The 60,857-nt window shown below is 44.3% G+C and overlaps 1 protein-coding gene and 1 pseudogene across 1 annotated transcript; one reads left to right on the plus strand and one right to left on the minus strand.

Annotated features, from left to right (window-relative positions):
* Window positions 1-3,883: 3,883 nt before the first annotated feature.
* Window positions 3,884-32,330, plus strand: LOC128122571 (NACHT, LRR and PYD domains-containing protein 1a-like). Its single transcript, XM_052758214.1, has 12 exons — window positions 3,884-5,589; window positions 9,307-9,477; window positions 10,346-10,516; window positions 12,982-13,071; window positions 15,232-15,323; window positions 17,040-17,172; window positions 18,231-18,454; window positions 23,394-23,656; window positions 24,163-24,288; window positions 25,116-25,257; window positions 31,230-31,274; window positions 31,694-32,330. The coding sequence occupies exons 1-12, from the start codon at window positions 3,884-3,886 to the stop codon at window positions 31,984-31,986; spliced, it is 3,456 nt and encodes a 1,151-aa protein (XP_052614174.1). The 3' UTR covers window positions 31,987-32,330.
* Window positions 32,331-34,711: 2,381 nt separating this feature from the next.
* On the minus strand, window positions 34,712-37,039 carry LOC128122572 (U6 snRNA-associated Sm-like protein LSm5; annotated as a pseudogene).
* Between the last annotated feature and the right edge of the window lie 23,818 nt (window positions 37,040-60,857).

The following is a 60,857-nucleotide window of genomic DNA, read 5'->3' on the forward strand; positions in this document are numbered from 1 at the left end:
GTCCTTCAACTTTTTCATTCTTTCTACCCCACTCAGACAACCCACTTAGAGCCAAACACACAGCAGATACTTAATCAGCATTTGAATATGAGTCTCTACATTAGTTGCTGCCCACTGCAGAGAGAAGTTTCTCTGGACAAGGTTGATAGAAACATTAGTCAATGGGAATAAACATAAATATTCAGAAGGTAGATTAACAGTATGTCCATTTAGCAAAACAACAACAATAGGTCCTCCCCTAGGACCTAGTACCTCCTGAGCCATGGACTTTAGACCACATTTACAGTACCACGCATGAATTCCCTCCCTGGAAATTCAAATCTAATCAGAAATAACTCAAATCAGCTGAGTGTATAGTGCACACCTTTAATCCCATCACTCAGGAGGCAGAGGGAGGTGGTTATCTATGAGTTTGAGGCCAGCCTGCTCTGCAAAGTAAGTTCCAAGACACACAGGTCTGTTACACAGAGAAATTCTGTTTCAAAAAAAAGAGAGAGAGAGAGAGAGGAAGAAAGAAATTCCTAAACGTACTCAAAAGGCAATTGGTTACACTACAACCTTCCTGCAACTGTTGCATCAGTGAGAGTGTCTTACATGGCAGGTCATTATTTCAGCATTGAGGGTTACCACCAGGTAATAGCATTGATGGGTTTTCTCCCCCATCGGCCTCATAACACCTAGTACTATGAAAGTTAGCCAGGATGGAAGAAGTTTCATGACTGTTCCAACTTGGAGTCTCTAAGTCCTGTAACAGAAGTACTTTATGTCTTCAGCAACAGTAACAGGCTTTGCTGGTTTTGGAGCCTCCACATCCTCCCTGACCAGTAACTCTCAGGGAGGTACTCCATGCTTGACATTGAGGTTTTCCTATTAACTCGTATCTTCTAAGGAAAGCACAGTGTACCCATTGCTCACTAGCTTACATTTATTTGAGTTATATTTTTGATTAGTTTACAAAGTGTTGTGTTTTCATAGGATCTTTCAAACATTGTTAGTATTGGTTAGCCCATTCCCACACACTCCCCCTCCCTGTCACACAATCTCTATCCTCACTTCAACTTTGAACCCCATTTTCATATCACAGGGGTTCTCCTCTGCCCACACCAGTTAAGACCCCTTACTCTACCCCTCTACTGGTCTCATTATAGCTTCTTGATCTCTAGAGACACTCCAAATAAGTCTCACATGGTTCCACCTCTAGATAAAAACCTACAGGCAATTAATGGCTGTTGAGAGAGAGACTCAGTCTTCTCCAGAGATGAGGCCCTCATAGGTTATCCAATACCAAGTGGTCATAATTAAATATATAACAGCAGCAACTAAATGGACTCGAGAGAATGTATGTATATATGCATTTATGTATGTATACGTGCATGCATGCATGTATGTATGAGTGCATATATGTATGTATCTGTATATCTATCAATAAAAAAGAAAAAGTGAACTTAATGGGAAAGAGGTGACAGAGGAGTGGTTGGAGGGGTAGAGAAGTTACAGAAGGCTGGAAATGATAAAACTATAGTATGTGTGTAGGAAATTCTCAAAAAAATTAACAAACTTTAAAAAACAAATTAAACATACAAATCTTAATATATCAACCAAGAATCTGTATGTGGCAGAGAAATTTTGGCATTTGTCTACCTAGGCATGGATGATCTCATTTAATAGAATATTTCCCATTACCATCTATTTTCTGAAGATTTTTAATTGGCCTTTTCATTTTGTGTATGTGTATGCTGTGGATACATATGTGTATGCGTATTTGCACATATTGGGCATACGTATGTTAGAAGTTGCACTGTGTGTATGTGGACACTTTAAACTGATGTCAAGAATCTTCCTCAGTTGCTCTCTCTTTATTCATTGAGGCAGAATCTCCTATCATCTACATCCAGAGCTTGTCAATGGAGCAAGTCTAGCTAGTGATCTTGCTCTGGGGATCTCATGTCTCAGCTTACTGAACCTGAAGTGACAGGGGCCACAGTGCAAACACAGCATGTGCATGGGGCCCTGGGATCCAAATTCTAGTCCACATGCTTCTGCTGATGGCTCTTTAACTTCTGAACCATCTTGCTGCACCAGGAGCTTTTTAAGTGTCACAGAACTAAAGAAAATTTAGATGTGTGCATGGTAACAGATACATTCCAGGTGGAAGATCTTGGACAGCATAGCCTTGGAAGAACTGACTCCTTCCTTTGCACCTGGGGCAGACATGGCCTGAGCCAGGAAGACCTTGGCCACAGACATGAGTGACCAGCCTGGTACACTCAGGAGATCTTAGAAGTCTTCCTACAGAAGACAATGAGAGCAAATCTATAGATCTTGATTTCAGAGGCAAGTTGGCCCGTGAAGCCAAACTCTCAATGGCTAATTTTGTGCATTGATGCTACAATCTGTGAGCTCTCCAAATTTTCTTCAGCACCTTGGCCAGGACAAGACAGGCAGCTGCCTTGTAGTTTGGGCAAAGGGCAGGTGCTGAGGGATGAACCTGGATTCTGGTCTATGGGGCATCATCCTATCTGTCTTATCTTAAGTTTCTTCCAAAGAAGATGCTGAGATGAAATTTGTGGTCAGGTCCAAAACTGGAGAGAGGACTCCTTGGATGCACTGGCTGGAGGAAGGGGGTGTAGGGAAGGAAGGAGGAAGCCAGCGAAGTGTGCTGTGGTGAACGGTGGAGCAGGTTACATCAAGAGCAAGTGCGTTCATGTGTTTTCCATTGGCAGGACAGGAAACAGAGACTGGGAAACTTTTGTTATTCTTGTTGTTTGTTTGATTGACTGACTGATTGATTGATTGGACTGATTGATGATTATAGCTTAGGAGGTTTCCAAACTCACCATATGGAAAAGCTGGCTCTAAGCTCCTGATTCTCCTGCCTCTGTCTTCTGAGTGATGAATTACAGGATTACACAATCATACCCAGTGGTTTTTGGTTTTTTGTTGTATGTTTGTTTAGAACACGTATATTAAATTGTAGTTCTGGAGATGGGAAGTTCAAGTAGAGACTATGATTGCTTAACTTAAGAAAAAAATTATACTGGCAAGCAGCTACCTTCAAGAGAGAAAGGGAACTCCTCCCCCCAAAAGCTTGCCCATTCCTAAAGGAAAAGTATTGATCAATTAATAAGGGGCCTGCTTCCATGTCTCCAAACATTCACACTAGACCCTTTTCCCCATACTGCCACACTGGCAACTGAGTTTCTACATGAGTTTCAGAGAGGACAAAAGGCACCCAAACAGTAGCCACAAACAAGGCTTGTTGTTACCAATGATATCTGGAAGGCAGTACAAAATAACCCAGGGATTGCCAGTCCTGGAGACAGGGACAAGTCCATGTCCTGAACATAAACTCTAAGGCATCCCAAGACCATCCCAACAGACAAAGAATACCAGGATTTATAAAATGATGTTGTCAGGACTACAAAGGTGGGAGCCAATGTGATCTGTCAGGAGCAAACATTGATTCCACTGTCTATAATCTCCCAGTACTCCATGGCCTCCTACAGGGATAGACGACAGCCCCCAAATTACAGATGAGAAAGCCAAAGCTCAGTGGAGCTACTGGATCATTGCATACTGAACAAAGACATAGCTGCGTCTGTGAACTCACCCTTTATTCTCAGCCCCAAAAGCAGGCCTGGCACAGAGTAAGACATTGATAAGTATCTGGTGTGTAGATTAAGGTCACACAGCATTATTATAGGTCAAGTGAATACTTGAACTAGAATCTTCGACTCTAAAGCTCAAGTTCTTTGCACTTCACTGTTCACAGGCAGTCTGTTGTACAGCTTAGACAGATACTTAAGCTTATCCAGTTGTTGAAGGATGAAAAGACGGAAGAGAGAAAGTAATGAAAGAACAAACAACTCTACTGTGTACACTTATGCTCCATCTTTCTCTCCTTTATTTAGGAACCGTTCCAAAAATATATCAGAACCTGGAAGAAAACGATGAGCTTTACTTCATAGAGACATTGAAAACAGAGAATTTGCTCCAAAATTTCACACAGCTACTACTTCTACAAAAACCTTGCCCAAGAGGCTGGAAGACTTTGGACAGAAAAAGCTGGCATCAATGTGTAGCAGAGGAGAGAGGACATCTGATTGAGATCCAAGACTTATTTAAGCCAAACCCGGATACCCAGGAAGAGCCTCAACTAGTCATATTAGAGGGGGCTGCTGGGATTGGGAAGTCAACACTGGCCAGGCAGGTGAGGAGAGCATGGGAGGAAGGCCAGCTCTACAGGAATCGCTTCCAGCATGTCTTCTACTTCAGCTGCAGAGAGCTGGCCCAGTGCAAACAGCTGAGTCTGGCTGAGCTCATAGCAAAAGACCAGACTGTGCCTGTAGCTCCCATCAGGAAGATTCTGTCTCAGCCCAAGAAGCTGCTCTTCATTCTGGATGGTATAGATGAGCCAGCATGGGTCTTGAAGGAGCAGAATCCTCAGCTCTGTCTGCACTGGAGCCAGCCACAGCCTGTGCACAGACTGCTGGGCAGTTTGCTGAGGAAATCCATGCTTCCTGGGGCTTCCTTGCTACTCACAGCTAGGACCACAGCTCTCCAGAAATTTATTCCTTCCTTGTGGCAGCCACGTTGGGTGGAAGTCCTGGGTTTCTCTGAGTCTGGATGGAAGGAATATTTCAACAAATATTTTTCAGAGAAAAGCGAAGCAATTACAGCTTTTAGCTTGGTTGACTCAAACCCAGTTCTCTCAACACTGTGTCTGGTGCCCTGGGTATCCTGGCTGGTCTGCACTTGCCTGAAGCAGCAGATGGAGCAGGGAAGAGACCTCTCACTGACCTCACAGACCACCACAGCTCTCTGCCTGAAATACCTTTCCCAGACTCTCCCAAATCATGCCCTAGGGACCCATCTAAGAGTTCTCTGCTCACTGGCTGCTGAGGGGATCTGCAGAAGAAGGACCCTGTTCAGTAAGAGAGATCTCTATGAGCAAGGGTTATCTGAGGATGTCATTGCCACTTTCCTAAAGATGGGTGTCCTTCAAAAGCAACCCAGCTCTCAGAACTATAGCTTTGCCCAATTGTGTCTCCAGGAGTTCTTTGCAGCAATGTCCTGCATCTTGGGGAATAATGAGGAGAAATGCAGTGATATGGAAAACTACAGAGTTGTGGAAACACTGATAGAAGTGTATGGAAGACAAGACCTGTTTGAGGCACCCACCATACGCTTCCTGTTTGGCCTTTTGAGTGAACAAGGTGTGAATGAAATGGAGAAGATCTTCACCACCCACTTGCCTCTGAACACCATATGGGAAATTCTGGATAAAGCCAGGGCATTGCCCCAGCACCAGCATCTCTATTCTCTGGGGTTGTTTCATTGTTTGTATGAGATTCAGAAAGAAGAGCTCCTAACACAGGTGATGCACAATCTTAAAAGAGAAAAGGCGTGTGACCCGACAGATATGACACACCCAGGGTTCCAGACAAATGTGAAGCACCTGGTGATCCAGACAGATGTAGAACTCATGGTAGTCACTTTCTGTATTAAGTACTGCCACCATGTGAAGAGGCTTCAGCTGAATGGGGGTGGACAGCATGGACAAAAACCAATGGCCCCGAGGATGGTTCTGTGAGTATCCAGACACAGCCCTCTCTCCAGCTTCCCTGTGGATCCCAAGAGCACACATGTTCTGAGCACCAGCAGCACTCTTAGCTGGTTCCAGGACAGCAGGATACAGGTTACCAGTGACATCTAACTACTGAATCTGACCACCTTTCTCTATTGCTTCTGTGTGTCTGACTGTATGTGGGTGCTATGATCCATCTCTCCCTATGCTTCAGTGAGGATCACCTACATTCTCTGATTCAAAATATCTTCACCATTCACAAGGTTCAAATGGCCCACAACTACTGGACCTCTCTCTTACCATGCGTTATCTCGGAGGAACTGCCCATTCAGCTCCTACAGGAACCATCCTCCTTGCCCATGACTGTGACCTTGGCCATGAGGTCTTGCCCCATCACCTCAGAAATCATATGTATGAGAATTCCTATGTTTTCACTACCCAGCTTGTATCAATGAAGGCAGTCTGACCCTGGCACTCAGCCTGAAGGCTTCCTAATTTCTTGCCAATCCCAATAGCAAGATACACTTCCCATTCCACTGTGCTGTATTGGTGACTCAGTACCAGAATGTGTCTCTCTCCCCTCTAGATGATTCACATCATCAATATTCATTGAGCACTCATTTCATGGCAGGCCCGACCAATCAATTACAGGAGGAAAAGTACAGGTGCTGCCATGAGGACGTCAAAAGGTGGAGCTAAGGCAGTCAAGTACACTAATTACGTAGGGTGTGACTCTTGCATTGATCAGGCACACACCGGGTATCAGGGAAGGGAATGCTCACTCAAGTGGACCAGAAAGGGAGAGATTCTCCGAGGAAGAGATTTTTTTTTTCTTTGAGTCTTCTGTTTCTACACATTGAAGCTTTTCCCCAGATAACCTGATCTGGGCTTGGCCAGCAGACATTTGAAATCCCATCATTCTGGTGGCTAACACTGGAAGATTTCTAGAGTTCTGGCTTTGGCACCAGTCTGAACAACACACAAAAGCCCACATGAAAAGTAAATGACTTAAAAGTCGTGGAGCAGCTGTTAGAGAACAGGAAGGGGAAGAAGAGTAGAGAGAAAATGGGTCAGAGAACACAGACGTGATCAAACTGTGTCACACACGAACGGGAAGTTGTCCCAGTGACTCATTGTATGTGACTAGTAGGACCTAATTAAAAACATACTCATTGTAGAAGAGTGAGATATATCAATTATCCAAACAAAATACATTAGTATCCTCCAGAATTCCATTTCTCAGACAGGACAGTATTAAAATTTGGGTTAACTGAGCTTGGTCACGCACACCTGTCATCCCAAACTCAGAAGGCTGAGGCAAGAAGACCAGTAGTCCCAGTCCAGCCTGGGCTAATTAGTGTGACACTGTCTCAAAATACTAATGGCTAAGGATGGAACTCATTGATAGAGAGATTGCCTAGTGTTGGTTACTTTTCTGTTGCTGTGATAGAACACCATGGCCAAGGCAACTTATAGAAGAGTTTATTTGGGTTCATGGTTCCAGAAGGATCAGGGTCCATCCTGGCAGAGGGAAAGGATGTGACTGGAGCCCCAGCTGAGAGATCGTTCTTGAACCACAAGCAGGAGGCAGAAGTGGTGAACGAGGAATTGCTCTAGACGTTGAAACTTAAACCCATCCCCCTGTAACATACTTCCTTACACAAAGCCATACCTCCCAAGCTTTCTTAAATAGTACCACCAATTGAGGACAAAGCATTCAAATACCCATGACTCTTGGTATTTGATAATACATATCTCATTCAAAACACCACATTTAGGAATCTCAAGACCCTAGATTTTGTACAAAGCATGAAGTAAAGAATTGGAGTATACCTCTTAATCTTTTCTCTATATTCTTTTCTACAATATAATTGAGCCACACAGTATCTTATACTCATGGCTATATACTTAATGAATTTAGACTGTCTTCTCTGTTTACTAAAAGTCTACTTAACATTCTGAATGGCATTACAATATTCCCTAGGGAGAATATCTTGGCCAATTGGACCATTTTTCTGGTCTTCGCCATTTAAGATTGTTACTAAGTGTCTATTGTTATATACAAGTAAGCCTTGGATGACCTTGATACTGATGTTGCAAGTAGAAGTGGTCTGTGTGGACCTTCAGAAGAATTCTAAGTAGGTACAGAGACAAGCCAGACACAGCAAGAGAAACCAGGAACACCATCCTGTTTGCAAAAGACAGTGGCCTTAGGCTCCTGGGACAACCCCATGGGAAAAAGAGAGGCTTCAGCTGCTAGAGAGAAGGGAAGTTGAGAGGAAATGTCAGCCAGACAAGGCAGGGAGACAAGCAAGAGGCCATTGCACACAAGGGAAACACTTCAGAGGTGGAGACTGTCCAAAGCCAAGGGAAGGGAAAGGACCAGCCCAGGGAATTAAGGTATCAAAGATAGCAAGGTGAGCAATTTCTGTGTGGGGCTCCTAAAGGCACCTCTTGATTTTTGAATAATACACTCTGAAGTTCCACTTTCACTCAGTGAAAATACTAATCATGCACCAAAACTATCATACTTTGAGATTTGGGGGAGTGGTTCCATGTTTAAGACCATTTGCTGGTTTTGTAGAGAATGTGGATCCATTCCCAGCCCCCACAACTGATGGTTCACAACCACCTTTAACTACATTCCCAGAGGATCCAAGACCCTGATTCTATCCTCTGCAGACTTCTGCATGTACAGCGTGCACAAGGACATGGAGGAATACAAGTGTGCACACAAAGTAAAAAATAAATAAAGCCTTTAAAAGAGCACCATCCTTCAATGTTTAGTATTTGGTTTCCTTGACATTTTTTTGGTTTTGTACAATTGGAATGAAATATCCTATAACTTTTGTTACAGTTAAAGTTAGCCACTTTTCATCAGTGTTTCTGGGGTTGCATTTTTTAGTTATTATTTTGTTCCATTTATAGTGTTTGGGATAGAATGTTGCACAGGCCAGGCTTGGAGTTGATCCTAGCCTCTTCAGGGTTGTAGCTTAGGCTGGCCTAGAACTCACTATTTTCCTGCCTTCATATGCTTGGTTTTTCACATTAAAGGAGTGCACTACAACTATGAGCTGCTCTCTCTCTCTTTCTCTCTCTCTCTCTCTCTCTCTCTCTCTCTCTCTCTCTCTCTCTCTCCCTCTTTCTTCTCTGAAGTCTTCTATTCTTGTAGAGATGTAGGGACCATGTGAACCAGCACATCTGGAGTGTTTATAATCATGCTTACCATCCCATCACAGTCAGGCTCAGCCATCTCTGCTGACCTCTCTTTCCACCTCCCCTTTCTAGTTTTCCTTCATGAGACTCCAGAATTCTGTTCCAGGGGAAGCAGTTATAGTCACATCAAAAGGAAGAAGACCATCTGTGTTACCATGGTCCTCCTTTGTGCCAGACCCTGTGCTTAGTACGGTAGGTTAAAAATAAAAGATGCCAGCCACCAGTTCATAACCTGTGGGACACTTAGAATAGTCAGAAACAGACATACAAAATAAAAACACAGCATGCTATGATAAGGATGTAGATGAGGAACCACCCAGAGGAGAGGATCCAGATGTTGGAGCAAAGGAGCATGTAGAAGCTGGTGAATCTTGGAGATGGCATATTGAGGCCTGGTGCTCAGGATAACAGAAACCTAATGTGCTGTGTGAGGATGTGCATCTCAGAGCATGGACTCACAAGTTACATCCCTCATTACCTCCCCCCATATCTCTCTCCTTCAGGTCCAGGTGGATCCCTATCACGGATACCAGTTGGAAGATTCTCTTCTCCACTCTTGAGTTCACAGGAACCCTGGAGGAGTTGGACCTAAGTGGAAATCCAGTGAGCCTCTTTGCACTGTGGAGTCTTCGTAGGACCCTGAGATGCTCTGGATGTCATCTTAGGACATTGTGGTGAGTCTGACCTCGATTCTCCCCTGAAGCAGAGATGGATGAAATGGAGACCAAACGCAAAACCTGAGTCTAGGGTGAGGATTGGTATTCATCAAATATTCACCAAACTTTCTTGGCCACACCTGTGACAGATGCCAGATTGGCTATGATAAACAAATGGGATTCTGTTCTTGGGGATCATGAGATACTGATATTCATCAAGGAATCCCACCACCAACAGGCCCGTGAGGTCTTCAGTGGAGCAAAGTTCCTGAGAAAGGATCTAGGAAAGCTGACGAACACAGAGATAAAGGGAAGCCCATGGGGAGAAAGCTCCAGGCCCAGGGAATGGCATCTCTCCGTTTCCTTCTGCTCTCTGCCCTTGTAACCAGCCTCCTACTCTTTTACTATTATTATTATTATTATTATTATTATTATTATTATTATTACTACTACTACTATTATTATTTTATTCATTTTTATTCATTTTACATACCAAACACAGATCCCCCTCTTATCCCTCCTCCCACTCCCCCCATCTACTCTGTCTCTATGGACTCCATCTTTATTAAGATTTTACATGCCAAGTTAAATCATGCCCTATTCAATGGCTCCTGAATTTCACTTCAGATAATTCTTGAAATATACTAGTGAGCTGTCTTGGGCCTTGTGGAGCTCTGCATGGCCAGTCACATCAGAGCAGTGGTCCCCAAGTGGTACTCCATTGTTCAGCTGTGGGAAGCATGGATTATCCACCCAGACTAGAAAGGTCACTCCAAAGAGCTAAACACTGCTAGCATAGCATACCAGGGCTCACAAAAGGAAACCTGAGCTCAGTTTCCAAGAGCAGTGAGCCTGGAGAAGCTAATGGTGAGCATCTCCCATGCAGGCTTGTCAACTGTGGCCTCACATCCAGCCACTGTGTGGTCCTGGCCTCTCTGCTCAGGGCCAGCTCCAGCCTGGCTGAGCTAGACCTACAGCTGAATGACCTGGGCAACCATGGTGTGAGACTTCTATGTGAAGAGCTCAGGAATCCTGCCTGCAAACTCAGAATCCTGCGGTAAGTAATAACCTGAGATTCCCTCTGAGCAGGAGGCAAGGGAAGAGACACAGGTGTATTACTAGATGACAAGACATAGAAAAGAAAAGGGACAGATAATGCACAGTCAGCCTAGCTCCTGACAGCTGTGCCACTAATACCCTGGGACTTGGGTAAGTCACTGTCTTCTCTAAAACTCAGTTTCCTCATCTATTAAATAGAATGTCATACCCACCTCATAGATTGTAATGACACAAAATGTACATATGTAAAAACAAAGATAATACCAGGTAGGTATCTGGGCACAGTGGAATCACATGTATTAGCAAGGCTGTGTATCCTGAAAGACTCCAAGGTTTGCCTTACTCTAGGACAGTACTTCAATCATTTATTCAATCATGAATCCATGCAGGCATTCATATCAGGCCCTCTATGTGTAAGCATTGGCCCAGACCCTAGGAATACAATTACAAACACACATGGCTCTGTTCCCCTGAAGCTAGGTGGAAAGAGACAGACATAGATCAAACACCAGCACATGACTCTGTATTGACAAGCTCTGCTGAATGCTGTGGAGGTGACAGTATTGTAAGAATGTCATGCTGTGAAAGATGAGATTTTATTGAATGGCTCAGGATGGCTTTTTGAGTCCTGAAGTGGAAATAGGACTTAGTTGGACCATGCTGAGTCCAGGGCCCAGACAAAGGCAGAGTTGGGGAAAGGTCTGGAACAGAAAGAGGCTGGAGCCCTGGAGTCACCCGGTTCACTACTGAGATAGTCCTCTGTACCAGAAATGGTGCCATTCCCCCTGCACTACAGTTTCACACAAGCTCGGAAGCCTCCAAACTACAGCCCTGGAGACTCTGGTCCTCCACTCAGCCCCTTCATGCTGTCTCTGAGCTTCTCCCTCTCCTGTGCCTCCATCTCCCCAGCACAGGCCACAGCCAGTTTCTAGAGGAACTTCCCAGAGGTTGCTGGCCGGTGCCCTTCATGGGCTCAGAGAACCACAGAGGTTCTCAACCCCTTTATCCAATCTTCTGGTTCTTCCAGCCAACAGAAGAAATCCAGCAGTACTATGCCCTGGGACTGCCCTCTGTCAGGTCTTCTTCTTCAACTCTATTATTGTTATTATTATTGTTATTGTTATTATTATTATGCTAATCTTGTGTATGTATATGCCAGTGGTTTCGACCTTCCTAATGCTGTAACACTTTAATACAGCTCCTCATGTTTTGGCGACCCAAAACCATAAAATTATTTCTTCATTACTTTATAACTATAATTTTTCTAATGATACAAATTTTAATGTAAATATTTGATATTTCCAATGTCCATAGGCAGCCTCTGTGAGAGGGTCATTAGACACCTCCACACACAAGAACCCATGGTATATGTGAATGCAGGTGCCCTCAGAGACCAGAGGAGTCAAAATCTCCCAGAACTGGAGTTACAGATGGAGTTACTGCCTGAAGTGGGTTCTGGGAATTGAACTCAGGTCCTCTGGAAGAGTAGTATGTGCTCTTAACCGCTGAGCCATCTCTCCAGCTCTCTGGTTTAAATGCACAGAAGCAGTGAAGGGTTTTCTTTCTACCTCTCTGGGAGCTGAAACTGGCCCAGCTGCTTGGCACCTTTGTTCCCCAGCCTGCTTTTAGCCATGACTGTTTCTCACAGGCTGAAGAGCCTGTTCAGAGCTGGCATCTGCTGCATGTGACATTGCTCAGCCTCTCATTAGTGCAGGAAGCTACCCCATCTTGCCTTATCTGTGCCTCACAATAGGCAGATGGGAGTGATGTAGCTACAGTTATGGACTGAGAATATGAAAACCCAGAGAAGGTCACTACCCTAACATCCAGAAATCCTGAAACTTGAGGATCACAAGAATGTGACCAGCAGACCTCAGGTAGTGGCTGCTGTGTAAGGACAAGGCTTCCTCCCTTAACACCAGAGGGAAGGGGGAGGGAGGTGAGAATGGAACCAAGGCTCTTTCCCTCAAGGAGAATACCCATCATCCCAGCACTATGCCTTTACTTTGAAGAGCTGCCCACATTCCCTTTGGGGATATGGCCATGACCTCTAGTCACTGAAAATCCTGATGGCTACTGTGTGGCCCTTTGCCAATCAGAATCCCCTCATCTATGGCCATGTTCCCTTTCCCCTGACAGTCTATTTCCAATGACTGAACTGTGGAGAAGAGGTATAAAGGGCAAGACCCTCATTTCAGCTCTGGAAAGTTCCAAATGTCCTCATCCTAGATTCAGATCTCCCTGCACACTGACCAAGCCCCATTGAGACTGTGTCATGTACACATCTCCCTCCACGCAGCCCGCTACTCTTCATCCTTTGTCCTGGTTTTGAATCACGAATAAGCCTTAATAAGGCTCCTCACTGGCTCCATCTACAGACAACAGAGTCCAGGATCCTGGACCCTGAGGCCTCATGATGCTGTGGTGGATCTCAGATGAAACATCCCCCTCTTGTGCTTACAGACTAGACAAGGCTCCTCTGAGTGACCAGGTAATGAAGAAGCTCAGGGCCCTGGAGGCAAAGAATCCACAGCTGCTCATCTCCAGCACATGGTAAGTGGTGGACTCAGAACTCCTTTTGGTTAACCCAGGCCCTATGTGGATACTGATGAGCTGAGAGATGGGAAAAGTGTCCTGTGGTGATGGAAAAAAACAAGCAGATACACACAGAAACCAGGAAACCACAGTGAACAGAGTGAGAAAGGTGTGTGTGTGTGTGTGTGTGTGTGTGTGTGTGTGTGTGTGTGTGTGTGTGTGTTATGGTTGTTTAAGTTCAAAAAATAAAATCATTATAGCATGCCTTCTTAATTTCTTCAATTGGGAAAAAAGAATATGAAAAGCTGAGTTAGTGGTGAGTCCTCTGGCACAGCAAGTGTGATAATAGTAGATAATAGTAGCCGGCAGTGAACCGAGACCACTAAACAGTGAAAACAGTCACCAAAACTAGGAGAGAAAGACACAGACAGAAAGACTCTGGGGAGAAAAACACGATGTGTATCACTGTCCAAACTCCACATACACACACACACACACACACACACACACACACACACACACACACACACTGTATGATGGAGAAGCCACAGGACAGGAAAGTCATCTTCCACTCCAGAGACTGTGCTGAAGACCCATGTTCTCCCACTTTGGCACATTTCAGTTCATGACCATGAACTCCATCTGTTCTCAAGTTCCTAGCTGCTGTGACACACTTGAATGGAGGGTGTTTTAAAGACTTAGGAGGATCAGTCATTTATTGAACAGACATTCCTGCAGACCTACTGTGCATCATACACTATTTTGAGATCTGAGTGCACATCAGTGAGCAAGACAGGCACGGCCCAACATTTGCTATCTCAGTCCAGCAGGGAGGAGACACTTGTTATCCCACAGTCACATAATTGTACCTGGGAACCATATTATTACAGTGTTGGTCTCTCTGACCTCATCCAAAGTTGAGGTGAGCTGAGGTGAATTCACAAAGATTGGAAATGAAGGATAAACCTAGAAGAAGAAAATTCCATGCAGACATAGAAGTTCTACGAGAGCAGAGAGACCAGCTCCACTGAGGGACAGGAAATAATGTGTAAGACCATCTACTCTACCTCACCATCATCTGGAATGATGAAATGCAGGTTCTCAGGCCCCAGTCCATCGCTGCTGACTCAGAATCTCCAGTGAGGCAGCTTCCTTTAGTGAACTCTCTGATTTAGCAGGCTGTCCAGGTGACATTTTAACACAGTGATTTGAGAGCCACTGGTCTAGAGGTCAGTGAGCAGGAAAGGGTGACATAGGAGGGCCTGGAGAGGGACAGGGGCCACAGCAAGAACAATGAACCATGGTAAAAGCCTTCTGCTTCTCTCCAGGGGAAATGAAAGGCATTTCAGTGCCTCGGCCATGAAGGGGCATCTCTTCCCACTTTTTATGGTCAGCTGCTGTGTAGAAAATGAGCTAGCAGGGATCAGATCAGAAGCAGGGATACCTGTCAGAGGATGCTGCAGAAGTTCAGGACACTGCTCACTCCATCCTAGGACAAGGATGGAGTCTGTAGAAGGGGAGAGTAGAGAACAGAAAGGAGAGAGATTTGGGAGGCACTGTCTAGGTGACTGGCATTCAGGGTGAGTGATTATTAGTTTGTTTTGTGTAACTATAACTCAATGTCTGACACTGGGCACTTAACGTAAAAACTGAGATTATTCCATGCAGTTCTGGATACAGAGAAGGGTAAGGGCATGGACCCTACATCTAAAGGTAAGGCCATGGACCCTACATCCAGATAAGCTCTTCTTCCTGTTCCATTCTACTGTGCCATTGGGACAGCTGAGAGCTGAGAGGTAGCTTTAGGGACAAGTCCTGTCAGGCCACAGGAATCTATTTCTGTGATGATGACATTAACTCCTTTGTTAAAGCAGAGCACTCATGATCTCATAGTGTCTTATCCTTCATCCTATAAGCACTGTGACTTTGGGGATTAACTTACTAATGTATGAACACTGGGATACACATTCAAACTTGAGCAAAAGAGGGGTTGAGATGATCCCAGTTCTGGGGTGTGGACACCCAGGAGGACGGGGGCATTCTTAGGGATACAGAAAAAAAAGCATGGGATGAGTTCAAGTTCAAATGACTTGGATTTTACATGGGAATATCATGTACAAAACCCTAATTTCCCTGGTTTTTCCTGACATCTGAGGGAAAGAACTTGTCTGTGTATAGGAAGCCACATGTGATGGATCCTTCAAAGAACATGGATGGAGAAGAAATGGATGATAATCCAAACTCATTTAAGTGGCAGAGACTACAGGCAGGTATGTGATGGGTTCAGACCCAGAGCATCATGATTGCTAGATGAAGGGACATCTATAAGGAGAAGTCATAATTTCTTTCTTTTTAAAATTTATTTTGTTTTTGTTTTTTAGAATTTTAAACATGAATGTGGGTACTGTATTTAGATTATTTCCACCCCTCTATCTACCCACTCTGTCTTCCTGTGACCCACCCACAAACTTTCTCTCTCTAATTCATGAATTCTTCTTAAATATTATTGTTAAATATATGTGTGAATACACATATGAATGTATATGTATATATTAATACAGCCTAATGACCCCATTTGGAGTTGGTCATGTATATATATTTAAGGCTGACCATTTGGTATTGGATAACCTATTATAGAGTACTTTCTGAAGAGGAGTGATTTTATTCTAGTACTGCCTCTCTAGCAGCTGTTATCAGTAGCTGGGGCCTTGTGAGATTTCCTTCATACACATAGCATTACAACTGGTGTTGTCATTGTGCAGATCTTATAGAGGCAGCAATATTGTTGAGATTTCATGGGTGCAACGTCCCTGTCACATACAGAAGACATGATCTCAAGTGTGCTGGAAATCATTTCTATCCCTCTGTCTCTGACATGGACCAGGACAGGCTCTCCACAAAGAGCCCCACCCCTTTAAAAATCTTCCGCAACTAGAACACAGACAGAGTACTGCTTCATTCTCTCCAAGTCTTGGGGGTTGGTGCTGCCCCTCTATCAATCTCTGGCTTGCATCAGGCTCTGTACCAGGACTCCCTGTCTCATTCTGAGCTGCTATGGCCTGGGACTCACCTCCATCCATGCTCATTCATCTTTTCATTGAGATTCTTTTCACAATCTACCCACTGAAGTCATGTTAGAAAAATCAACATTTCTGGACCAATAGGAAATGAAACACAAGAGCTGGGTTGGGAGCAGATACTAGGGAGGTAGAATTGCTTAGAAGGCAAGCAGTTGTAAGAAAATTATACAAAACACTATGTGTGTGTATGTGTATGTATGTACATATGTATGTAGTATGTAGATAGATAGATAGATAGATAGATAGATACATACATACATACATACATACATACATACATACATACATACATTCATACGTAGAAGGTAAACTCAGGAAGAGCAATAAACAATAAAGTCTGTAGATACACTTCCTGGTAAAACCTAGGCAGGCGAACCTGGAAAACAGAGTTTTCCTGCTATGGGATGGTCTGTATGTCAAATGTGTTGCTGATTCGTCAATGAATAAATCACTGATTGACCAGTGGCCAGGCAGGAAGTATAGGCGGGACTAACAGAGAGGAAAATTGAGAGAACAGGAAGCTGGGTGAGAGAGACACTGCCAGCCGCCATGATGAGAAACAGCATGTGAAGATGCTGATAAGCCACGAGCCATGTGGCAAGGTATAGATAAATGGAAATGGATTAATTTAAGCTGTAAGAACAGTTAGCAAGAAGCCTGCCACGGCCATACAATTTGTAAGCAATATAAGTCTCTGTGTTTACTTGGTCAGGTCTGAGCGGCTGTGGGACTGGCAGGTGAGAGAGATTTGTCCTGACTGTGGGCCAGGCAGGAAAACTCTAGCTACATTTTCCTGGTTTTCACCCAGAGTTCCTTGAGCCAGTACTAGGGAGGTCTGAGGAGACATAAAGTGACCACTTCCTAGCCTCTCTCCAGAGGAGTGATACTCACAATTTACTACTACAGAGCCCTTCCATCCATCTCCACCGGACTCCCCAAGAGACAAGCACCTGGAACCACTGGGGACTGAAGATGACTTCTGGGGCCCTACAGGACCTGTGGCTACTGAGGTGGTTGACAGAGAGAGCAACCTGTACCGGTGAGTGAGCTCTGCCTGGCAAAGGCTGACTTTCCCCAGCACAATTTCCACAAGGGATCCCCACAGATAGCACCCACCTAGTCTCTACTGTGTCTCCTCCTCACCTTACCAATCCAAGAAGCAAGGCAAGGACTGGAATAAGAAGTTTGGGCTGTTATGAAAACAGAGGTCTTTTTCATAAAATTTTCAAACATTTACAAAACTAGAGAGCACAAGAACTTCCCTGTCCAATTATTCACCTCCAGCAACCATTTTTCCAAGTTTGTTTTAACTACTCACATTTCTTCTTTGTCATCACTGTCACAGTATTGTGAGTCCAGGACATCGGGTGACTTTACACACAAACGTTTTACTACGCTTCCCCCGTAGTTAAGACAGGACCTCATCTTCCATGACCAGCACACCAGTACCACATCAACAGAGCTGACAGGAGTCCTTCATTCCATCTAAACAGTCTGTGCTCAACTTGGCTCAGTATCTGAATTGTGGTTTTTCTGCAGATTATTTTATTCATGATATAAACAGCATTAGTCCCCTCATTATATTTGGATTCTCTTATCTCTTAAATATCCTTAAATATTTATTTGAGCAACTTAAAATCTTAAAAACTGAAAATGTACCTCAGTGGTAGAGACTTTGGCTAGTGTGCAAGGTTCTAGCTTGATTCCCAGAAATTAACACACACACACACACATACACACACACACACACACACACACACACACACACACACACACACACACACCTCTTTCATCACCCTCATCATCATCACAGGCATATCCAAATGCTCTATGTGTGTGTTACCTGTAGGCTTTCTATAGATCACTCGGTACTCACAGGTCCATAAGATGGTGTTGTCCTTGTTACCCCTGTGTATAGATGAGGAAACAGATTTGTGGGTTGAATGACTTAGTCAGGGATCCACAGACAGACAGCAGAGGAATCACAACTCAGAGCCGTCTAGAAGAAGTCTGCTGTGTCCGAAGTCCTGCACTGGGTCTGCACCCAGCAGAGAAGCAGGGCTGGTGTTCACTGGTGTCTGCCTCTCCCTCTTCTAGAGTTCAGTTCCCTGTGCCTGGTTCCTACCACTGTCCAAACACAGGACTCCGCTTTGTGGTGAGAAGAGCAGTGACTATCGAGATTGGATTCTGTTCCTGGAGCCAACACCTGGACAAGACTCCCTTGCAGCACAGTCACATGGTGGCTGGGCCTCTGTTTGACATCAAGGCTGAGCAGGGAGCTGTGACTGCTGTGTACCTCCCTCATTTTGTGGCTCTCCAAGGTAACCAGGGAAAGTATAAGGAGTAGGGTTGTGGTAATGGGAGTTTTTGACAGGTCATATTGCAGACTATAGAATGGTGGTGATATGAAAAGGTCTCATGGCTTACTTAACAGGGCACAGCAGGTTATGAAGGTGGACACTGAGATGTTTTGTCGTCCCTTCTTGTCTGATGTATCTTCTTTGAAGTACATGTTTCCCAGCCTTATGATTTTATTTCTGTTTTACCCGAAGTATATTTACTCAGTACCAATATTAGCTGGTGATTATTAAGTGCTCTTTACCCAACATGTGCCTTAGGGCCCCAGCAGGGAAGTGAGAATAAATTAAGAAATTTGAAGAGAGTGTTGCAAAGTAAGACTAAGGAAACTGACAAGGATCATTTGGTACCCAGAGTCTACCAACACTATAAGCCGTTACCCTGCCACAGGCAGAGAAAAGTGATGTCACCAAATTCATTTAAACACAACAGAAGAGGTGTTTCCTAAGAAAAGAGGGGGGCTCATAAAGTGTCCCAAACTCCATGATCTCCAAAGAATCCTTCAGAAGATTTTTTTATTTTTATTTATTCTTCTCTCATACAATACATTCCAACTTCAGCCTTCCTTCTCTCCACTCCTCACTGTTACCCGTATCCTCCCCTCTCCTCCAGATCCACTGGTCCTCTGTTTCCCTTCAGAAAAGAGCCAAGTACAAAGTGATATCAACTAAAGACAGCATAACAAGTTGCAATAAGACTAATCACAAACCCTCATTTCAAGAGTAGATGAGGCAATAGAGAAGGAGGAAAATGGTCCCGAGAACAGAAAAGAATCAGAGACACCCGCTCCTGCTGAAAGGAATCCCACAAGAACACTAAGCTAAGCAACCACAGAATGTAACCAAAAAGAAGATGTTTTAATAAATACAATGTTCTCAGTGAAAGATCTCATAAAGAAAGCTATTACTATATACCTGTAATCCCACATCTCCTGAGACTGAGACAGGAGAATTTTGAATTCAAGTGCAGCCTAGACGACACAGCCAGACTATGCTTAAGAAAGGAAAAAGCAACAACAACGAGGAACCAGGTGTTGTGCAAGTGGCTAATGATCGAACTTCTTCTCCTGCTTCAAGGAGCACAGCAATAGGCCCAGAATACGGTCCAGGAGAATCCAGTCCACAGCAGAGGAAGACAGTGTTTGTTCATGGTGATGAAGATGAGGAGTAGGTCAAGAGAGGACCCGACAGGTGAAGAAGCCATAAAAACTAAAGAAGAAATACAGACTGTTCCAGCTGATAGAAGAACCGTGAATAGAAAGCAAAGCACCCATCAGATTAAAATGTTCACATTAAATGTCAAGCTCAAACGATGAACACAAATGAAGATAAAGAAAACAAGCAGGACTCAGCTGAAAAGAACTCACAAAACAAATAAAAACAATAGTCACATTCATAAACACATGAGACCCTGACACAGGAGCACTGCTACCTGGATGATGCCTCCCCAGTGTATCTAATGAGGCCAGTCCAGCTGGACCACACAGGGCTCCTGGTCTCCCCAAGATCACTTGCCCAGTCACCACTCAAGCTCTTCCCTGCAGGCCACCACCTTTCCTGTTTCCTACTCCCACTCTCAGATCAGACAACTACACAGTTGGAAAATCAATATATGTGATTCCATTAAAGGTTATAGAAAGACAATATGTGTAGGAAGGATAATCACAGGGACAGGTGGGAGCACATACCTGTGGTCCCAGAGTTCCATGGCTAGGCAAGAGTGCTGTGACTTCTAACTAGACATACATAGTGAATCCCTGTATCTAAAAACCCAAAATGAGAAAACAAATGGAAAAACTTACCAAGTCATCTTAGATGCCTCAGGAAATTTCTGGTCTTAACAATAAAAACTCCAGCACCTCACATTTCCCTCAAGTCTGGGAAGGTCATGACCATCGTTTACCCTAGGAAGAAGGGAAGTGGGAGAGATACAGCATCTCCTGGGACTATGTCGAAATAACATAGCACAAGGCCTAGGCAAGTCGAGGATCTGGTGCTGATTTGGGGAAAATCAGGGTGTCAAGGTCAAGAAATGTCACACAGGGTACATTAGAGTGCTGTATGATTCCATGTAAAACTATTAGCTGGCATGTTATTGTGGAAATCCTAAGCTGTACCACTCTATTCAGGAGCAATTTCATTGTTTCATTTCCTGGTGATAATTGATTCCAAAGCAATCACCCAAGAGAAATAGAAAAGCTCTCTGCTAAACAACATACAGAGAAACGCCATTTTTCATGGACCACTTTGGAAGGAAACTCAGTACTGAGGGAACAGGAAATGGTGGACGGCAGAGCGGTGCCTCCATTAGCAGGGGGCACATCAAGCTGGCAAGTGAGATTCAACATCATGATTCCACCCATTGTCAACTTGACACCCAAGCACATCACTTTAATTCGTAACTTTCTACCTCATGTCTCTAAAGTTTCTGTTTTGTCTCATAAAGCAAAATATAATTTCAAAGGTCCCCATAGTCCTTAATAATTCCAACAGTTTAAAAGCCCATAAGGACTACCTCTTCTCTGAGATTCAAGACAATATCTTAAATATGAGCTTCTATAAAATAAAAAAACAAGTTGCATACTTCCAACATACAATGGCATAGAATAGACATTGCCATTCAAAATTGGAAGAATCAAGGAATGAAGGAATTATCAGACCACAGCAAGACAAAAACTACATCAGCATAAACAACAACTCCTGCAGCTCCATGTCCAGCTATGCAGCTCGTGATGTCATTCACTGGACTCCAACGGGAATAGGTAGCTTCCAATTTTACCACATGAAGCACACACAACCTCTCCTTAGGCAATCTCTCTACTCTGGGTCTAAAACTTTATTTAGCAGAAAAAAATGTGTTTCTGGCTTCTTTGTTATCCTCGGATGTCCATTCCACCTTAGGCTTCACTTTCAAAGGTCCATAGAATGAGCTCTCAGGTCCTCCTTGCAGGATCTTTGACTCAGGCACATTGCCTGGCCTCAGCTGCTTTCTGAAACTGTGCAGAATGTCTCAGTGACCCCTCAATCCAGCATCTTTCATGTCTAAAAAAACTATAGGAACATCACTGCCAAGTTCTGTTGACAGTTTGAGATGTGGCCACCTTGGACCAGAGCTGTATGATGTGCTGACCATGGGAAACACTTCCTTGCATTTGCATTTGGGGAACAGGGAACACCATCACTTCAGGCTTTCTGCCTTTAAATGAACGTGGATCTTCACAAGATGAGTCTGTGAAGAGTGAGATTGTCCCTCGGGACCCTTTCCTGTTGTCACCTGCACTGCAGCCTTCCCCTCAGTGACGCTGCTCTCTCACAGCTACAGCGGGTTGTGTAGAAACATTCTGGGTGTTTTCTGTCCTGAAACTCCTCCTACCAAATTAGTCTCTATGTTTAAATTCATCTTCACTCATATTCAGGGCATTAACACAATAAATCTAGATTCCTGACAAAACTATTTTATGAATGGATCCTTTTATAGTTCCCAATGGAAACCTTGCTGCTCTCTGCAACTTCATGGACTGGCCTCCACTGTCTCTCTCAGCATTCTTGACTTCCTGCTTCCACACGAATGTCCCCATAAACTCTGCTCTCAGCATGGAAGTGCTTTCCTAGTCTTAAGTACAAAACTCTTCACATTCCAGCCACAAAACAGTTTCAAAGTTGAAGAAGCACATGATTAGGTTTATTACAACAAAAACCTGAATTCTGGTATCAATTTCTGTCCAGGTTACTTTACTTGTAGCTCAAACAAAATACCTGACCAAAGAAACTTAAGATAGAAAGGATTTGTTTTCCTCACAGTCCAAAGGGACAGTTCATCATGACATGGAAGTCTGAGAACATGGAGCTTGTGGCACCTGGTACCTTGTGTCAACAGAGCGAGCAGGGAACAGTGAATGCTTGTGCTCATGTGACTTTCTCCATTTTACACAGTCCTGGGTCCTAGTCTATACAATGGTGCTACACACAGTGGATAGGTCTTCCCCACTCAATTAATCCAATCAAGATAATCTCTTACTATCATGCCTTGCCTCCTACATCCAAGCTAATTCTAGATTTCATCTGGTTCACATTTGACATTAACCATCCCAGGGATTCATTCAGCCTGTCTTCAGTGAACAAAGGTACCCTTGGGTCTTTTTGAAAATGGCAAACTGCATCCTGCAACACATTAGTTGGTAGCACCTCAAAGAACCTGCTGGTTTTCAAGTTTCTGACAGTAGCCTCTGAAGCAGTATTCTCTATAGCATCTATAGATGAAATCATCCAGAATGTTCACTCCACTGTGAATGATCACCCAGCAGCTACACAGGGCCAAAGGGTCTCCAGTGAGGGTCAGTCTGCATGAATCACCACTGGCAACAGGTCACACTCACCCTCCTTGGCAAGGTGAATTGATAATGAGGAAACATTTGATAGCTCTGCTGTGTTGTTACTGAAAGTTAATTAAAACTTAAATTTTGGTCATAGTTTTTTCTCATAAACATCAAAAAATAAATACAAACTAAATAGAAATCATAACCAAAGCAACTTATAGGAGAAAGATTTTATTAGGGTTTAAAGATTCAGAGGGTGAGTCTGTGACCATCATGCCAGGGAGCATGGCAGAAAGCTTGCAGCCTTGGCACTGGAGCAGTAGCTGAGAGCTTACATCCTTATTGTCAAGGAGGAGAGAGAAAGGAACCTGGAAACAGCACAAGCTTTGAAACCTCTAAGCCCACCCCAGTGACATATCTTTTCCAACAAGGCCATGCCTCCTACTCCTTCCCAAACAGTTCCACCTAAAGTGGCCATTCTCATTCAAACCACCACAGTTGTTCTAAATCCTAGGGTGCTATTTTTCCAGCCAAGCATGGCTCAATGGAAACACTAAATCTACATCTTTGAATCTGTTCTTTCACAGAGGGACAGGTGGACGTCTCCTGGTTCAGTGTGGCCCACTTTCAAGACCATGGGATGGTCCTAGAAACACCCAACAGAGTGGAGCAGCATTACACAGTGCTTGAAAACCCAACCTTCTCCCCAGTGGGAGTCCTACTGAGAATGATCCCTGCGGTCAGGCTCTTCATCCCCATCACTTCCATCACATTGATCTACTATCACTTCAATCTCAAGGAAGTCACCCTTCATCTCTACCTGATCCCCAATGACTGCACCATTCGGAAGGTGACACTGATAATCACAAAAGTGGGGCCAGGGTGGGCTGAGAGAAAACTTGAGATGCAGCTGGTGAGCCCCATGGAGAGATCCTCTACTTGGAGTGGGGATGCAGTCCTATAAAGAGAACACTGGTGTTTATGAATCTGCCCTCTGCTTGGCACCCTCACACCAACTCCCAAGTTGAGTCTCTCCCGACTGCCTTTAATGTCCCTTTAATCCTGCACAGCCTTCTATGGCCTCTTTCCACCTATCAGAAGGAAAGGAAAGATTCTCCATGTGCAACATGTAGCTAACTCCCTTCCTCTATGGCAGGGACCCTGTTCCCACAATGAACATGACAGGAGCCAATAATTCAACAGTCTGTGTGACTGAACACAAGGCAGAAGGGTGCCCAGGAGGTGTCACCACCCCACCCCACACAAATGTACTGATCAATCACCTCAGCTTATTCAGACCAGATCGATGTTGTAGCCCAGAAATCTAGCTAAATTGCTGTCGGCAATGTTCCTTAGGCCATTGATGATGAAGAAATGAAATTTCAGTTTGTTCGAATAAACAAGCCACCCCCACTAGACTCTCTTTATATTGGATCCCGCTACACAGTGTCTGCTTCTAAGAAGCTGGAAATCATCCCAAAGGTGAGCATCCAGGTGTTTGCTACTCTTCAGGGTCAGATGCCAGGCTTGGGAAACTGTGGGGCAGGTTACAAGGCTTTGCAGCAAACTGAGATTGGGGAGAAAACAATTGGGGTTTGGGATGAGCAAGAATATATCAAAGTTAGGTAGAAAGCAATTTAAGGGACCACACATGAATACAGAAGTCCTGGAGAACTGAGGAATTAGATTCAATATGCCATAGAGAAGGGGAAGCCTAACATGACAGCAAACCCTGACTTAAGATGCATGAGCAGGACTTTCAGGATGAGCTCTCACTCGTCATGGTTTGAATCTGAAATGTCTCCTACAGGTGTAAATGTCTAAATACTTGATCCCCAGTTTATGCTAGTATTTGGGGAGTGGTGGAAACAAATATGTGAGGCCTGGCCATCAGAAGCAGGCCACTAGTGGCAGGCCATGAAGGTTATAGCCATGCCCTGCTACCCACTTCAGACTTGGATTCCTGATCCTCTGGGATATAATGAGCCCTGCCAGAATCTCCTGACACCTAGAGTGGAGTCCCAGTTTCCATGCATTTCCCACCAAGAAACTAAACAACATAAACCCTTACTTAAGTTGCTTCCTGTCAGGTTTTTGTCAGAGTGATGAGAAAAGAAACAGCAAGATGGGGTCCCAGTTGGGTCCTTAACCTTCTGAGTAAAGATGTGTGTTCAAAGGCTGTGGGTTACCTCAGTGCAAAAGACAGCCAGTGTCTGATGTGAGCAAGATCAAGAAAGTATGGGGTGGGGACAGCCCTCCTTCACAGGATGAGTAGTTCATTCTCACATAGTAATTCTTTCTCTTTTCAGGAACTAGAGCTGTGCTACCGGAGCCCTGGAGAATCCCAGCTCTTCTCTGAGATCTATGCTGGCCACATGAGTTCAGACATTAAGCTGAAAATCAGAGACAAGAAACATATGAATCTCATATGGAAAGCCCTGCTGAAACCAGGTAAACTTAGTTTAGGTCCAGATACTCCAAAGGTTGAAGAAAGACAATGAATGGGAAAATGTATGTTGTCACTAATTCTTGGTGCCATGAAATAGTCAGATTAGTTATGTGGCTTTTGCTAGATCCAAAACAGGTGGTCTGACCACAGTTTAAACTATGATGCCGTGTTAGTCAGCTGTTCCCAATTGTCAAAAAATATGTGAGAAAAAAAAACCCTTAAAAATAGAAAGGTTTATTTTGATTCATGGTCTTAGAACCAAGTTTCAGTCAATGATCAACTGCCTCCATCTCTTTGTGCCTGATGTGAGACAGGATATCATGGGCAGGGAGCTTGTGAGACAGGAGGCTGTTTTCCTGGTAGCTGTGGAGTACAGAGGGGAGAGTGAGTTAGAGTGAGATCGAGGGAGGAGAAGAGGAAGTGGGGAAGAGAAGAAGAGACAGGGAGACGAGAGGAGAGGAGAGGAGAGGAGAGGAGAGGAGAGGAGAGGAGAGGAGAGGAGAGGAGAGGAGAGGAGAGGGAATGAAGTCCTTGCAAGATATTGTTCTTTTCCAGGACATCCCTCCAGTGACCATCTTCCAATGTACACTCATATTGTTTCCATTCTTAGTACTCACAAAGTTATGAGTGCATTAGTGTATGATGTCATTCATAAATTCACAGGAACAGTCACCTTTAATAGGGCTGCAGGACTAATCTTTCAACACATAAGCATTATCATGGAACACATCATATTGAAAACACCCCATACCCTAAGCCCCATTTTCATAGTCTTGTATCCTAATTTCCTCCCCTACTGACCTTGAAATGACAGATTTTGAGATGCACAAAGCATCTGGCTCCAGTTCACATAATAACTCAGCTTTAAAATGAAGGAATTTTGCTAATATGAGATACTCAATCTCAAATCCATACATAACTTTTAAATAAATTTTGTTGTTGACAATTTTATACATGCATACCATGCATTCTAGTAACTCCACCCTAAACACACCTTCTTCTCTCCTTCCTCTTCTTTAATACAAATCTCTTTTACACATTCATAAAGCTTTTCTTTATATCTAACAGAGTTTAACTGGGACCATCTGTGTGCCCATGGATTTTGCACTATCCAGTAAAACCTAGTGAGCTCACCAGCAGGCATACAGATGGAATGTATACCTCCCTTGTCTCCATCATCTACTATTTGTCAATAGTTTAGCAAAAGTGGTACTGTCCCTGGGAGCTGCTCCCCCATGTCCAGCTGACTGATGGGCAGGCCCTACTTGTGTGGGTCCAGAGACAGTCGGTGCAGGTGATATGAGTTCATGATGGCCATGGTCATGTCATGCTTAGAAGACAGCACTTCACAGCCCTTCTCCGTATCTTTTTGCTACTTCTTTCCACTTCCTCTTCTACAATGTTCCTAGAGCCTTAAGAGTGTGTATAACCATATTACAAGGACTCCAACTTGCAGTAAGGCTCATTAAGGAAGGGAATGGCTCAGTTGCCTTTAGCCTACTGGCTATGGGTGGGATAGCACCTCTATTGGTCTTTTCTGTGTCGAACACACAAATTGCAAGCTGAGTGCCACTTTGAGATCTTTGACAGCAGTTAACTCTGCAACTCACACACAATTGAGCCTGTATGATAATGAGTATTCAGAGATGGGTAATGCCTGGGGGGCGCTCACCAACCTAAGACAGAGCACCTGTGTGGCCTGGGCAGGCGTCTCCATGACGGGTAAGGTGACCTGCTGACGTCCCATGCAACCTAAGTCAGAAGCTCATTTTTTAGTAAAAGGGGGACCTGTAGGGCTCTGACCCCCGTTTTGGGTAACTGTTGCCTTGCTTGCTGACCTTGACCTTGATATCCTCCCTATGCTAATTCCCTGCCGGGTTCCACCCTCCTGAATGCTTAAGGGAAGTTCCTTGTCTGTGTATTCTGCATAGTGGGCGTTAACAGCTTAGATGCAAGATTGTAAAACATCGGTAGCGAACTTCTGCCCTCCGGGGTTCTCTCATTGTGCTATAAGCCTGTATTTAAGACCTCTTCCCTCCTTCAATAAACAGCATTCGGCATTAAAAAAAAAAGAGTGTGTATAAATATCTATATATAGGGATGAGTACTCAACCATCCCTTATTCTCAGTATCCTGCACAGCTGTAGGTATCTACATTAACCTCTATTCACAGCAAAGAGAGGCTTTTCTGAGGAAAATTAAAAGTAGTCTTTGTTTGTGATATAAACATTGATGTTTAGAAGGGCATTGATTCTATGTCCATTTAGCTAAGCATCAATAGGGCTTCTCTCAAAAGACTAATACCTTCAAAGACCTGGATTTGTTTGTTTTACTAACTTTACGGTGCTAGGATTGGATTCTATTTTGTGAGTGGGCCTGAAGTGTAATCAGGGAGCTACTGGTTACTCCCATCACAATTGTGCCACGATTGCATCTGGCCTGGCAGGATGTTTGTTGATGCCTTTTCTTCCTCAGCAGCCTGAATAACACCATCTGACTCTATAAAAGCTTAGCATCAAAAGGAAGCTTCCAACTCAGTTCCAGCTTGAAATCTCTACACTACATGTCCAAGATGTATGGTGTCTTCAGCAATAAGGTCTTATTCACTAGTTCTGATGGGGAGCCAAGAAGAATGACATGCACCTGTATTCTCTTGGAGACCTCCAGGGCCTCCCTGCCCAACAGCTCCTATGGAACTGGGTTTTTGTTTTGAAACACATTGCTTCTAAGATCTCCCATCTCAAGCCTTGTAGGGTGTCTTGCAATCGAACTCTTTGGTGATTTTTATACTGATTGGGTTACCAAATAATAAGTTTCATTGAGACTTTTAAATACTGTCTGCATTTTCAGTAATCCATCCCACTGACCTACTCATCACCTCCTCCCCTACTATTTGCTATTTGAATATTTCTGCCCCCAGTACTCCCTCTCTACCCTCATTTTACCAATACACTACCGTCCTCCTTTCCTCCCTAAGGCCCTGCCCATTTCTAGTTTTCTGAGTTCCAGGGGTACACCAAGTTAAACACACAAAACTAAAGATTCCAGGATAGAAACTGCATGTGAAAGAGATGTGGTGTTTTTCTTTCTGGGCCTGGCTTATCTTCCTCTGTATTTTTCCTATTGTATACACTTACCTTTCATAATACTATTTTCTTCACACCTGAAAAAATTCCATGGTATACATGTGGTAGAAATTAGTTATCTAATTAACTGTTGATGGACATCTAGGCTGATTACATTTCTTAGCTATTGTGAACAGAACTTCCATAAACATGGTTGTGCAAATGCCTCCACAGCAGAATTTATATTCCTTTGAATATATTACCAGGAGTTGGTATGGCTGGGTAATATGGTAGTTCTTTTGTCAGTTTTTAAGAAGCCTCTAGATTGATTGCCACAGTGCCTGCACTAGTTTGCTCTTGAACATGCTAGTGTATAAGTGTTTCTCTGTCCCCACATACTCGTTATCTTTTGGTTTGTTTGTTTGTTTGTTTTTAGTTTTTTGAGACAGGGTTTCACTATGTGTAGCCCTGGCTGCCCTGGAACTCTCCTGGTAGACCAGGGTGGCCTCAAACGCATGAAGACCCACCTGCCTCTGCCTCCTAAATGCTAAGATTAAAGGCAAGCACCACCACTGCCTGGCATTCATTAACATTTGTGTCCTTGATATTGAACATTATCAAGGGATGAGATGGAATCATAAGTGATTTAAACTTGCATTTCCCTAACAGCTAAGTGTTTACTAGCCATGTGTATTTCTTCCTTTGAGAATTCTGTTACTGCTATGGCCAATCTTAGGACTGGGTTATTTTCTTGTTGTTTAGGTTTTTGAGTTCCAAATATATTCTAGTTACTAATCTTCTGTCAGATGTTAGCTGGGAAATAGTTTCCCCATTCTTCACTGTATCTTCACTCAATTAAGTTTCCTTTGTTATACAGAACTTTTTTAGTCTCCTGAGATCCAATTTATCAACTATTGGATTTACTTCCTATTCTACCGGAGTCTTATTCACACAACCCTGACTTATGCTCCTGTGTTGAAATGGTCTTCCTACTTTTTCTTCCACCAGGTTCAGGGTATTAGGTCCAACATTGAGGTCTTTGGTCATTTGCAGGTAATTTCTAAAGGAGAGGTATAGGCACCTACCTTAATCTTTCCACTTGTTGCTATGGAGGTTTTTTAGTATCATTTGTTGAACAGGCTGTCCTTTCTCCAAAGTATATTTTGGGTTCTTTGTCAAAGGCCAGTAGTAGTTTTGTGGATTTTATCTAGGTTGTCTATTCTATTCCTTTGATCTGAACATCTTTTTTGCTATGGCTGTAGTCTTGGTTTGAAATAAGGTGTGATGAATCTTTCCACAAAGTTGATTTTCTTCAGAATTACCTTGGACATCTGTGTCTCTTGTGTTTCCACATGTATTTCAGCATTTTTCCCACTGTATATGTGAAAAATGTCCCTGTAATCTTGATTGGTACTGCTTTGAGTATGCAGTGTGCTTTTAATAGGATGGCTATTTTCACATATTGATTCTTCCAGACAATGACCATGGCCGGGGTGTCTTAGCACCTCCTAAGGCCTCCCTTGATTTCTTTCTTTGATGTATACCTTTAAATTTTTCTTATAGTGTGCTTTCATTTCCATGGTTAGGTTTTTCTGTCCAAAATTTTGGATTTTACATTATTTGTTCAGCTATTGTAGACTCATCCATACTTTCAAGCTGACATGGACAAGAGAAAAAACAAAATAGTGACATTTCTTGAGTGAAGTAACAATACAGTCTTAGTCCAGCACCCACAATGCCAAAACCAAGCTCCCCTAATCAATATCTCTGGGAATGTCCAGCTCTTGTCAGCTGTCAAACAGTGGTGGTTCCTGCTCCTGAGCTGCTACAAACAGGCTTCACATGTGATCAAAGAATAGGCTTTGCTTGGCCTTGACCTGAGCGACCCACAGGTGGAGAACTATCCTGCCCCAGCATCAGGCCAGGGTTTGAATCTCACTCCAGCACTGACTCTGCAGGTGATCCTGGAAAATGACTTAACTCATTTGAGTCTGACCTTCCTCACCTGTAAACCAGAGACCAGAATTAGTTACTGGTAGGATGATTGGAAAGGTTAAATACTATTCATACCCATCTCACAATGTGATCCTTAGCTGATGGGAGCATTGTTGCTATTTTTTTTTTATTAATCCAACATCTTTTACATGTTAATTATTTTTGTTGGGATTCATTAAGATCTATTCCCTTCCATGTGGGAAAGGATTCAGATACTGGAAAATTATAATCATGGCTCTCTTATGTCCTCAATCTGTTTTTAATTCACGGTCCATCGGTCATTGTCTTCATTAGATGCTCCAGTTTATCTATGAGTGCAAGGAATATCATCCTTCCTTCATACAAATGGAACCAGGGCTTCCAATACTACAAACTGGGTCCTTCAGATGACTTCACTGAGCTGTTAGAGCAGAGTGAATTTAGGGTCTTCTCAAACCCTTGGGAATTATTCATGAGCTAAAATTTATTAACCCCTTTCACTTGTTGGAAAACCAATTCACTGTTCCCATGTCCTCAGTTTTACTTCACATTGGTTCAGACATCAAATCAAGGACACACATTTGTGGCATGTGAGTGTACAAGGTCAAACAAGGACAAGAAAGTAGTTTTCTACCCAGGATCAAATATCAAATCATTTAAGGTAGCAAGGGACTTGGTTAGCTCTCCACAGAGAATACAGTCTAAGATAAAATTGAGGATATGATCCTATGGGAGAAATATCTATTGCTCATTCACATGTCTTCTCCCTCAATGATGAGAGGACTGGTGCCTAGATTCCCTGTGTGAGTAAGGAAATGTCACCTTCCAGATTATATCAGAATTTCTGTAGTTCGTTCTCAAAAATCTCAGGCATGGGTGGGAGTTTCACAGGTGACAGGCATCATTACAGATGCATCATCTCTCCTTTCTTCCAGAGGACCTCAGATCTGCACTGCCCATGATTCCTGCAGCCCACAAAGGTCAGTATAAGAAGTCAGAGAAGCCAATAGTATTCTGCTGGTAGATGATCTGATCCTTGGGAGAAGGGCAGTGAGAAGGAGGGAACCACACTTTGCAAACCTCACCAGGATGGGTTAGGAGAGGCGCATGCCCAGGGCAGAGTTCCTCTCATGCCCCTTGCTGCTTCCCATGCTGACAATAACTCCACCACTCCCAACCTGAACACCCCACCAGGAACCCCTTCCCCTGGTCAAGTAAATTGTCACACTAATAACTGGCCTCAGGAAGGTACAGATTTTTTTTCAAATGACCTTCCAGAGGAAGAAGGGAGCCAGGAGTGCAGAAGAGGTATGTGGAGAAAAAAAAAAATGGGCAGCCAGTGGGAGAGCCCATGGAGGAGCCTTTCTTCTCTCAGTGCCAGTCTCATCTTCATCCCTAGATGCCCCTGCCTTGCTACACTTCGTGGACCAGCATCGGGAGCAGCTGGTAGCCCGAGTAACGTCAGTGGACCCTGTCTTGGACAAACTGCATGGTGCTGTGCTGAGTGAAGAGGAATATGAGGCGGTACGAGCTGAGGCTACCAACCAAGACAAGATGAGGAAGCTCTTCAGCTTCAGCAGGTCCTGGACCAGGGCCTGCAAAGACCGAGTCTACCAAGCTCTGAAGGAAATCCATCCTCACCTGATCATGGACCTCTTTGAAAAGTCAGGCGGGATCTCTGTGGGATCTTGACATCTTAGTGCCTGAGAGGCAAGTACTCTCCTTTGAGTCCTGGCTCTGCCTGACATTCCTTTGGTCCTCAGTTTGTCTATAAACCAGTGGCCATCTGAGTTGCCTTTTTGATGGCACTATTTCCAGGACACCCCTTGGGGACCCAGATGTTCCCCCTTGGCCTTCTGCAGCCAGATGTTCACATGGGATGAGCATCTCAGAAAACTTCCAGTGGAGCCAGCAAGTCTACTCAGGCCCTGTCGAGCCTGCTCTCATGGCCTGAGTGGCCCAGCTTGTGCCCATCTGACCCACCGTGATACAGGCAGGACTGGGAGTGTAGGAATGGACACAAGGAGATGGTCCTTTCCCTGGAAAGTCAGTATCTTATGAATAGGAAAGGATGAGGGCTTCTCACTCATTTCCCACCCCTTTTCCCAAATAATTTTTATATAACTTTAGGTATGTAGATATATAAGTATATAAATCAAACATTTTTACTGAATATAAATCTTAAAGAATTTTATATTAGAACAACTGCTTGTTATAATATAATTTTACCATTGGTTAAAGATGACAGCAAATTTGAAAACTAATGAGATGGATTATTTATCTTTGCATGTGGAATTAAATCTTGGTTGAATATTTGATGCTATAGACACAGGGAAACTTCAGTGTCTCTCAGACTTAGTCTATTTTTTTCATCCCTTGTGCTTTACACAGATGTGCAGTGCACATTCCCAGTTGGAAATTCTGTCCTAATCCCAAGCCAAAAATTCACTTACCATCCCTTCATTTAACTCAAGTCAGAAACTCAAAACACAAATTTTAAAATCAAATGGTCTCACATAATACAATGTACAGATATGCTAACATGATATTCACATGCTAAAGAATAAAAATAGAAAAATATTTGAATCTTTATATTCCATAATTAAGCTGTCATGTTTCTATGAGAGCAGAAAATCATGTATGCACAGGGAAAATACTGTAATCACAGCAAACAATAGCCTAGACTCTGAGCCAAGGTGTTTCAGAATTCATTAGGGAAGTGTGATCTGTTGGCTCAAGCAGTGAGAAGTACTCATGCTGTGTGGTCAGAACCACAGGTGTGAGGAAGCCACATGATGGAACCTGGCACCCACTGCAGAAACACCTCAGGTTCAATGCACACTGTGAATTAATCTTGGCCATTGCATGTGTGCAAACCTTTTGTTCTTGGCAAAATTTTGCAATGGCCACATTTAGTTCCATCATCCCATATGGAGATGGGATTCACGGGTTAAGAAACTGATGTACAATGTTAAGCTTGGCGACTGAACAGAAGGCTCCGTGGTGAATCAAACTCCGTGGGATCCAACAGCCAATTTTGGACTCCATGAGCACTGACACACAGGTTCACATTCAAATACACACACACACACACACACACACACACACACACACACACACACACACACACACTTTCTTAATTTTTAAAAAGATGAGAAAGTGGGATTCCTCTCCACTGCTCAGCCACCTACCACAGTGGCACTTGAGTCTTGCAAGGCTGTATACTTGTCCAGAGGGTATCCCTGCCAGTCTCTTTCCCCAGGCCACCCGACTTCCCTTCTGCATCAAGCTTATGCTCCCCTCCCTGCCAGGCCCATGGCCAGAGCCATTAGCCTGGCTTCTCGGTGCCTCCCATATTTTCATTCCTCTGGACTCTGCAGATGCAAAGTATAAGCAATCTGGACAGTGGCCAAGAGTTTTGTTGCTTCAGTCAGATACTGGCACATTCACAGGGAAAAGAGTTAGAGAATAAAATATCTCATATGAATTTTCCTTCCAAGAAACGTTATGATGTATTTTCTGTGCTGAATGTCTCAAGATGCGATCTGTGCAGCCTGCACAGCTGTTGTCATTTTACAAACACACTTCGTGGTGCCACCAAGAATCTCCTGAATCTGCAGTAAGTTTCAGATCCTTTAATAAGTCTGAAAGGGACAATAAGAATTTAGAAATGGAGACTTTAAAGTACACTTTCATCCAACATGAGCCAGTGATTAGGGAGAGCTGTGCTTTACACAATGAAAAAGAAGTTTTTTGACAAGTTTACACCCTTTGTGTTATTAATAGTTAAACACAATTGTAACAGTAAACTTCTGAAAAGTGAACTTTAAGCTGATTAAGGCTTCATCTTTTTAAATGTCCTATAGTCAGTAGCTTGCATAAGGAAAACTAATTTGACATGAGGCTGTAAAATGCCTGATAGGGGAGCAGGCTTTTTTTTTTTTTCTGTAAATACCCACTAGTGAAGAATGTTTTGTGTCAAGTTACCAGATGTGGTTTTCCTGTCAATAAAATGTGTTTATCAGTGCGACCTGCCACCAGCAGTCACAACAAAGAGCAGAGGGAACCTGCTTTTGTGCCTGGACAGTGGGGGAGTGAGAAGGTGGCTGCATTTTCCTGCCTGGTCCTTCCTTACATTGTAGAATTGTTTATCTAACATTTTGTGTCTTCCAGGAGAAACATTACAAAATTTAAAACCAAAAGCTTTGGCTCTTGAAACCTCAAATGTTTAAAGGTTTTTGTTTTGTTTTGTTTTACCAAAAACATCTTTATTTTTTAGTCTACACAAAACTCTTATTACAAAATAATCATGATTAGCATAGAAAATGGGCATATGTCTTCAAAGCATTTCCCTTTAACAAAAATTCATTTTATACAATATGAACATTAAAAATTTGGGGAGGAAGAAAGCCAGAATCTAACAAAACTCAAGGAAATCCATTGCTACTTCGAGCTCTTCCCCTCCAGGAAGCAGCACTGTTACATTGTTTCCATTTAGTAAAATCTAGTATAATTTTGTATCCTTGTGGTGATATTTTGTTTGTGAACTAACAAATAAAGCTTACAGAACTAGCTACTAGTTAACCACAGAGGCCCGGCAGTGGTGGCGCACACCTTTAATCCCAACACTAGGAAGGCAGAGGCAGATGAATCTCTGTGAGTTCAAGGCCACCCTGGGCTACACGAAATTGATCCAGTCTAAAAGAGAAACAGACAAGCAGTGGTGGTTCACACCTTTAATTCCAGTATTGGGGCGTCACACACCTTTAATCCCAGCACTAGGAAGGTAGAGACAGGAAGTGATATGACTGGGCAGAGAAAGGAATATAAGGCGAGGGGGAGACAGGAGTTCATGGCATTCAGTCTGAGGATTCATAGAGACAGGATCTTGCCCCCTTTGGTCTCAGGATTCGGTAGAGACCAATTATAATTCATGATATATAGCCTTCTTCCTCTGGTGTAATTTCAGACTGTAGCATCTTCCAATACCATATTGATGAAATCATCAAGTCATAGAAGTGTACCAACAATTTCTTTATCACTCCTCATCACAGTGTCAATTCTTAATCCCATATTGTTGTTCATAAGGTCTAGTGGCAGGAGCTGCCACAAGTTCATGGCTGTGCTAGCCGCTGTTACCATGCAGGAAGCATGTTTTGCTTTTAACAAGTATGCAGCGCCTCCTTCAGGGTGTAGCCACCATGAGGGGTCTGGGCTATGTATCAGCTGGTGAATGACACAGACCTCTGAATCCTCGACATCTCCATCTTGCAGCCAGCTTGAATGAGGCTAATCTGACTTGCCTGACTGCAGTGAAACAAGGGAACCTTCCCAGGGGCAGTATTTCTTCACCTCGACTGCGCTCACACTAGGTGGTGCTAGGAAGCAAAGTTGCATCAATTCTAAGATAGAGCCAAAGGATTTATGAGTTTGGTAGAGAGGGTGGGGCAACTGCAAGGGAGGGGTTCATGCCAGTGTCTGAGGTCTTGCATTGCTCCATGAGTAATCTCTAATAAATTCATTGCTGTCCACTAAGATGAGATTAATAAGTCACTCTTGCTGGGCGGTGGTGGCGCACGCCTTTAATCCCAGCACTTGGGAGGCAGAGGCAGGCGGATCTTTGTGAGTTTGAGACCAGCCTGGTCTACAGAGCGAGATCCAGGAAAGGCGCAAAGCTGCACAGAGAAACCCTGTCTCGAAAAACCTAAAAAAAAAAAAAAAAAAAAGTCACTCTTTGTGCTGTAGAAATGTCGGGGGCAGATGTTAATTTTACATCTCCCCAGAAAAGTCACACAATTGGTCAACAAATTTGAGCATATGCAAATGAGACTACACACTAGATGCAGATACAAACTGTGTGTAAAAATGTATATAATCAAGTGTTACTAAAACATTATCAGATTATTTAAACTCAAGAAATTTAATTTTACTTATTGTTTCTTTTCTTGTCTTGTCTAAAAAGTCCAAGAGAAGTTATAAATGATTCTACAAAGTACATGTAGCAAGTGTGTGATTTTCAGACTTCTGGGACCACACCTTAATAAAACAGACTAAGATTTATAAATCCAACCATGAAGTTTTATGGTAAATTACTCACCTAATCTTGCAGTGTTTTCATACTATAGTAACACAGCTTGAAATTTTTCTAATGTATCTGTTGAATAACTTTGCAAATATGTTCTAGCTTAAAATAATCTATTGAATAAAAATCTTTTGGATGGAAAATGCTTTGGATGATAAAATAAGGGGGTTGTTCTAAAGTAAAATGACAAGCAAAAAACCACTCATTGGTGACAAAAGTATTTATTAATCAGCAAAGAAAAAGCCTTACTGATAAATGGGATAACTACATGTAAAAGAATAATCCTCTCCTCTCACCCTGCAGAGCACTCAACTCCAAATGCACCAAGAACATTAACACAGGACCTGAAACCCTGGATCTGCTAGAGGGAAAGTGGAGAAAACACTTCCTTATGAAGACAGAGGGAAGGCCTCTCTGAAGAGGACTCTAGTTATCAAGACAACGGGACAAACTGACAAATGGGACAACATGAAATTAAAAGGTTATAATTTGGGACTCACCCATGTTGGTGTCTGAGGGCCACACAGCCAATGGAGCTGTGCTAATTTGCATGGCCTGTGCTGCCACCTGGGTGATCATGGTGACATCCAAGCCCAGGTTGCGGTGTAGGACTATGTCTGGGTCCATGGCCCTACCACAGCCAGGGTCGGGGTTGAGATCCATGGCTCCTGATACCACTGAAGGCCATGCAAATTATGAGTCATCACCTGAGGCCAGGTGGGGATCTGAGGGTCATGCTACAGCTGGAGCTATACAGATCTGAGTGGCCTGCACTGCTACAAGGTGACATGGTAACATCCAGGCCTGAGCTGCAGCTGAGAGCCTTGTCTAGGTCCATGGTCCCACCACAGCCGGGGTCTCTAATGTCTGGCCCGTAGTGCCACCAAAGGCTACATGGATGCCTAGGGTCTAGGATGTATCCTGTGACTATGTTGGTGTCCAAGGGCTGTGCTGCCACCAGGACCACACCAATCTGCGTGGCCTGACCAGCCACACGGGCCTATGGTGTTGTCCCGGCCTGGGCTACTGCCATAGGCCATGTCTGGGTCCATGGCCCAACAGCAGCCAGGGTCTGGGCTGATGTCCATGTTACTGCAGGAGGTCATAGGAACTATGGGTATTGAAATCCAAGGGCCATGCTGAGCCAGCCCTGCCCCTCACTGGCCCCAGGATAGCTTTTCCTGCCCCTTGCAGGACACTGTAGCAGCAGAGCTGGTCCCACCCCGCCATGGGAGAGCTGACCCCCACACTCAGGAGAGATGATTCCAATCCTCACCACAGCCATGGGAGAGCTGACCCCCACACTCAGGAGAGATGGCCCCAATCCTCACCACAGGCATGGGAGAGCTGGTCTTGATGGCATGGGCCTAGGGAAGTTGCCTCTGCCCCTCACCTGAGGGAGTGGTCCCAGTGGCCCAAACTGAACAGCTCAGCTACCATCTGCTGTGGGATGGTCTGTATGTCAAATGTGTTGCTGATTGGTCAATAAATAAATCACTGATTGGCCATTGGCTAGGCAGGAAGTATAGGCGGGACAAGGAGGAGAATAGAGCTGGGAAGTGGAAGGCTGAGGGGGAGACATTGCCAGCCGCCATCAGGATAAGGAAGATGTAAAGTACCGGTAAGCCATAAGCCATGTGGCAAGGTATAGATTAATAGAAATGGATTAATTTAAGCTGTAAGAACAGTTAGCAAGAAGCCTGCCATGGCCATATAGTTTGTAACCAATATAAGTGTCTGTGTTTACTTGATCGGGTTTGAGCGGCTTGGGACTGGCGGGTGAGAGAGATTTGTCCTGACTGTGGGCCAGGCAGGAAAACTCTAACAACAAATGGCGCCCAACATTAAGCTGCATTATGAATTTAGCCTTTGCTAGTACAAAACAAAACAAAACAAAAAAAAAAAGAGGTTTCTGGGCTACACACTGCTTTGATAAAAGCGTAGACCCACTATTTCTGAGACTTGATGGTTCCCAGAGCTGGCGGGAACCGCCATGTTGGGAAGCTAAAGTGGGCGGAGCCAGCAGCCACAGTGCCGTTTCAGGCTTAGAAGGCTGCAATTTAAAACAACAGGTTTACAATAAGACAGATTCAGATGTAATAGTTTAAAATATGTGTAAAATATACGTAGGCTTAAAAGAGACAAAAAAAAGGTGATATATACAGTATAGAAACAAATACATGGTTTTAAAAAAAATAAAGTCTTTAAAGAGACAGTAAAATTAATATAAAAAATAAGCCACGTAGAGATGACTATTACACAGAGAGTCTGGATTGTGTTGTCTTTGGGATTCTTAACTACAGAGAGATATTTGATTGTAAAGAAAGCTAAGTTAAACCAGTATATATATTTTAAAGATACTTTGACTTCAAAATTTGGATGTAAAGATATGTTGCTTTGGAAAAGAGTCTCTTTTGTTTCCACAGAAAGCGAGAGGCTATGGATTTGTTCCAGAGTAAGATACATCAGGTTTGACCAGCCAAGACCCCCTGAAAGGTCTCCGATGACACCATGGCCCAGATGATCCAACATCCAGAACCGTTTCAAGGCAACTGGCTCAGATGATATAGCCTCACGGACTACTCCATGATCCTAAAATTTTCTTTGTTTCCCCAGAAGATACAGCGCCCCCCTCCAGCAGGAAGTAGTAAGAAAAACTACGCCCAAATTCCCAAATATACCAAGCTGACTTTAGAGATATGTAAAGGTTAAAACCTTCCTTTTTAAGAAAAGAAAAGGGGAGGTGCTGTGGGATGGTCTGTATGTCAAATGTGTTGCTGATTGGTCAATAAATAAATCACTGATTGGCCATTGGCTAGGCAGGAAGTATAGGCGGGACAAGGAGGAGAATAGAGCTGGGAAGTGGAAGGCTGAGGGGGAGACACTGCCAGCCGCCATCAGGATAAGGAAGATGTAAAGTACCGGTAAGCCATAAGCCACGTGGCAAGGTATAGATTAATAGAAATGGATTAATTTAAGCTGTAAGAACAGTTAGCAAGAAGCCTGCCATGGCCATATAGTTTGTAACCAATATAAGTGTCTGTGTTTACTTGATCGGGTTTGAGCGGCTTGGGACTGGCGGGTGAGAGAGATTTGTCCTGACTGTGGGCCAGGCAGGAAAACTCTAACAACAACCATCCAGACCCACATCCTGGGCCTTGGGTGGCCCATCCAAATATCTGCCCCATCTATGACCTGCTGGAGTGTGTAAAGGGACTGGTTCTGTGGAACACAGGCTCTCCATGACTCGGGGCAACATCAGGATTTCCAAGAGGTGTTTAAATTGAGGTCCCAGTCATGATGGTGTGCCAGAGACCTTGAACCAGACAGATGATTCATTACAATGAATATTCTGCAGGTGTGGGACAAAAGAATGTACTGAGGGACACACTGCAGTTTCCAATGCCACTTGGATGAATGAAGAGGTGTTGGAAAGATGGAGGAGGGAGGTGGGCTTTTTGTTTTGGTTTGGTTTGGTTTGGTTTTTAATTAATTTGGGGAGGCGTGCTGCCCAGGTGTGGGGTAGATATGGAGAGACTGGAAGGAAGGCGGGATTGGGGTGCATGATGTGAAATTTCCAAAGGATAAATAAAGAATTGTGTAAAAATTAAAATAATAATAATTTGGGAGTCACAAGTGGAGTCCATGACCATCACGGCTAGGAGCATGGCAGCGGGCAGGCAGGCATGGTGCAGGAGCAGAAGCTGAGAGCTGACATCCTGATTCACAAACAGCATGCAGAGAGAGAGAATTAGAGACACTGGGACCTGTGTGGGCTTTCGAATCCTCAAAACCTACCTCAGTGACACACCTCCTCCAACAAGGACACATTTCAAATCCTTTCCAAACAGTTGCACTAACTGGGGACCAGACATTCAAATATATGGGGACCAGTACCACTCAACTAGCTCAGCATCTCACCGCAGCCAAAATGGCAAATCATAAAGAAAATCAAGCACAAAAGACAAACACTGCTGAGGGTGTGGAGAAAGGAATCCTTGTTCATTATTGGAGGGAGTTACAGTGGTTTGAATGATCGAGATATATTGTATAAGAAAAACTTTGAAGGGGAAAAATAAAATTAAGGATAGAAAAGAATAAAACAAATCTCCCAGGGCTCCAGCAAGATGGCTCAGCAGGTGAAGGCACCGGTGTATAGCAATTTTGTCTGAGATGAAATCAACTTGGAGGGAAACTTGTTAAGACATGGGATGCGTCTTCGTTTGCTTTCCATTGACGTGATAAACACCACAGCTGACCACAAGCAGCTTGGGGAGGAAAAGGTTGGTTTCGCTTTATAATTTACCATCTTTCATGAGGAGGCAGGGCAGGAAGCAAGGGCCACATAGGAGAGCTTGCTCACGGGCTTGCTCTCCAGGGTTTGCTCAGCCTGCTTTCTTACATAGCCCAGGACCACCTGCTCTGGGAGGGCACCGCCCACCAAGGGTGTGGCCCTCTTATACCTATCATGTTTTCTCAGGAAGATTCACACAACAGGCACCTGCCACCAAGCTCGATGTCCTGAATTGGATCACAGGGTTACACACAGTGGGAAGAGAGGACTCCTGAATGTTGTCCTATGACTTACACATGTGATCCATGGCATGTGCACACATACCACACATAAATAGATAGATAGATAAATAAATAGGTAGATAAATAGATAGATAGATAGATAGATAGATAGATAGATAGATAAATGTTCATATTAAGAATAACCATCTCTTAGAGACTCTGAGCACCTCTGTGCTGATATTGTGGGTCAGGCACGAACTTGGGCCCAGGGGACATAACAATCAGCAAACATGGTTCATCATGTATTCCAGAGTTTCCACGCTCTTTGTAGGTAGAAGTGACAGAAAGAAAGCAAGTCTGTGCTGTTGGGTGGTAACAAGTGTCAAACAGAAGAATGAAGGAGGGTAATTCTGGAAGGGCAGCGCTGCTTCAGAAAGCAGGGAGCAAGCTTCTGACTAGTGGGAAGTCATTCCAACAGAATGGAGAAGCCAGTGCAAAGGTCCTGAGGTGAGCAAGTTGCTGATGTGTTCAGGGAATAGGAGGGCAGAGCAGATAACCCACAGCAGAGTGAGTGAGGAGCATGAAGTGGGATCTAATGTCAGAAAAGGGCAGGGTGGGATGGAGAAGGTCATGTAGAGCTTGTGACTACTGACAGGAACCAGTATGTCCCTCACAGTGAGATGGAAAGGATAGGAAGATTTGACAAAGAGGTGACTTAAACTAACTTACATATTAGATTGTGACTCTGGCTCTAAGACTGAGTTACAAGTAGACCATGACACATCAGCAAGGAGAATTAGGAAGCTGGAGCACAGACCTAGGATGCTGGCTGGACCAACAGTCTCCTTGGGCACAGTGAGAAGAGTCAGATTACAGATCTGATTAAAAGCCAGGGTCAGGGCTGGGGAGATGGATCAGTGGATAAGGCACCTGCTATGCAAGCGTGAGGATGTTTGCTCTGATCACAGCATCCTCACAAATGCATGCTGGGATGGCTACAGGCTTGTCATCCCAGAGCTCAGGAGGAGGAAACAGGAAGTACCACCAGCTGGATGGCTAGTTAGACTAGCCAAATCCATAAGCTCTTAGGTCACACACACACACACACACACACACACACACACACACACACACACACACACGTTCACATGCACATGAGCATGCACACACACCACACACCTACAGAATAAAACATGTTAGAAGCAGTCAAATACTAGATTTGAGATGTAGGAGATTAAAGGAGTGAGAAAAGACCCAGGGTTTGGGGACTGAGAGGCACTTCCTGAAATGAAGAGCCTGTGGGCTGGGCAGGCTGCAGGGAAGAGAGGGAGTGCAGAAATCCAGGGCACAAATCTGGGGAGATCCAGGAGCCTTTGCTGAACTGGGACCTGTTGGCAAACCTGGGAGACCCATCTTAGTAGATGAGTGAAGCGAGGCTCAGACATGAGTCCTGCACTCAGGAGGCAGGGCCTCTGCAGGCCTGGATGAAGCTCTCAAGTCTGACTCCTCCAGCCCGAGCATCTGCAGAAACTTCACAACAGGAAATGAGCTGAACAATGTTCAACCTTTACTCCCAGGGTTCAGAGGAATACCATCTGCGCAGACTCTCTGGTGTCTGCCTTCCTGGAGGAACCAGAGTCTCTTTCACTTCCAAAGAATACATTGACTAGCTGAGGAGCCTTGGCGTGGGACACACATTAGTGAGCCTCTTAGAAGAGCAGGGTGAGTAGTGGGAACAACAGAGTCCACCAAACCATTTGAATTGTGGGAAGGAAGTGCTGGCCTGACTGCACTAAGGCATACTGTAGCAGACATGGGGACCCGTCCTGAGAGCCAGGGCCCAGGCTCCAGCCCTGCTTGGAGAGTCTACAGGCCAGCTCTGGTGGGAGGGAGGTGGCTGGATTCCCCTGTGTGCTTCATGTGCCTGTTCCTGTCATAGTCTGTCCTGCACCCTCCTCTCTCCTGTCTGACCTAAAGCTGCAGGAATAAGGATCGTTAATAGTGGGGTATTTAGATTGAGGACAGGGATGAGAAATAAAGAAGACAAAAGCAGCAGCTGGAACCCGCAGGTCTTACTTGAGCAGATTAATTAATCCAAGCAAGTTTATTAAGAAATCTAGCATCCCCTGTACTATTTGAGGTGTGGTGTGGATAGCCAAGCTCAGTAGAGAGCTAAGAACACAGGATCCTTCAGACCCAGTTGCCTTAGGACTGATAACCACAGCCCCGGGAAGAGGGGATTCAGGTCCCCAGAAGCTACAACTTTAGTTCCTCTGAGACACTGACTCCAATGTCAGACTAATCTCAGTAAGTCCATTCCTGGACATGTCACAGAAAGGACATGTCAGTTGCTTAAGTTCCCATTACTAACTTCCTTTCATCAGGGCCTATGGGAAAGTCTTGGGTCACTCTTACCCTCCACACTTACCCATGTGTCTCCTTGGTTTTCTCTGGGTAATTTGTCCTTTCAGCTTAGTTGGCTCTAGAGTATTCAACCTGTATGGTGCCCAGGGACAAGAGACTTCTAAAGATTTCTTCACAGGGGCTAGCCTGGACTGAGACTAAGCTCTTAAGTCCCCTATGTGCTGCCTCTCCCCACCTCATCCTCTGTCACAGTAATGGCTGAAGGACTGACCTCCTCAGAGTGGGGCACTAGAACAGGAAAAGGATGAGGAACAGAATAGTGAGTGTCCCGCACATTCCATCCCTGCATCCTCCATCCGTGTCCTCTTATCCTCTCACGTTCCTCTCTCTAGAATCCAAACATCCCTTTCTTTCCTCCCCCAACCCTTCTCCCTTGATTAGCATCCTCTAATCCTCCTGCTCCTGCTCCATGTCCTACATCCTTCCATCTTCTTGCTTTCCCATCCCTACAGTTCCCACCCTCCATTCTCCAGATGCCCACCTTCCCACTCCTCCCTCTCCATCACTTTTCATGGCTAGACCTGAGTCAAGTCTTTGCTTCTGTGGTTCTCCAAAGTTAGAGACCTGGATCTCCTGTCTGCTGCTGGTGGTGAGAACTGTACCCTCCTCCAGGAACAGCGCTGCTTCTGCACCAACAAACCCAAGGGGGTAGAGAGGCTGAAGACTTAATTAAGGACCAGACAAAGGTTCAGTAACAGTCATCTTCCTAAGGACGGGCTTTTATTCGCTGCCACTCTGGCTCTTCCTCTTCATCTCTCCATTCCTCCTTATCCTCACGCTTCCATTTCTCCTGTCCTTTAAAATGTTTACACAAGTTCCTCATGGATCAAATCACTGTCATCACTAGGACAATGGATACTCTAACTAGGAACGTATTGGTTCCCCAATCTTAGTCACTATATCCCTGTCTAATAACTGTGTTCAAAGGTTTCTCCAGGAGTGAATGGTGGCAATCACGTGATTCACTGCAGCAGAACAAGTTAAAATTCTTTTCCTGGTTCATAAAGTCAACTCAAACTATACCAACTTAAGCCTTAGGGACAGAGCCTAGTCCCACCTTCATCATCCCCCTCCTGCAGGAAACAGCCAATGAGAAAATACATCCCTCTTCTTTTTATCTCTCCTCGGGGTCAGATAAATGACCTTAATGACCTAAAAGAACAAACTTTAGACAAGCTAAGAAACCTGCAACTCAGCATAATGATAAGCACCCCTGCCTGATGGGAAAGCCAGCTCAGTAAGGAGAACAACCACTGGCATCATTCATGAAACTATAGAGAACACATCACTGATAAACTCCCTCCCAGAGTTCCCTCTTCTGCCCTATAAAGCCCAAGCCCTGCACCTGGACACACAGTCTCCATCCCCAGGAGAGCCTGGGGTCCTTCAGTTGTCCTGACCAGAGGACAATTGTCCCTGTAGAGGCCGCTCTGCTCTTTCTATTTCCAGGTTTCCTCCATCAGTTCCAGTCAAACACCCATTTCCAGAGCAGAAACGGGTGGCAGAGACAAGGATCCACTGGCCTCCTGCTTGGAGCAACAAGAGAAGGGGGACGTGAAGCAGGACCAGTGGGAGCTGCACAGCCAAGCATCATCTGGGGACTCTATCACCATGGGAGCAGCTAAGTCCAAGAAGGCAAGTGGCACAGAGGAGGCTCGGCATAAACAGGTCTTGGACCCTACCCACAATAAGACGAAGCAGATGGACCTGGAGCTACAGCAGACCAAATCCCAGGCAGAGAAGGACTTGATGCTAAGTAAGTACACCAAGGACCCCAACCCACCACTACTGTGATCTCTTCATCACCACTGAGCCCTCCTGCCATGGTTTCCATGGGCAGGCTAACCTGTTAAAAGAATTCACAGGTCCAGAGGCGTCTGAAACCAAACACCCTGCAGAAACCCCTAAGGGAACCTTAGAGCCTCACACTCTTCCACAGGAGTCCATTCTCAGGCTCCTGGGAAGGAACACTCTGAAGCTGTGGTCATGGGGAGAGGCTGAATTCATATGGCTCTTAAAGGAGTGAGCACAGGGTTCAAGCCAGTTCCAAAAAGGAGCACTTGATAACACTTAAGTTACAAGCCCAGACTAAAGCTGAGCAGAGGCAGACTCCAATCCTGGTTCTACCAACCCAGACAAGTCATTTACAGCCCTCAGCCTCCATGTCTCCATCTAGGAAACAGGAGAAAAGTAAAAACCTGTTTTCTTGGGTTGTGGGGGGGTAAAGTGACAATCCACATTGAATATTAAATAGTCAATATTCAATAAATCTTCAGGTATTATTAAGTACAAGCCCATGTAATTGCTGCTGCTATTATTATAGTTTGTAACACTATGGGACAGAATCTCAGAAACCCACATAAGGGAGCTGAGACTCACAGAGAAAACTAGAAAACCACCCGGAGGACTAGTGTAGAACCAGGACAGATGTGTGAACTTCATGGTCCCAGGACAGGAACTTTTCTCAGCAGCAACTCTGAGAGCATCGTTCCTACCATGTGACAGTGAAGAAGACTATAAGAGTAAGCAGGGAGGACCCCAGGCTTGTTCCCCTGGCTCCTACCTCTGTGTTTCTTACAACCACACAACTGTTTCATTTCCAGAACCCATTCTTCCTCATTTCAGGCTCCAGGAGGACACTTAACATGGATTCCCTTATCCAAGGCATCTCAGCAGAACTACTGGGCTTAGCTCATGAATCTCAGAGACATTCACATGAGAATGAAGGAAGTTGGTAATGGGAACTTAAGCAATCTATTGCAAAATAAAGATGAACTAAACTTGGAGCTGTGAAAGGAACTTAAAGTTCACATAGATAGTGGTTCTTCACAAGTGACCATCCACATGTATGGGGACCTGAATAAAGGACTTAAATAGAAGGGCAGAGAAGCCATGATGAGGGCTAAGAGTCACATAGAAAGGTTTCCTCTGGGCAATGCAGTGCTGAAGTTGCATTTGACACAAGGAAAACCTAGAAACCATGAGGGTCAGCAGTGAGCCTAGCCCAAAGGCTCCCAGAATTCAGCTCAAAATGTGAGTTGGCAATGAGGACTCTGGGGCTCATGCAGGTCCTGAAGATCCAAAAAGGTCTCTTCTCCTGAGATGAATCACTAGAAGAGGGTATGCTCCTGCCTCAGCTTCAGTCACTTTCTTCTCCTAACTCCCTTTATTTCACTCTCACTTACCCAGGCCACACCCATAGACAGATTTTTCTTTTGGTCACCAGCTCACAAAAAATGGCACAGAGACTTATTATTAATTAGGAAAGTTTGGCCTATAGCTTAGGCTTGTCCCTACTAGATCTTATAACTTAAATTAACCCATTTATATTAATCTTTGTTTTGCCTTGTGGCTTTTTACCTCTCTTCCATCTTGCACCTCCTGTTTTGTCCCCATGTCCTCTGGCATCTCTCCTGCACCTCGATTCATCTCCTCTTCCTCTCTGCCAGGAAGTCCCATGTAACCTCTTCAAGACAAGCTATTGGCCATTCAGCTCTTTTTTAAACCAATCAGAAGGCACACTGGAGAAAACACATCTTCACAGTGTACAAAAATATTGTGCCACATCATACATCCTTGCCTCTTCCTCTTCTCAAGGAACAATATAGCCAACACTCTTTAGTGCACAAGGTCTAGAGAGAGAGGCTAACTTGTCCAAGCTCACAACACATAGAGACAGACTCAGTTCTGATATCTATAACACTCAGTGCATGGGAAATCAGAGACATCTCTTTCAAACTAGTGCTACAATGTGAAAGTCCTGCCTAACCCTTATCTTTCATTTCAAAGTTCATTTTTTTTTTTTACCACACATTAAGCTTTGAATGTGTTGAATACAGAGTCAATAGTCATTGTCCTCAATGGTCACTGATTTCACTTACTGTGTGATAGGAGTAAAGCCATTGTATTTAAGGGCATTGTAAAAGGGATTAGACATGTCTAAATGGAACACGTTTGTTCCATTTAAAACAAATCCACTCCATCCTGAATTTCCATGATTAAATTTCACTGTGAATCAAAATTGTGTTTTAAAGACTCTCCCCTCCCACTCTAGCATGCCACTTACTACTCATTAAAAATATTTGAAATGTGTACTTCAGTCCCCAAGATATTAGTCAGAATCTCTGTTGTTGGTTGTTTTTTGAATCATTGGCTCTTTGGGGGGCCAGCCACCCAGCTCCCAAATAAATCCACCAATTCTTACTCTTACTTGTGAATGCCTGACTTTATCATAGCTTATTTCTAGTCAGCTTTTCTTAATATATCTTATCTCATCTATCCCTTGGCTCTGGGCATATATATATATATATATATATATATATATATATATATATATATATATATATGTTTATATATATGTTTATATATATGTTTATATATATATATATATATATATAAAATTCTTTACTAACAACTCCCTGAGTTACTGTGTAGCTGGATGGCTAGCCCCTGGTCCCATCTCTCTTCCAGATTTCTCCTCCTATTTATTCTTTCTACCTGCCAGGACCACCTACACTTTCACGTGCCTTGCTATTGGATATTCAGCTCTTGATTAAAACAATTAGGTAATTGAGTCAAGCACAGCTACACGGGTTCAAAGAGACAGACAAATGCAACATAAACCACTGCAACACACCCTTACATCGTTGAAGAAATATTCCATTGCGAAAGCATATGTAACATATATTCAACAAATATTCCACAAAAACCACTAAATGTAATGGACATATATCTACATAGACAATGTAAGCCAAGAATATGAAACAGAATAATAATTATTCACAAATGAGATTACTAAATAATTGTGAACCTATTCCTATAAAAAAAAAGAATATGGGAAATTAATGCAGGAAAAATCTGAGTTTGAGACAGAAGTTTGAGCCCGAACTACACAGTAAGATGTTACCTTTCCCTGTGGGACAGAAACTCAGGGAACCACATGAGGCAGTTGAGGCTCAGAGAAGAACAGAGACTCACATTAGGACTAGAGTAGAGCAGTGTGAACTTCTTCATGGTCCCAGTGCAGGATCCTTTGCATGCAGCTACTGTAAGAGCATCATTCTCTCCATGAGACTCTGGAGAAGGGTGTGAGGGTAAGCAGGAAGAACTCCAGCCTGGCTGACTAGACTCCTCCTCCTACTTCCCTGACATTGTCACAACCACTGTCCTTTCCGATGGCTCTCTCTTCATCATTTTCAGGCTCAATAACGCCACCCCACATGAATCCTGTTACCTGCCATGGCTCTTCACAACGACGAAAATCAAGGCATAAATTTTGGAGGAGAAATCCAAAGTCAGCTTTTGATGAACAGGAATGTGATGAGTCTGTATTCACAACCAAAGGTAAGCTCAGGCAGCAGATTGGGATGTGACTTCTAAGCCCACATAGCTTCATCCATGCTTCTTTCTCAATCATTTTCAGGCTCAATAACCCCACCACACATGAGTCCCATTACATGTTTTGGCGCTTTACACCATCTGAGATCAAGGCATATATTTTCAAGGGGAAATCCCAAGTCAGACAAAGAGCTTGATAAATGGAAACCTGAGAATTCTGGATGCTCACCCAAAGGTAAGCTCAGCTGGCAGCTTGGGATGCAACTTCTAGGTGAAGGTTCTGCACAATGAGCCTCCACATTTATGGGACCTGGAAAAGCAACCTAAATGGAAGTCAGAGGAGCCTTGCAGGAATGTTCAGTGTCACAGGCCACAAATGATGCCTCTGGGCTCTTCAGTGTGGAAAGTGCATCTGACACATAAAGAAAGTGGAACCTATGGGGCCAGCAGCAAGCCTGGCCAAGATGGCACCCAGAGCAGCTAAAAACATGAGTGGGTTCAGAAATCCCAGGGATCATGCACGTCCTCACCTTCCAAGAAGGTCTCTTCCCTTAAGATGGACCCCAGGGATAGGGAAGACTCCTGCCTCAGCTTCAGCCCTACTTATCTTATTCAAACTTACTGAGGCCACACACTGACCTCTTGCTCTTCTCAAACATCAAAGTAGCCACCTCTTTCCAGTGCACAAGGTCTAGAGAGAGATATTAACTTGTCCTACTTCAGGGAACATACACAGAGATGGAAAGCCAGAATATAGAATAATGCGAACCTGACAAACGTCTTCCTCCTCCGTTTTCATCCTGTTGCTGCTCTGTGAAATTCCTGCCGACACTTAAACCGTGACTTTCCCCAAAATACAATACTTCCCACCCCACATAAAGCCTTCAGAATGATGATTACAGTGTCAATGGCCATTGCCCCTAGTTGTCACCTTGGCTCCTTTAATGTATGTCACAGAAATAGTCATTGACAGGCATTGTCTCAGTTTCAGGATCAGAGCATTGACTCTGCTCACCTTTTCTTCTGCTGCCAACTTGCCAGCATGTGCAAATCTTACATCTTCAAGCTGCACACAAGAAGGGCCTTGCACTCAGGGCTTAGGGAAGACTAATGATGCTGTAGCAGAGAACACTCTGCCCATGTCTCTCTCTCCCCACAAAGGTTCCTCCTAGGCTACCACCAGTATCCTTCTCTTATTTCTCACCCTCACTATTCCCAGCTTCTACGTTGTTCCATTAAAATAATTCCACTCCATCATAAACTTCGGTGTTCATCTTCGTTGTGTGTCAAACTCTGTCTTAAAGGCTCTCACCTTCCTCCCTAGGATGCCACTTGATACCTGTCAGCTATTCCTGAAAATATTTATATCGGCCTCCAACATGTTTGTCAGAACCTCTCTGTTTAATGGACACTTTATCCACCTTGATGTTTTAGGTAAAACACTAACAAAAATCTAAAGGCATCAAAAATAGATGAAATAACTAACTGGTCTTGTACATATTCCTATAATCACAGAATATCTATAATGAATGCAGGAAGAATCTAAACAAGCATGAATTACACAGTAAGATGCTACCTTTCCCTGTGGGACAGAAACTCAGAGACCCACATGAGGGAGTGGAGGCTCAGAGAAGAACAGAGACTCACACTTAGGACTAGAGTAGAGTAGTGTGAACTTCTTCATGGTCCCAGTGCAGGATCCTTTGCATGCAGCTACTGTAAGAGCATCATTCTCTCCATGAGACTCTGGAGAAGGGTGTGAGGGTAAGCAGGAAGGATTCCATCCTGGCTGACTTGACTCCTCCTCCTACTTCACTGACATTGTCACAACCACTGTCCTTTCCCATGGCTCTTTCTTCATCATTTTCAGGCTCAATAACCCCACCCCACATGAGTCTTCTTGCCTGCCAGGACCCTTCACAACAACTGAGTTCAAGGCATATATTTTGGAGGCATAATTCGAATTCAGCTTTTGATGAACAGGAATGTGATGAGTCTGTATTCACAACCAAAGGTAAGCTCAGCTGGCAGCTTGGGATGCAACTTCTAGGTCGACATAGTTGGTTGTTCTTCACAGGTGAGCCTCCACCTTTATGGGACCTGGGACAAGCAACTTAAATGGAAGTCAGAGGAGCCTTGCAGGAATGTTAAGGGTCACAATCAAGAAATCATGCCTTGGGCTCTTCATTGTGGAAGGTGCATCTGACACATGAAGAAAGGGGAACCCATGGGGGTCAGCTGTGAGCCTAGCCAAAATGGCACCCAGAGATCAGCTCAAAATATGAGTGGGTTCAGAAATCCCAGGGGTCATGCAGGTCCTGACATCCAAGAAGGCCACTTCTCTTAAGATGGACCCGAAGAAGAGGGAAGACTCCTTCCTCAGCTTCAGCCCTACTTCCCTTATTCCAACTTACTGAGGCCACACACTGACCTCGTGCTCTTCTCAAACATCAATGTAGCCACCTCTTTGCAGTGCACAAGGTCTAGATTGAGAGGTTAACTTGTCCTAATTCAGGGCACACACAGAGAGATGGGGAGCCAGAATATAGGATAATGGGAACCCTACAAATGTCTTCCTCCTCCGTTTTCATCCTGTTGCTGCTCTGTGAATGTCCGGCCCACACCTACCCTTGACTTTCCCCACAATTCCATTATCCCCACCCCACAAAGAGCCTTCAGAATGATGATTACAGTGTCAATGGCCATTGCCCCTAGTTGTCACCTTGGCTCCTTTAATGTGTGTCACAGAAATAGCCATTGGCAGACATTGTCTCAGTTTCAGGATCAGAGCATTGACTCTGCTCACCTTTTCTTCTGCTGCCAACTTGCCAGCATGTGCAGATCTTACATCTTCAAGCTGCACACAGGAAGGGCCTTGCACTCAGGGCTTAGGGAAGACTAATGATGCTGTAGCAGAGAACACTCTGCTCATGTCTCTCTCCCCACAAAGGTTCCTCCTAGGCTACCACCAGTATGCTTCTCTTATTTCTCACGCTCACTATTCCCAGCTTCTACATTGTTCCATTAAAATAATTCCACTCCATCATAAACTTCGGTGCTCATCTTCGTTGTGTGTCAAACTCTGTTTTAAAGGCTCTCACCTTCCTCCCTAGGATGCCACTTAATACCTGTCAGCTATTCCTGAAAGTATTTACATCGGCCTCCAAGATGTTTGTCAGAATCTCTCTGTTTAAAGGACAATTTATCCACCTTGATGTTTTAGGTAAAACACTAACAAAAATCAAAAGGCATCAAAAATAAGATGAAATAACTAACTGGTCTTGTACATATTCCTATAATCACAGATTATCGATAATGAATGCAGGAAGAATCTAAACAAGCATGAATTACACAGTAAGATGCTACCTTTCCCTGTGGGACAGAAACTCAGAGGCCCACATGAGGGAGTTGAGGCTCAGAGAAGCACAAAGACTCACACTTAGGACTAGAGTAGAGCAGTGTGAACTTCTTCATGGTCCCAATGCAGGATCCTTTGCATGCAGCTACTGTAAGAGCATCATTCTCTCCATGAGACTCTGGAGAAGAGTGTGAGTGTAAGCAGGAAGGATTCCAGCCTGGCTAACTTGACTCACCCTCCTACTTCGCTGACATTGTCACAACCACTGTCCTTTCCCATGGCTCTTTCTTCCATCTTTTTCAGGCTCAATAACCCCACCCGACATGAGTCTTCTTGCCTGCCAGGACTCTTCACAACAAATGAGTTCAAGGCATATATTTTGGAGGCAAAATTCGAATTCAGCTTTTGATGAACAGGAATGTGATGAGTCTGTCTTCACAACCAAAGGTAAGCTCAGCTGGCAGCTTGGTTTGCAACATCTAGGTCGACATAGTTGGTTGTTCTTCACAGTTGAGCCTCCACCTTTATGGGACCTGGGACAAGCTACTTAAATGGAAGTCAGAGGAGCCTTGCAGGAATGTTAAGGGTCACAAGCTAAATGATGCCCCTGGTCTCTTCAGTGTGGAAGGTGCGTCTGACACATGAAGAAACTGGAACCTATGGGCCAGCAGCAAGCCTGGCCCAGATGGCACCCAGAGCAGCTCAAAACATGAGTGGGTTCAGAAATCCCAGGGATCATGCAGGTCCTGACCTTCCAAGAAGGCCTCTTCCCTTAAAATGGGCCCCAGGGATAGGGAAGACTCCTGCCTCAGCTTCAGCCCTACTTCCCTTATTCCAACTTACTGAGGCCACACCCTGACCTCTTGCTCTTCTCAAACATCAAAGTAGCCACTTCTTTCCAGTGCACAAGGTCTAAAGAGAGAGATTAATTTGTCCTTGTTCAGGGCACATACATAGAGATGCACAGCCGGAATATAAAATAATGGGAACCTGAGAAATGAATTCCGACCCTGTGCTCTCTTGGAAAGTCCTGCATCATTCTCTCCCTGAGACTATGGTTAGGGTATGGGGGTAGGCAGGAAAGTCTCCAGGCTTGCTACCCTGACTCCTGCACATGTCTCTCTGTCAATCACTCAACCACTGTGTCTTCCCATGTCCCTTTCTTTGTCACTTCTATGCTTAAGAATCACATCCTTCATGGATCCTACTTCCTACCAAGTCTCCTCAGGACTACTGTGCTCTACCATTAAATTTTTGAGTCCAATGACAGTGTCAGGTTGGGGCTTATTAAATGGGAACTTTATGAATCTTGATTCAGAATCAATCATAAGCTGAACTGGCAACTGGAGGTAGGACTTCTAGTCCACATAGATGGTAATTCTTTCTAGGTTTGCCTCCATCTGTATGAGGACCTGGAACAGGCTTCTTAAATGGAGGGTCAGAAGAGCCATGGAGGAATGTTAACAGTCACAGGCTAGAAATGATGCCCTTGGGCTGTTCAGTGGTGAAGCTGCATTTGTCACATGAAGAAACGGGAACCTATGGGCCAGCAGTGAGCCTGGCCCAGATGGCACCCAGAGCAGCTCAAAATATGAGTGGGTTCAGAAATCCCAGGGGTCATGCAGGTCCTGACATCCAAGAAGGCCCCTTCCCTTAAGATGGACCCCAGAAAGAAGGAAGACTCCTGCCTCAGCTTCAGCTCTACTTCCCTTATTCCAACTTACTGAGGCCACACCCTGACCCCTTGCTCTTCTCAAACATCAAAGTAGCCACCTCTTTGCAGTGCACAAGGTCTAGAGAGAGAGGTTAACTTGTCCTAGTTCAGGGCACATACACAGAGATGCGGAGCCAGAATATAGGATAATGGGAACCTGACAAACCAATTCCTTCTCTTTTTTTATTCTGTTGCTGCTCTGTGAAAATTCCTGCCTACAACTAACCCTTGACTTTCCCCACAATTCCATACTTCCCACCCCACATAGAGCCTTCAGAATGATGATTACAGTGTCAATGGCGATTGCCCCTAGTTGTCACCTTGGCTCCTTTAATGTGTGTTACAGAAATAGCCATTGGCAGACATTGTCTCAGTTTCAGGATCAGAGCATTGACTCTGCTCACCTTTTCTTCTGCTGCCAACTTGCCAGCATGTGCAGATCTTACATCTTCAAGCTGCACACAAGAAGGGCCTTGTACTCAGGGCTTAGGGAAGACTAATGATGCTGTAGCAGAGATTATTCTGCTCATGTCTCTCTCCCCACAAAGGTTGCTCCCAGGCTACCACCAGTATCCTTCTCTTAGTTCTCACCCTCACTATTCCCAGCTACTACGTTGTTCCATTAAAATAATTCCACTCCATCATAAACTTCGGTGCTCATCGTCGTTGTGTGTCAAACTCTGTTTTAAAGGCTCTCACCTTCCTCCCTAGGATGCCACTTAATACCTGTCAACTATTCCTGAAAATATTTACATCAGTCCCCAAGATGTTTGTCAGAATCTCTCTGTTTAATGGACACTTTGTCCACCTTGATGTTTTAGGTAAAACACTAACAAAAATCAAAAGGCATCAAAAATAAGATGAAATAACTAACTGGTCTTGTACATATTCCTATAATCACAGAATATCTATAATGAATGCAGGAAGAATATAAACAAGCATGAACTACACAGTAAGATGCTACCTTTCCCTGTGGGACAGAAACTCAGAGACCCACATGAGGCAGTTGAGGCTCAGAGAAGAACAGAGACTCACACTTAGGACTAGAGTAGAGCAGTGTGAACTTCTTCATGGTCCCAGTGCAGGATCCTGTGCATGCAGCTACTGTAAGAGCATCATTCTCTCCATGAGACTCTGGAGAAGGGTGTGAGGGTAAGCAGGAAGGACTCCAGCCTGGCTGACTTGACCCCTCCTCCCACATCCCTGACATTGTCACAACCACTGTCCTTTCCCATGGCTCTTTCTTCATCATTTTCAGGCTCAATAACCCCACCCCACATGAGTGTTCTTGCCAGCCAGGACTCTTCACAACAACTGAGTTCAAGGCATATATTTTGGAGGCAAATTTCGAATTCAGCTTTTGATGATCAGGAATGTGATGAGTCTGTCTTCACAACCAAAGGTAAGCTCAGCTGGCAGCTTGGGATGCAACCTCTAGGTCCACATAGTTGGTTGTTCTTCACAGGTGAGCCTCCACCTTTATGAGACCTGGGACAAGCAACTTAAATGGAAGTCAGAGGAACCTTGCAGGAATGTTAAGGGTCACAAGCTAGAAATGATGCCCCTGGTCTCTTCAGTGTGGAAGGTGCATCTGACACATGAAGAAAGGGGAACCCATGGGGGTCAGCTGTGAGCCTAGCCAAAATGGCACCCAGAGATCAGCTCAAAATATGAGTGGGTTCTGAAATCCCAGGGGTCATGCAGGTCATGAACTTCCAAGAAGGCCACTTCCCTTAAGATGGACCCGAAGAAGAGGGAAGACTCCTGCCTCAGCTTCAGCCCTACTTCCCTTTTTCCAACTTACTGAGGCCACACACTGACCTTGTGCTCTTTTCAAACATCAAAGTAGCCACCTCTTTGCAGTGCACAAGGTCTAGATTGAGAGGTTAACTTGTCCTAGTTCAGGGCACATACACAGAGATGCAGAGCCGGAATATAGGATAATGGGAACCTGACAAACGAATTCCTCCTCCTCTTTCATCCTGTTGCTGCTCTGGGAATGTCCGGCCCACACCTACCCTTGACTTTCCCCACAATTCCATTGTTCCCACCCCACATAGAGCCTTCAGAATGATGATTACAGTGTCAATGGCCATTGCCCCTAGTTGTCACCTTGACTCCTTTAATGTGTGTCACAGAAATAGCCATTGGCAGACATTGTCTCAGTTTCAGGATCAGAGCATTGACTCTGCTCACCTTTTCTTTTGCTGCCAACTCGCCAGCATGTGCAGATCTTACATCTTCAAGCTGCACACAGGAAGGGCCTTGCACTCAGGGCTTAGGGAAGACTAATGATGCTGTAGCAGAGATTATTCTGCTCATGTCTCTCTCCCCACAAAGGTTCCTCCTAGGCTACCACCAGTATCCTTCTCTTATTTCTCACCTCACTATTCCCAGCTTCTACGTTGTTCCATTAAAATAATTCCACTCCATCATAAACTTCGGTGCTCATCTTCGTTGTGTGTCAAACTCTGTTTTAAAGGCTCTCACCTTCCTCCCTAGGATGCCATTTAATACCTGTCAGCTATTCCTGAAAGTATTTACATCGGCCTCCAAGATGTTTGTCAGAGTCTCTCTGTTTAATGGACAATTTATCCACCTTGATGTTTTAGGTAAAACACTAACAAAAATCAAAAGGCATCAAAAATAAGATGAAATAACTAACTGGTCTTGTACATATTCCTATAATCACAGAATATCTATAATGAATGCAGGAAGAATCTAAACAAGCCTGAATTACACAGTAAGATGCTACCTTTCCCTGTGGGACAGAAACTCAGAGACCCACATGAGGCAGTTGAGGCTCAGAGAAGAACAGAGACTCAGACTTAGGACTAGAGTAGAGCAGTGTGAACTTCTTCATGGTCCCAGTGCAGGATCCTGTGCATGCAGCTACTGTAAGAGCATCATTCTCTCCATGAGACTCTGGAGAAAGGTGTGAGGGTAAGCAGGAAGGACTCCAGCCTGGCTGACTTGTCTCCTCCTCCTCCTACTTCCCTGACATTGTCACAAACCACTGTCCTTTCCCATGGCTCTTTCTTCATCATTTTCAGGCTCAATAACCCCACCCCACATGAGTGTTCTTGCCTGCCAGGACTCTTCACAACAACTGAGTTCAAGGCATATATTTTGGAGGCAAATTTCGAATTCAGCTTTTGATGAACAGGAATGTGATGAGTCTGTCTTCACAACCAAAGGTAAGCTCAGCTGGCAGCTTGAGATGCAACTTCTAGGTCCACATAGTTGGTTGTTCTTCACAGGTGAGCCTCCACCTTTATGGGACCTGGGACAAGCAACTTAAATGGAAGTCAGAGGAGCCGTGCAGGAATATTAAGGGTCACAAGCTAGAAATGATGCCCCTGGTCTCTTCAGTGTGGAAGCTGCATCTGACACATGACGAAACTGGAACCTATGGGCCAGCAGCGAGCCTGGCCCAGATGGCAACCAGAGCAGCTCAAAACATGAGTGGGTTCAGAAATCGCAGGGGTCATGCAGGTCCTGACCTCCAATAAGTCCTCTTCCCTTAAGATGGACCCCAGGGATAGGCAAGACTCCTGCCTCAGCTTCAGCCCTACTTCCCTTATTACTAGTTACTGAGGCCAGACCCTGTCCTCTTTCTCTTCTCAAACATCAAAGTAGCCACCTCTTTCCTGTTCACAAGTTCTAGAGAGAGAGATTAACTTGTCCTAGTTCAGGGCACATACACAGAGATGCACAGCCAGAATATAAAATAATGGGAACCTGAGAAACGACTTCCTCCCCCTGTTGTTCTCTTTGAAAGTCCTGCATCATTCTCTCCATGAGACTATGGTTAGGATATGGGGGTAGGCAGGAAAGTCTCCAGGTTTGCTAACCTGATTCCTACAGCTGTCTCTCTGTCAATCACTCAACCACTGTGTCTTTCCTTGTCCCTTTTTTCATCATTTCTATGCTCAAGAATCACATCCTTAATGGATCCTATTTCATGCCAAGTCTCCTCAGGACTACTGTGCTCTAGCAGTAAATTTTTGAGTCCAATGACAGTATCAGGTTGGGGCTTATTAAATGGGAACTTTATGAATCTGGATTCAGAATCAATCATAAGCTGAACTGGCAACTAGAAGTAGGACTACTAGTCCACATAGATGGTTATTCTTCATAGGTTTGTCTCCATCTGTATGAGGACCTGGAACAGGCTTCTTAAATGGAGGGTCAGAAGAGCCATGGAGGAATGTTAACAGTCACAGGCTAGAAATGATGCCCTTGGGCTGTTCAGTGGTGAAGCTGCATTTGACACATGAAGAAACGGGAACCTATGGGGCCAGCAGAGAGCCTGATCCAGATGGGAACCTGAGCAGCTCAAAACATGAGTGGGTTCAGAAATCCCAGGGGTCATGCAGGTCCTGACCTTCCAAGAAGGCCCCTTCCCTTAAGATGGACCCCAGGGATAGGGAAGACTCCTTCCTCAGCTTCAGCCCTACTTCCCTTATTCCAACTTACTGAGGCCACACCCTGACCTCTTGCTCTTCTCAAACATCAAAGTAGCCACCTCTTTGCAGTGCACAAGGTCAAGATTGAGAGGTTAACTTGTCCTAGTTCAGGGCACATACACAGAGATGCGGAGCCGGAATGTAGGATAATGGGAACCTGACAAACAAATTTTTCCACCTCTTTCATCCTGATGCTGCTCTGGGAATGTCCGGCCCACACCTACCCTTGACTTTCCCCACAATTCCATTATTCCCACCCCACAAAGAGCCTTCAGAATGTTGATTACAGTGTCAATGGCCATTGCCCCTAGTTGTCACCTTGGCTCCTTTAATGTGTGTCACAGAAATAGCCATTGGCAGACATTGTCTCAGTTTCAGGATCAGAGCATTGACTCTGCTCACAATTTCTTCTCTGTCAACTTGCCAGCATGTGCAGATCTTACATCTTCAAGCTGCACACAAGAAGGGCCTTGTACTCAGGGCTTAGGGAAGACTAATGATGCTGTAGCAGAGATTACTCTGCCCATGTCTCTCTCTCCCCACAATGGTTCCTCCTAAGCTACCACCAGTATCCTTCTCTTATTTCTCACCCTCACTATTCCCAGCTTCTACATTGTTCCATTAAAATAATTCCACTCCATCATAAACGTCGGTGCTCAACTTCACTGTGTGTCAAACTCTGTTTTAAAGGATCTCCCTTCCCCCCTAGGATGCCACTTAATACCTGTCAAGCTATTCCTGAAAATATTTACATCGGCCCCCAAGATGTTTGTCAGAATCTCTCTGTTTTGTGGACCTTTTTTCCACCTTGACGTTTTAGGTAAAACACTAACAAAAATCAAAAGGCATCAAAAATAAGATGAAATAACTAACTGGTCTTGTACATATTCCTATAATCACAGAATATCTATAATGAATGCAGGAAGAATCTAAACAAGCATGAATTACACAGTAAGATGCTACGTTTCCCTGTGGGACAGAAACTCAGAGACCCACATGAGGGAGTTGAGGCTCAGAGAAGTACAGAGACTCACACTTAGGACTAGAGTAGAGCAGTGTGAACTTATTCATGGTCGCAGTGCAGGATCCTTTGCATGCAGCTACTGTAAGAGAATCATTCTCTCCATGAGACTCTGGAGAAGGGTGTGAGGGTAAGCAGGAAGGACTCCAGCCTGGCTGACTTGACTCCTCCTACTACTTCCCTGACATTGTCACAACCACTGTCCTTTCCCATGGCTCTTTCTTCATCATTTTCAGGCTCAATAACCCCACCCCACATGAGTCTTCTTGCCTGCCAGGACCCTTCACAACAACTGAGTTCAACGCATATATTTTGGAGGCAAAATTCGAATTCAGCTTTTGATGAACAGCAATGTGATGAGTCTGTATTCACAACCAAAGGTAAGCTCAGCTGGCAGCTTGGGATGCAACTTCTAGGTCCACATAGTTGGTTGATGTTCACAGGTGAGCCTCCACCTTTATGGGACCTGGGACAAGCTACTTAAATGGAAGTCAGAGGAGCCTTGCAGGAAGGTTAAGGGTCACAAGCTAGACATGATGCCCCTGGGCTCTTCAGTGTGGAAGGTGCATCTGACACATGAAGAAAGGGGAACCCATGGGGGTCAGCTGTGAGCCTAGCAAAAATGGCACCCAGAGATCAGTTCAAAATATGAGGGGGTTCTGAAATCGCAGGGGTCATGCAGTTCCTGACCTTCCAAGAAGGCCTCTTCCCTTAAAATGGACCCCAGGAAGAAGGAAGGCTCCTGCCTCAGCTTCAGCCCTACTTCCCTTATTCCATCTTACTGAGGCCACACCCTGACCTCTTCCTTTTCTCAAACATCAAAGTAGCCACCTCTTTCCACTGCACAAGGTCAAGATTGAGAGGTTAACTTGTCCTAGTTCAGGGCACATACACAGAGATGGGGAGCCGGAATATAGAATAATGGGAACCCGACAAACGTCTTCCTCCTCCGTTTTCATCCTGTTGCTGCTCTCTGAAATTCCAGCCGACACTTAAACCTTGACTTTTCCCACAATTCCATACTTCGCACCCCACATAGAGCCTTCAGAATGATGATTACAGTGTCAATGGCCAAGCCCCTAGATGTCACCTTGGCTCCTTTAATGTGTGTCACAGAAATAGCCATTGCCCGGCATTGTCTCAGTTTCAGCATCAGAGCATTGACTCTGCTCACCTTTTCTTCTGCTGCCAACTTCCAGCATGTGCAGATCTTACATCTTCAAGCTGCACACAAGAAAAGCCTTGCACTCAGGGCTTAGGGAAGACTAAAGATGCTGTAGCAGAGATTACTCTGCTCATGTCTCTCCCCACAAAGGTTCCTCCTAAGCTACCACCAGTATCCTTCTCTTATTTCTCACCCTCACAATTCCCAGCTTCTACGTTCTATTAAAATAATTCCACTCCATCATAAACGTCGGTGCTCATCTTCGTTGTGTGTCAAACTCTGTTTTAAAGGCTCTCACCTTCCTCCCTAGGATGCCACTTAATACCTGTCAAGCTATTCCTGAAAATATATATGTTGGCCCACACGATGTTTGTCAGAAACTCTGTGTTTAGTAGAACTTTTTTCCACCTTGACGTTTTAGGTAAAACACTAACAAAAATCAAAAGGCATCAAAAATAAGATGAAATAACTATCTGGT

The sequence above is a fragment of the Peromyscus californicus genome, unplaced genomic scaffold, assembly GCF_007827085.1.
Source record: "Peromyscus californicus insignis strain IS unplaced genomic scaffold, ASM782708v3 Scaffold_3__1_contigs__length_106647218, whole genome shotgun sequence".
Taxonomy (NCBI): Eukaryota; Metazoa; Chordata; class Mammalia; order Rodentia; family Cricetidae; genus Peromyscus; species Peromyscus californicus.

Coding starts and splice junctions, on each gene's coding strand:
- LOC128122571 (XM_052758214.1), top strand. CDS start 3,884: ATGCTCCATCTTTCTCTCCTTTATTTAGGAACCGTTCCAAAAATATAT. Junction 15,324..17,039: donor GTGGCAGAGACTACAGGCAG/GTATGTGATGGG, acceptor TTACTACTACAG/AGCCCTTCCATCCATCTCCA. Junction 23,657..24,162: donor ATGACTGCACCATTCGGAAG/GTGACACTGATA, acceptor AATGTTCCTTAG/GCCATTGATGATGAAGAAAT.